The 72,089-nt window shown below is 32.5% G+C and overlaps 1 protein-coding gene across 1 annotated transcript; it reads left to right on the plus strand.

Annotated features, from left to right (window-relative positions):
- The first annotated feature begins 14,083 nt into the window (after positions 1-14,083).
- Positions 14,084-41,239, plus strand: LOC145248905 (BPTI/Kunitz domain-containing protein-like). The gene is made up of 4 exons (XM_080110685.1): positions 14,084-14,278; positions 20,383-20,463; positions 26,909-26,960; positions 40,832-41,239. Exons 2-4 carry the CDS (start codon positions 20,394-20,396, stop codon positions 41,118-41,120), a joined length of 411 nt encoding a protein of 136 aa, XP_079966811.1. The 5' UTR covers positions 14,084-14,278; positions 20,383-20,393; the 3' UTR covers positions 41,121-41,239.
- Positions 41,240-72,089: the final 30,850 nt, after the last annotated feature.

A 72,089-nucleotide genomic window follows, 5' to 3' on the forward strand; every position in this document is an offset into this window, starting at 1 on the left:
GGAAATTAGGTAAATTTGTTAACAAGTGGGACGGCTCATCAAGAATTTGTTTACGTTAGACTTGGAGACAGTCATATTGTAGCCAGCTAAAAAGCAGGAAAATGGAAGACAATTCCACAGGCGTGTAGTTATGAGAAAGAAGCTTTGTTCATGGAATCTACGTTTGGGTTTAGGCAGAGATAATGAGTGGGGGCAATTATTGATAGTGTTTTCAGCTAGACGAGTGTTTCTTGCGAAAGTTTGGCAAGGGGGGACCATAGACTGAAGCTCAGTCGAACACTTTCCATGAAAATAACGATACAGCTGAGACAAATTCGCAACATCTCTTCTGTGAGATAGAGGTTGCAGGGAAGAGATAAGGACATCTCCTACGAGACTACGAAGTCTATTTTGAACTCTATCAATACAAGATAAATCCTTTCTAGCAGCTCCTGCCCAGATATGACAACAGTATTCCACCCTTGGACGTACCTGGCTCTTATATACAGGGTGGTCAAAAAGTCAGGTAACATCGCAATCTCCTCTTCAATAAATAACTTTAAAGACGCTATTGTATCAGGCTTCTTGCCATAAACGCTATCCTTTACCTAGCCCCAAAGCCAGAAATCAGGAGGGGTAAGATCCCTATATAAGATTATAATGGATCATATTGTTTTTTCTACCTTTAACATGTTACCTTACTTTTTGACCACCATGTAGATAGAGAATTGCATCAGCAGTGAGATATCTATTGGATCAATAGAAAGATCCCACCATTTTCCCAGCGGCCTTGGCAACAGATATGATGTACCTGTTCCATTTAAGATCAGGAGTAAAGGTCAAGCCCAGAAGCTTGTCAAAACTTGAGGCCTCCTCAAGACGGGAGCCATTCATTTCAACTGATAACAGATGGGAATTAGAACGTTGATGATGTAAAGATAAGAGCTTGGGTTTAGATACATTACAAGTAACCAGCCACTCCTTTCTCCATTGTACCACGTGCTCAAGATTCGTTTTTAGTACACCGAAATCTACAATAAAATATTTCGTTATATACGAACATGAGACGGGCCTTAAAGTAAAATAATACAGGATTTTTGGAGCAGATTTGTCATTTAGTTGTACAAATATCCTCAAACCAGGTAATCACTAAAAGGGACTCTTAAAAGTCGTCACCTGTATCGAGCAAAAGTTTAAAACCACTGATTATATGTCAGCCTACGTCACAGTAACATATATTGAGTGAGTTCCTAACAGTATTTTGTATAGTTTTTTAGTTTAAACTCATTTTCCCCAAATTTCCCCAAACTTAATGTGTCTGATACAGTCTGCCGCCATTTGTATTTTTCAAATATACCGATAAGCACTGCATGTTTTTGAACCGATTAAACATTATACATTACATAAAAACACTACAATCTTATCCAGTTAGGTAGAACATTTACTTTTCTTGCCTTTGATAATATTTATTTGTTATATATTTATTTTTTGACAACTTCTTTGTATCTGTGTTTAGTAATACAAACCCTTTTCATTTAATGTAACGTTTAGTCGGCTCAAAAAACTGTTTATCGGTGTATTTGAAAGATACAAATGGTGGCGGACACTGTTGATTCCGTTAAGTTTGAGAAAGTGAGTTAAAACTAAAACATTATACCAAATACTGTCACAAACCCACCGACTATGTCAGCCTATGTCATGGTAACATATATTCGGTGGGTTTTTGACACTGTATTGTATAGTTTTTAGTTTTCAACTTACTTTCCAAAACTTAACGTATTCAACAGAGTCTGCAACCATTTCTGTTTTTCGAGACGATTAAACATTTTACATTACATAAAAACACTAAACAATTATCCAGTTAGGTAGAAACATAACTTACCTTACCTTTCATTTATTTGTTTTTGACAACTTTTTCGAATCTTTGTATAGTAACCCTCCCCCCCATCACTCAAATATCAATTACTAACTCACATTTTTGTATACAGAAAAAAAAAAAAAAAAAAAATTAGCGTTTCAACATTTTTGCTACGTTCAGCTTTATCCACTGATTGTTGGTCGAGCCCAGGCCATGATTGACGGTAATCCCGAGGATCAGGATCCATTTCTGCAAGATTAACATTTTCTTTCATTTTCGCTTTTTTTTTTTTTTTTTTTTACTTTTTGGAGTGGATTGCTGTACTAAGAATATAAGAAACATGCATTTTCTCTTTTTATTAGAATTTTCCATTACACCAAATTGAGCCACAGCAACGCGTGGCAGGGTACAGCTAGTATATGTATAAATATATACATATAAATATATACATATAAATATATATAAAAATGTATATATAAATATACATATATAGAAATATATATATAAATATATATACATAAATATTTATATATATGACTATATATATTAATATATATATATTAATATACATTATATATATACATATACATAAATAAATATATATATATATAAATGTATTTAATATGTAAAAATCTATATAATATATACACATAATATATATAATATATAAATATATATGATATATATAAATATATATAAAAAAATATATAAATATATATAATATATAAATATATATAATATATATAATATATATATATATAAATATATATGATATATATATTTATATATAAATATACATAATATATATAAATATATAATATATACATAAATGTATATACTATATATAATATTGATAAATATATGTAGTATGTATAAATGTATAATATATATACAAATAATATATGTGTATTATATTTATACACACATATATAATACATAATATATATATATAAATAAATATATTTATTTGTAAATATATATATATATATATATATATATATATAAAGTGACTGTGACAGTGTTTGTTCGAAATGTCTCCACCAAACTGTTATTTGAATATTTTGTCTGCAGGCTTTCACTTATATATATATATATATATATATATATATATATATATATATATATATATATATTTTTTTTTTAAATAAGGGAGTAGTCACCAACAATGTGTATTTTTTAACATTATTTTATTATTCCGTGTCTTTGTTTTTCATTTAGAATTATGTTTGGATCATTGTAATAATGTTTTTAAATCATTGAAAACATTTTTACGCGTTTCAGATGTTCTGTGAAGCGTCCTCGTAAGAAATTATTTTCAAATATGTTGAAGATGTAAAAATGGCATTTTCGTAGTTCATGAAAGTGTTTCCAAGGGGTGGAGGCGTGAAAGTGTCTATTATTCATTATAAAGGAAAAAACACAAGCAGAAAGAGAGAGTGAGTACAGCCGAGGTCAGCGGCCTCGACAAGCCCAATAAAAGAGCAATAAAAATTGAACATGCCAATGAATAATAGACTCTTTCACGCCTCCACTCCTTGGAAACACTTTCATGAACTACGAAATTGCCATTTTTACATCTCCAACACATTTGAAAATAATTTCTGACGAGGACGCTTCACAGAACGTTTGAAACGCGTAAAAACGATTTCAAATATTTAAAAACATGATTACAATGATCCAAACATAATTCTCAATGAAAAACCAAGACACGGAATAATAAAATAATGTTAAAAAATACACATTGTTGGTGACTACCCCTATTTAAATATACATCTTTCTTTCGTTGGAATTTCTTAACCCATTTGATATATATATATATATATATATATATATATATATATATATATATATATATATATCGCATTTAGATTCTGAGACCGATCTAATTTGATTTTTAATCTGTAAAAAAGACGAAATGAAAGAATTAATAGCAAACACTGAGGAAAAATGTAAGAAAGAGTGTTAAAAATCATTTGTAGGTGTTTAGGGCTCAAGAAAAAGTGAAAAAAAAAAAGAAAAAGTCCTGCATAATTTGACCCTAATTCTCGTGAATTCCCGTCAAGCATTGATCGGGCGAGACCGGCAGTCATCGGTGCCAGGGTACAGGAAACAACAAAACAAAACAAAAAAACAAACAAAACGAACTGGAATGAATACAAATGGGAAAAAAGAAGAAAACTCCCAGAAAATTTTCCGTGTAAAATTCAATTATGTTTATTTTATTTTATTTTGTTTTTATTTGTTTATTGGTTTGTTTTCTGCAATAAAATCAAAGAAACAAAAACAAACAGGACAAAAGTACAAATGGAGAAAAAAAGAAATAAATAAAACCAGAAAACTGACCGTGTATAACGAATAAATGTTTAATAGATTTTAGTCATAATTCTTTTTATTGTTGGTTTGTTTTATGAAAAAAAGTATTTTTTAACACTATAATTGTTAGATGTAAGTATAACGGTTTATTATGTGTTTTGTTTTCTTTTCTTTTTTGTATTGTTTTCGTTGTTGTCGCTTTTTACCAATGGGGATGTCGTCTGGTTCCATATCGATAGCGTAATAGTAATTGGGCTTATGAAACTACCTGAAATTCAGTGTATAGAAATAAATAATTAATTAGTAACTAATCCGAAAATAAGAAATCAGATTTCCCCCTAGTATCACGTATAAAATCACAGAAAACACAATAGAAGGAAAAATACAGTAAATAAAATATATAAATCGAGTAATCGTTTGAACATTCGAAGAACGCTAGCGGCTGACTGTTATAGTTTGTTGTAAAACCTTGAATCCAAGTTTAGTTCGTTTCGTTTAAGTAAACCTTCGAATCGCAGCCCCCCCAAAAAAAAATAAAAAGAAGGAAAAAAAAAGAAGAAATAAAAGAAATAGTATAAGTAACCCATGTAACAGATGTAATCGAAAGTTGCGTTTCACCCGACGGTAAAATGCCATTCTATTTTTTTTAAGCAACGAAGAACTCAAGCCTGTGTTTCCTCCCAAATTCCCCTGTGGACGTATACGCAGCGGTGTTTAGTGGTCGCGGGGGGAGTATGAATGTAATAGAGAGAAAAGATTTTATCACTTCCATCGATTCTTACAGGTTTTGGCAGTGGACTCTCACCAGAAAAATATAGGAATGTACGGTTATCGAGGAAGTGAAAGGGTAATAGGCCTATAGCACACCTCAGATAATGTGCTGTAGTTTGTGCACATTACATTTGCATGAAATGTATTGAGTTTTACTCCTATTAAGGTCAAACTCATAGGGGAAAATGACTTCATTTTATTTATATAGAGATTATCGATTAACGGTCTCATCTTGATTGTTATTCGCACACTGTTTCGGTTAGTGTAACTTCCAACTTTTTTCAAGTGTATAAGTCGCCATGTTTGGTAAATGAAAGAGACCAAAACATGGCGACTTATAAACCTGAAGAATGTCAAGGGTTACATCGACCGAAACGTTGTGCTAATAACACTAAAGATCAGAACATGTGTTTAATGAGCCCAAATTATACAAGTCAGCATACAGTTGGTATTTTTTAAAAAATTGGCCTAACCCTGGGAAAATATTTCAAATATATGAGTAAGTTCCATATGTGTGGTATTTGTCAAAACGCTCTCAACTTCATTTCGCGCATGCTCAGTCAGACATAATTGGTTGTACCTGTACATGATATGGACGCGCCAAGAATATATAATAAATAAATAACAAGCAAGCAAAGATTTTTTAAATATTTTTCAATTTTTTATATTTTATTTTTTTGAAGAAGAAACTCAAGTTTTTTTTTAAAAAATTATCATTACCTCCCCTTAACAGTTATCCACATGCCTCAATATTCATTTTAGCCTGTGCTGTACATTTATAACAGGATTTATTTAAAAAGAAAAGCAATAATAATAAAGTTCACCAGCTGCTTAGACATGATACATGGGTTGTCTTTTAGGAGAGAGGCTCGATGATTACCAAATTTATTTTAAAAAAAAATTGTGAGGCTTATCCTAAGTTAGACACTCTCGCAAAAATACCACATTTAATCGATAGCTTGATCCTACTTGGATTAATGGTTCACAATTTGTTTTAAAACGATTTTATTAACCCCCAAAAATCATTGTGTGGAGTCGAACCGCATTTATAAATATAAAAAACCACATTAAAAATCATGGGCGCCTTAACACTTAGCAGAGGTTCAGAAGGGCCATACTAACTGTTGTGTCGTGGCACAATAGTAAAAAGAAGAAAATCAAGTCGAGGTTGGTTTAAAGAACAAGTTTATTTAACATCACAGGTACAAAGTGGTAGTACTGTCGCTCCTTCCATCTGTGTATTACTTGCACTATATATAGTGAGAACCGGTGTAATGTCCCTTGTGTTAAAAGGCCGGTGTAATACTAACCTACATTACTTTTAGATTCGTTTTCATTGTCATTCTAGTCTCATTTTTCTCTATTAAACTTGTGTACTTTTTTGTGTATTCATTCTGTTATGGACTGTTATCCTCATCTTCATAGTTGTTGTTGTCTAACCGCGTTTCATCCAACTAATTCTTTGGCTGGTTTTGGGTAGGATTGAAACCGCTATCTTCTTATAATGTTCCTCTGGAAAAAAAAATCATGTCGCATCCAGTTATTTTGTAAGAAGGGTATTATTCAACAAGCTTTTTGTATTATCAATCGCTAGTTTGTAGTGTTTGGTTACGTTATTTTATAGTAAATTTTATATATTTTTGTTTCCTGAGCTGCAACTAATTCTTTGGCTGGCTTTGGGTAGGATTGAAACCGCTATCTTCTGACAATGCCTATCTGGAATAGTATTCATGTTGCATCCAGTTATATTGTAAGAAGAGTATTATTCTTCAAGCTCTTTGTATTTTTAATCGCTAATTCGTAGTGTTTGGTTACGTTGTTTTATAGTATATTTTTGTTCCCTGCCCTGCAGAACATGAACGAGTTTTGCAATTGAAGAGGGGGAAAAGAGTTACAATATTAACATTTGGTACATCTTAAATTAGGAAACCAGTCAGAAAGTGGGAGGAGATAGAAAGAGAAAAAGGGGGATTGGAAAGAATGGAAAAATGGGAAAAGGGGGATTGTGGTTTTCTTTTTTGGTTTTGCAGAACATAATAAAGTTTTTCAAAAGGAAGTAAAAAAACAAAAAACAAAAAGCATCAATGTTAGGTGCATTTCGTCCAAGGAAGCCAATATCTTCGGACCGCTTAATCGGATAGCACCAGAAGGTTTATACTACAGATTGAACGTCGTTTTCTAGGGTTTCTGTCATTGCCTTGGATATGTGTTCAATGTGTACATTCGTCCCCCCACCATGTCTATTATAGAGCGTAGTGTCATCAGAAAATATACCGATTTGATACACATCAGTGACGTCATTTATGAATATCAGGAACAGTAAAAGCCCAAAGATCGACTCCTGAAGCATACTTACATTAATATCGTGTTGTTTTGACAAACTAACATCAAGGACATCTTGGATTTTTCTCTTGACTGGAGATCGTTTTCTAATATAACAATTAATTTATTAATTTAGAATTAAACCCTTTACACATAAATATGGACACATATAAACATAACTAACATGAAGATAGAGATAAATATGCCCATCTTCATCATATCGTGTAGATTTTATTGTTGTCATTGGTTTCCCCGATATTTTTTCTAATCAGATATCTTCCTAGAATACTAACGGGAGGGACTACGAGAAGATTGCAGACAACCTAAGTGAAAGTGATCTTGGTGGAACGAACTGGATTCGAACTTGGAACATCCATGTCGTCTGTCCGAGTCAGTAACTACTTTATCACCTTCCATAAATATACTAACATGCAGCAAATGTCACCATATTCGATTTTGAAAGTTCATGTAACTTTTAATTTGATGCTGGGTGTTTCAAGTTCGAATACAGTTTGTTTCATTATAGAGTGTGGTGTCATCAGCTAATATATCCATCTTACACACGATTTTATTAGAAAGGTCATTTTTAGATATCAGGAATTATAAAGGTAAAAAAATAGCGAAACCGGCTTATAAAACTATACCAGTCATACCTTATTACGATATAAAAACCCAAGCTATTATATTCGTGGTTCACGGTTACAGAGAGAGAGAGAGAGAGAGAGAGAGAGAGAGAGAGAGAGAGAGAGAGAGAGAGAGAGAGAGAGAGACACACACACACACACACACACACACACATATACACATTATATGAGAGGAACATAGAAGGAAAGGCGTTTCTATATTTCATTTCAATAAACTAGCGGGAGAAGTTTTGCCCGGACGTAAAATACGCTTAAATATGATATTTTAATGTTTCCAGATTTCGTATATATTATTATAGAGCCGTGATTTCAAAAGTAAAAAATAGTATTTAGGTGCAATCAGTTAGAATCGAAACCTAAGCTGTAGCATAAAAAGCAGGTGATGTCACCACTGTACCAACGTTATACGCATACAGGAAGATCAAAAATTAAAAATAAACTAAGATGAATATACAAAATGTTTTACGATTTTCTCAATTTCGACTCATTTTTGACTCCTTAAACACAATTTTAACCTAATGATGCTGTGCGAGTTTTAGTTTTGGAGGAGATGAGTTTGAAAATATGGCGTATGTTGTAGTATAACTTTCGTTTTTGATCTCTTGGTCTGATTAGATTCCAGGGCAAGAATTCATCTAGTCTGGTGGAGTATCCAGTTTTGTGCTATTACTTGAGGTACTATCACTTGGAGAAGGTGCACCATTTCTCGTAAAAGCTAATGTGGGTTAGCCATGCTGAGGAGATCGTATTTGGGCAGTGAATACTATGCGATTTTGAATATTTAGCCAGGGTTTACTTCTAGGGAAAAGTATCCTCATGCCTTGTTGTTCTGACAAACCCCTGTACAGAGAGACCTTAGACACTCGAGGATAGGGTCTAGTAGACATTCAAACCCTAACCCTAACCAACAGACATAAAGCCGTTTTATATATTAGATTAAACAGCTTTAAGATATCACTTAAAAATGATACATGAATTGCTTTTCAACAAACAGACAACAACTTAGCTTGATTATTATATTCGCCTTTTTTTCGTGTCTTTCACAACGTAAAAATAATAATTTTCTTTATTCATTGTTATATTTTTTTGCAAACTGCTATTCTTATTTTCATAAGACGTTTTTGTCTCACTACATTTTGATCAACTAATCCTCTGGCCTGCTTTAGGTAGAGTTGGAACCGCTATCTTCAGACAATGCACACATAGAGCCGACGAGACTCAACGCCTCTATCCAGTGCGCTATGGGCCTCAAAGGACGATCAAGCTTGGATTTTTTGGTCTTATGGATATATAAATACTAGCCAGGGTGCCCGGCGTTGCCCGGGTGTTTGGAGGTGTATGTTGAGCAAAAAAAAAAAAAATGGTTGTAGGCAGGCTCGAACCCATGACGCGAAGTCGGAAAAGAATGTAAAAAGAAAATCTGACCTGTTACCGCTACTCCATGACCCGAACTGAAGCTCGGGACGTTAAAATTAGGCAAAATCGATCTAATCTATACGAATAGGAATTAATGTTTTATAGCCATAGCTAATATTTGTCGTCCGAAGGGTCGAGCCTCAAAACGATATCAATCACGTGAAAATCTGTCGCCTCTGTCAAAGTTTCAGGCATACATACATACATACATACATATATACATACATACATACATATATGCATGCATACACAAACATACATACATACATCTATGCATACATACATATATGCATACATACATACGTACATACATACATATATGCATACATAAATACATACATACAGTTAAACAGACTGGTCAGATTTACATTATAGACTAGCCTGGGTACCTGGCGTGACCCGAGTGTTTGGAAGTGTGTTTTGTAGCAAAAAAAAAAAAAATGTGGCAGTAAGCAGACAGGCTCGAACCCGGACCGCGAAGTAGGAAAAGTATGTAAAAAAAAATGTGAAAATCCGTCGCCTCTATCGAAATTTGAAGGCAGACATACATTCATACATACATACATTTAAACAGACAGGTGATATTTATATAATAGATATGTTTTTGTTCTTATTGTCAGATCCGATTGGTATTATACATTAATTTTTATTGGAATTCTTTGAGATAAGTATTTTTTTGTATTTATTCATTTTTAGGACTATTATCCTCATCTTCATAGTTGTTGTTTCACCATGTTTTGGCCATCTCATCCCCCGGCCTTCTTCAGGAAGATGAGAATAGCACTCCAAAAAAACAAAAAACAAAAAACAAAACAAAAACGAAATACACAAATTACTCATTTCAAAGGATTCCAATACAAAAAAATAATGCATAATAATTTTGTTTATTGCTAAAATTTTTATTCCTATTAAAGGGGGGAAAAACAATGCCTGACTTTTAAGCATAAACTTCCTTTAAACGCGTGATTAAAATCATTATTTCTTTTTACAGCCGTTTGAAAATAAATCTCATCGAAAAAAATATTAATAGTAGTAATCTTGTTTATTCGTTTGAGGATTAGGATTATAAAACGGAAGAGAAAGCAAAGCAAACTTTAAGAGTAGTAATCTATATGTTGAATAGTATCCTGAGCAATGCCGGAATTATTGCTGGTTGTGCACACACGCACATGGAGCTGGGTGCACACACGCAAATATTGTTGTCAAGTCTTCAAACCAAGAAATGTCATCAAAAGTCATAACAATTTAAAGAAGTGTGCAGAAGTTTTGATATCAATATTCTTTAAATGACAAGTTTTTAAAACAATCATATTGATATTTGGCCTTGGACCAATTTAATAAGAGCCAGTTGAAGTAGGCATGGAAAAACGAAATTTATATCTAAAGTTTTTGTAAATAAAAAACAAATGACATTGAGCTGATCGACTTCTCGTTTTGTCGTCACCCACAACCCTCCATCACACACCACCTCTCTTTAAAGCATGAGAACAGATACTACACTATGATCTTTTATACTTAGTTTTTTGTGCCTCAAATTAAAATACATTGCAGTAATGAGTACATTAAAGAATACAAAGTAAAATCACTAACAACAAACTTAGAAAACTGGGGGGGGTAGGGTTAGGGTTAGGGTTAGGGAGGAGGGTCAAATCTTAGCCCGAAGGCCGGATACTTTTTCTTTCAAAAATATTAAAACCAACTTTTTAGTATACTCAATTATGGATATATTAGCGGCCTCATGAAGGTTAACTAATCTGCATATTTCTTTACAAAACGAGCTGCCATTAATTAATTATTCATTTTTTATGGTTTATTAGATGATTGGTTTCATTTAACTATTGCACTTAATCGTTTTTTTTTATTTAGTTTCTAAATCATGCATAATTGCGTAGAATTTAGAAAGAAAACATTTTAGTACAATGACATGTTTTATATATGCAAGCTGTCTTAAACGTCACTCAAGGGTTTTCAACTTAAATAAATTATTTATTTTTATATATATTTCTGTAATTTTAACACAATCTAATTAAGACAACGAGAAATCCAAAAGTATCTAAAATTTAAAAAATCTTTATTTATGAAAAACAATGTCTTTTGTTGCCCATTTTCAGCTTCTCATTTTCAAATCTTCAGTAACATTTTGGACTTTTTATATATATATATATATATATATATATATATATATATATATATATATAATCAACAAAGAATTTGCTTTATAATAATATATACGAAATCTGCATTCATTAAAATATTATATTTAAGTGTATTTTACGACCGGACAACACCGGGTGGCCTGCCAGTATTATCTATTTGACAAATACTCAGCACTAGTTAACAGAAAATACTTAATTATCCTCCATGAAAATGCCCGACCACACGTTGCTAAACTGACCCTGCAGAAGTTGAACAAATTCGGCTACGAAACTCTGTCTCATCTGCCATACTCTCCAGACCTCTCACCAACCGACTATTACTTTTTTCAAGTTTCTCAACAACTTTCTACATAAGAAATGCTTTCAAGACCTAAGCGATATTATTTACGTTACTGGCAAAAATACACTTGTTTTGCGTTGGCAAAAATGTGTTGATTCTGATGGTGATTATTTCGATCAATAATTTTTTGTTGAGCTGAGATGTGCTCATTTGAATTTAAAAGTTAAAAACCGCGAGAACTTTGTTGTTAATCTGATAGGTAACGAATTATTTATGCAGCTAGGTACGTTCTTGAACGGTAGAGTGATAGGTACGTTCTTGAACGGTAGAGTGATACAACCATTTTAAGAGGCCTTAGAAATAGGCTGGATATAGTCTTTCCTTTAAGGACTGTTAAGTGACTATTGCTCATTCGTTTACGACATGGAGTGAAAACCTGGGTGTGCCAAGCTCGAATCTAGTTCGTTCCATAGAAACACTTTCATTCAGGATGTTGGCAACTTTCACGTGGTGCCTCATGTAAGTAACCAATGTCTTTCTAGAATGAATTCAAACTAAAAAGATATCAGGGAAACAAATGCCAACAATAGAATTATCTGATTCACAAGAAAAAAAATGAATATCAGATTTGAAGTGAAAGGGTAGCCTTAATTGCTTATGAAAGCAAAATTTTCTTCAAAGAGGATGGACGTTAATTTCGATTCGGGCAAAACATAGATTATTCGAGGAAGTCACATATGAAGAGGTAATGAAAACTTGTAAAATCACATTTTGGGGACTGTTATCCTCATCTTCATAGTTATTGTTGTCTCACTACGTTTCGGCCAACTAGTCCTTTGGCCTTCTTCATGTAATCAACCGCGACAGGATAGGAATGCTGGGTCTTGTAACTGTATCGCAAATAATTACTGCCTTCCATAGTAGTTATTCTCCCAACTAATCCCTGCCCTGCTTTGGGTTGAATTGAAACCGCTATCTTTAAACAATGTGCCCCTGGAACCGTAGACACTCAACGCCTCTAGCCATTGCGCCACCAAGCAAAAACAACCATGAAGATGAGGATAATAATCCCCCAAAAAATTAATACACGAACTGATTCATCTTTTACGCATCTTCAAAACATCATGTGTCAGCTTCTCTATATTGGCGCAGTGGATAGAGGCGTTGAGTGCCTACGGTTCCAGATGAACATTGTCTGAAGACAGCAGTTTCAATCCTATCCAAAGCCTACCAGAGGTTTAGTTGACCAAAACGTGGAGAGACAACAACTATGGAAGGTAGTAATTACAAAACTCAGTATTCCTATCCCGTCGCGGTTGATCAATTGAAGAAGGGCAGAAAGTGAGTTAGCCGAAACGTGGTAAAACAACAGTAACTATAAAGATAAGGATAGCAGTCCGAAAAAAAAAACTGAATACACAAATTATAAAGCTTCATCTCAAATGATTCAAAAAAATACACATAATAAAATAATAAATAAAACAGGTACATTTATATATGTCTCCCTATAGCTTGAAAAATCGTCCATTTTTTAAATGAGAGATGATTGTTTGCATTACTTAGAATTACCGACTAATGGTCTCATCTTGACTGTTATTTGCCAGCTGTTTCGGTCGGTGTAACCTCCGACCTTTTTCAGGTGTATAAGTCGCCGTGTTTAGTAAATGGAGAGGGTCAAAACATGGTAACTTATAAACCTGAAGAATGTCAAGGGTTACACCGAGCGAAACGTTGTGCAAATAACACTAAAGATCAGAACATTAATTTGATTAATCCAAATAATACAAGCCCATATACAGTTAGTATTTGGCCTAACCTCGGAAAATATCTCAAATTTAGAAAAAAAAAATCATTTATTGGAAGGGTAATCAAATCGGCATTTATATAATTTAATATTATCAAGATGCAAAAAAGTTTTTTTATGTTATGCAGATGTTATGATAATTTTTCAGAGTTATTTATTTTATGCTGACTCGAGATATGTGTGTATGTTCGAGGAGAAGAATATGTTGGACAAAGAAAAATAAGAGAGAGAGGAAGGGAGAGGCAAAGAGCGGGGGGATAAATGTTATGTTATATTTTTGTCCCGGGTAATGCCGAGTAGCCCTGTTTGTTTATTATGAATACATGAACAAGTTGCATGGGTGTGGCATTTCTCAAAACGCCTTCAAATTCGTTTCGCGCATGCTCAATCAGACATAATTGGTCGTACCTATACATGACATGGACGTGTCAAAAATATATAACAAACAAACAAACAAACAAACAAACAAACAAACAAACAAACAAACAACAACTATACTCGTTTCACAGCCATTGGGCATTGAAAAAACATCAGGCATTCTCAAGAATAATTACGTCATCGTCACGTTCGTGCGCGGCTCTTTCGATTGGTCAATGCTCACCAACACTTCTTATATAAACAATACTTTCTGCTGAAGATTCGCTGTTCATTTCTAGAATTGCCAAGTGACAGACGTGCATGAGAAAAGTCTGACGGCGAGACGGGGACACAAGTCAAAAAGAACACAAAACAAGAGTAAGTATAATACAGCTTTGTCACTTGATTTTATTATTTTTTTGTATAATTTCTTTTCTCTCTTCGTTTTTTTGTTCTTTTATGAGATAATTGAAAAATCACTTCCTATTTTGAAAATCTTTTAATTTATTCATGAATTATATTTTTCACACACACACACACACACACACACACACACACACACACACAAAAGCAATGGATAAAGAACAACATACACAATATGAGTTTTGATTTAAAATTTTATATGCTACCAATCATTCGACTTGATTTCTTCAAATCTATCGAGAATCGCATTAATTTATTTTCCTAAAATGACAGTGTTCATTCAGCCATTCATGGGAGATGGTTAGGTCGATGTGGTTCACTTGAATTGCGTCGTTGGCTGGGATCGAATGAAGACCAACGAATGTTCCATGCCATATTTTATTGTCATCAAAATCGGCGAAATTGCCCATTTTTCAATCAAATCGATTGGATGCCTGCTCTAGTTTCATCGGGAGGAGGAAACTTTACATGCTTTTCCGCATTGACTTAATCCATAATACATTGTCGGCTACATTGCACTGTAGAGAATCTACTGTTGATTTTATAAAATTAGTTTTATATAATGGCTTGAATTAAAGTTTAAAATGCAAAATTCCAGTATCCTGGTTCAGTTGTGTTCTAAACAGAAACATTCATTACGAACGCGCCCCTGTCTAATCAAAGAACTTTCTTTTATACGCCGGGCCTTTCTGCTTGTGTGGGGAGTAAAACTTCTCAGATGTATTTGTAATATTAGGCTTCATAATTTAATTCGTCCGCAATTTTTTTTGACATCAACTGCATCGGCTTCGAAAACGTATAACAGGCACTGATGAATGTTGATCAGTTCAATTTTTCCTGCATGAAGGAATTCATTGACTCATCTATGCTTTTGATGCACGTCCATGACAGGGGTTTCTTTCTTAGACCCTCATATCATCAATATCTTAATATCTAGGGATGACGTATTATAATACGAATGGATAATAAATTAGAATGGAAGACAAATACAATCTCAACTTATATATAAAAAAACAGTTTGTGTGTGTGTTTCATTCTTTTCTTTCGGACTGTTATCCTCGTCTTCGTATTGTTTCTTTTTCACCATGTTTTGACCAACTCATCCTCTGGCCTTCTTCAGGAAGATGAGGATAACCGCCCCAAAAATATATAAAAACGAAATACAGAAATTACTCATCTCAAAGGATTCCAATATAAAAAAAATGTATAATAATTTTGTTTATTGCTAAAAATATAATTTTTTTTATTTTTTATTATATTTTCACCCCAAACAAGGCACATTGCCACTTTTCTGTAGGGGGCTACTATCAGAGGCAGCAACTACTGGGGCACTATGTTGAGATTCGGGCAGCAAGATGGCGGTTCACGTTACACTTGAACTTCTGCATGTCAGTACAGTTAGGGAAGCAGGGACCTGGAATGAAATTCCAGAGTCTAGCGGTTCTGGGGAAGAAACTGCTGGAGTAGAAAGATCTTTTACATCTAGGGATCTCTACTGTGTGGGGATGGGATTTAATTGCCTGTCGGGTTTGTCGAGGGTGTCTACGTCGTGGGGGCACAAGTGTCTGCAGTTCGTCAGAGCATTCACCATTAAAATACTTGTAGAACAGGCAGATGGATGCAACGTTTCGTCGATGGGACAGAGGCTGAAGCTTAGATGCCAGTTCAGGGCCTATCAGATTGGCGACTCTCTTTTGAACCTTGTCTAGGAGCGAGAGACAAGCAGCAGATGCACCAGCCCAAATGTGACAACAATACTCCATACATGGGCGAATACTTTCAGGTGTCAGTAGTTTTCTAGCACGGTAGAGAGAGCCTACCTTTTTCGCAGCGGCCCTGGCAATGTTTTCAATATAATTGTTCCAACTCATGTATCCTGTGAACGTTAGGCCAAGCAGTTTGAAAGATGTACTCTCAGATAGGGATTAACTGGCCATTGCTATTGGTGGCAGAGAAGGTTTCTTGTAATTATTGAAGGAAACCAGTTTAGTCTTGGCAGCATTGAATGGTCCCATTCCCCTACAGTGTTTTTGCCATTTCTTACGACATGTGTTCATTTGTTTTCCTGTCATGCCTGTTATAGAGTGTGATGTCATCAGCATATATACCCATCTCAGAGGCAGTTTTGTCGGGGAGGTCATTAATAAATATTAGGAACAATAGAGGCCCAATGATAGACCCCTGAGGCACTCCCGCATTTATATCACACTGTTTAGATATACGACCGTTGAGGACAACCTGGATTTTTCTCTTATCTAAGAAGGATTTAATTATGTTAAGTATTCTACCAGTGATACCGTATGATTTAATTTTCGTTTGAGGATTAGAATTATAAAACGGAAGAGAAAGCAAAGCAAATTTTAAGAGTAGTAATCTATATGTTGAATAGTATTCTGGGCAACGCCGGAATTATTACTGGTTGTGCACACACGCATATGGAGCTGGGTGCACACACGCAAATATTGTTGTCAAGTCTCCAAACCAAAAAATGTCATCAAAAGTCATAATCACTGAAAGAAGTGTGCAGAAGTTTTAAAATCAATATTCTTTAACTGACAAGTTTTTAAAACAGTCATATTGAAATTTGGCCTTGGACGAATTTAATAAGGGCCAGTTGAATGCGGCATGGAAAAACGAAATTCATATTTAAAGTTCTTGTGAATAAAAATACAAATGACACTGAGCCGATCGACTTGTCATTTTGTCGTCACCCACAACACTCCACCGCACACCATCTCTCTCTGCTGAAAATAAAACCCAAGGCTTTGTTATTTCTTGGTAGGAATTTTCATTGCAGCTTTCCGTCAAACAAAACCAAAGATGGATTAAATATTCCCGATTGTCCAAATATTGAAACCCCAAATAAGTATTGTTTGTCCTTTGTGTTCTAAAATTATTCTACATACACACACAACGAACTCTAGATTAGACGATCCAACGCTATACTGTCATAGACAAACACACGCATATATACACGTCATGTAGATGCCTATGACACGTATATACACTCATACAATCTAACCACTAGAAGACATACGTATGCATAATATATAACCCCGACAATATTACATAGCTATAACTACTGTGAATAATTTCCATTCCTCTCTATCTGTATTTTACATTAAACGAAAATTCCACGAGCAAAGTTTTTTTTCCCAGAATCGCCCTTTTATTGAACATAATACGGCGAGGCTGCTTCATACAAATTCGGGGTATCGAAATCGGTATCGGAATAAAAAAAAAAAATGGTGTCTATTTTCCGATGCGAAGACGATTCTTTTAATTATTTAATTATGGTATTTTTTATTTGATTTTGTTTAAAGCAAAATCTTTCATTGCTGGTAACAATTGGAGAATAATAAATATTTATTGATTTTAAACTACTAGTGAAGCTAAAATCTATAGATCATCCTCCAAAAATCTAATTTTACGTTTAGGAAAATATCTGCATATTTAACATGTGTTTATTATAGAAATCGGGAAAAATAAAAAGTCTATAGTAAAATATTTAGGGATTTATAAAGAATCGGAATCGGAGTCGGTAATTGTATCGAAATCGGGAACTTGGTACTTCTGTCCATCCGTAGTTCAAAACAAGAACAAACACCGCTTAGGCGTTTCGCTAACACCGTAAAAATGTTTACTTAATGGCGGCTTTTCAAATAGTTGTTTAAAAAAAATATTTTATTTAAAAAATACATGGAATTTAAAATATCAATATGGATAAATTCTTAAAAATGAAGAATGGAAGTACCCATTGAATAGTATTTTTATAGGTGATTTTTTGGAATTAATACATACATATATTTTATCGAAGCAAGTTAAAATTCGTTGATTTTCTTTAAATCTTTTTTAAAGAAACCCGATTTAAAAAAGAAATATTGCATAATTGGCAATTAAACCTGATATTTAAAAAAAATTGGCATTTGCTCCTTTAATTGAAAAAAATTAGGGTTTCGATTACATTTTTCAAGTAGTTATAAGCTTGGAAAGATAGGAAGTCGAAGTATTCAATTTTTTATCACGCATTTTTAATGTCGGTTTCTGACACTACTCTAAAAAATGACAATATATACTTTAGCAAACTCAATAATTAAACAGTATGAGAACTTAGTAAAATATCTATTAATATTAAATAATAATTTACTTATATACGGGTTAAATTATACAACTAAACATGCACTATAATAAATACCCATTAGGCATAGCAGATATTACTTCAAACAATTAGAATTCATTTCTAGTTCTTAGGAAATTATAGTTATTTCCCTTTATTCTTAATAACTTCGAATAATGAAAGCAAGAAAATATGATAAACGGCTTTAATTATTGGAACGTTCTAATAAATAAAACTATAGATCAACATACGTTTTTTAAAAATTATTTAAACGATGTAATTTTCTGTTCATAGCAACGTGAAAATGGAGGGAGATGCTACTCTATCACCCAATTCTATGTTTTCTGTGTAAATTTAATTCAGAAAAAACGTTAATTTTCAGAGTAGAAATTTATTGTTTGAATAAAGAATACAGTTTAGATTTTTTTCCTTAACTCATGGATTTTAGATGTAGGCTCATCTCCTCAGAGGGGAAGTCATTAGCATATATTAGATCTAATTTGAAATAATATTGCTAGTTAGCACATACAATAAAAATATATTAAAAACTTAATTTCATTTTTAGGGGGCATAGATAAAGATAATAGGTGAAATAATTCATTGAAAGGATATGAATTTATGGTATCCGGATGTTGTGGTAATCCTTGTATAGTGTGGTACATACTCAAACGATTACCACGAAGGATCAAATATCTTATATTAAATTGGAATCTACCTACAATGTGCATTTATTCAACAAACTCTGACTCTGACCACAATATATCACTCTATACCAGGATTACGACGACACTCGGATACCATAAATTCATATCGTTTTATTGTATATCCTTTCAATGTATCAGTTTTTGGCCGAAAATTTGGCCGCTAAGTGGTCAAAGTTGAAGGAGTTGACCTTTGCAGACTCTACCAAACTCCTCAGCCAATTTTCAATCTAAACACTTGAAATTTTGGATGTAGAGTTCCTAGACATGAGCCAAACTTTTTAATATATATATGCATATGCACATAAAGTCATGAAAAACACATAAGGCTCGAAGAAAGCCGGACTGATCTGCTAGTATATATATATATATATATATATATGTATATATATATATATATATATATATATATATATATATATATATATATATAAGTAGAATACTCCATTTCTTACGCTACTCGTGTTTCATCCAAAGCAAATATTTAACATCTCAAGTAGACGTAATTAAACAAACACATTTCATAAACGGAGGTGTAAATTACTTTATAATTATAATTTACACACGCCCATACACACATACACGCATACACACATAAACATATACACACATAAACACATACACACATACACGATGATAAAAATCTTGCTCTATAATTTAAAAAAAGAAAACATTTGTTTATTATTTTTCATCCATGAGAAAGAAATTCAACACAAATCGTAAACAAAACAAATTCTATTTAATAACTACTTACATTCTAGCTTTAATGGAACATTTAAATTAACTAAAATTATTTCTTGTAATTAATTAATCACTAACTCAATTAAAAATTGACCAATTTCTTTTCAGCAATTGTTGATTTGCGTTCACAATATTTCGGATGATGAACTCTCTGGTCTTCTGTAGTCAAGTGTTATCGCTTAAAGTATTCTTAAGTTTCAGATGCATTTGATTGTTATATTTACAACGTTTCGACCGCTGTATCCTCCGTTTTCCGGTGTTTCACTATTACCTTACACTCAGTAACCTTTATCCTCAAGTGACCTTCGGGTTTTTATAAGTGATGATTTCCTTGTAAAAATTTTCATAACATCTTTATTAGAATATATTCACAGCATTTCGACCGACGTACTTTTAAATCGAGTATGAAAAAAAGAAATGTATTAATATCTACTCAAAATAAAAAATCTAACTTTTTGACCATCTCAATATTTTTAAATATATTATTTTTATTATTTCAGAATAAAGAAACATGCTAAGATTAATTTTACCTCTGTTGTTCCTGGCGATACAATCCGCCCTGGTGATCAGTTGGGATGAGGGTAAGTTATGTTTTTTTTATTAATTGAACTAATGTGCAACCAAGAAAAATTCTACACTCTGGCAATAGTCACAACATCAGTGATGTCCTAGGTGTGTCAGAAATTTCGTGAAAAATAGTGAATAATTCCACCCCGTCTTTCCACGCTTATAACTCCTCGAAAAATGTAATTCAAGCCCTAATTTTTTTTCAATTAAAGGAGCAAGGACCAAGGTTTCATTAAAAAAAACAAAAATAAAAACAAAAAAAAAACAAACAAACAACGTGTTTTTTTTTTAAAAAAGGTTTTAAACTTCGGACTTTACAGGTAAATTTCTAAAAAACACTGCTTTTTTTGTTTTAAATTTGAATATATTATTTATTGACCTTTTCTCTTCAATTTGTGATATATAAACTGTGTTGAGTAAATTAATTATTTACTTTTTAATAGAAACTTGTAAATGGGGCGGGGCGTTAATTAAAAAAAACGTTTGTCTAAAATATTGTATTTAGTTTACTGGAAAGAGCATAAAATTTCACACTGACCCTGAAAATATCGTAAAAATAGAATCAACAGAAAAATTTTGATAGATTTTTAAAGTTTAAAAATAGAAAAATATTGAGTTCGTAAAATTCATTACTGTTTTTAAAAAATAAAAAAATATTTCTATTACGTTTAAAACAACTTTAATAGTTTATTTTGGAAGTATAATCCATAAAGAAAATAAACAACCCACTTTTAAAAGAGAAATTACGAGTTTTTTCATATTTTATTCGCAGTTTCGTGTTAGGGGTGTCAAAAATTCCTACAAAAATTCTGATACACCTATGTCCTCTATATCAACTTCGGCCGTCTATCGCAACAGCAACACATGCTACATGAATTTCGATGGACAGAAATACGCTCCTATATAAAACCAATAACCCCGAGTGTGCTTTTATAGACTTACATATATGAAATGTGAATGTGAAAACGATGGTGTGTATTCTTCTCTCTATATTAGTTTGGATCTATCGAAGTATGGGGACAACGAAAACAATAACAAAAACAATATTTTTATATTAAAATCTTCATCTGGCTAAAAAATGAAAAACATGCGAGTAACCATACTGAAACCAGCAACTTCTTAGTTTCGTAAATATGATGTTTCTAAGAACTTACAATTGGTTGATGTATTTAATTACAAAATGAACCATAATAAGTTAAAAATTATACCCCTGGGTTCCCTGATAACTAAATTATCTTTATAATTCGTCTAAATTACTTCCGACTAGATTAAAAAATTCGAAACCTGCCAAAAACATGGCGATTTTTACATCTGCCGAATGTCGGAGATTGCATTGATTGAAACCTTTTGCAGATAACACTCGAGATGTGATTAATCGTCAGATTAATTTAAATAATATAAAATTCATAACTCATCTAAAAAGTTCACAACTGTTAAAATATTTACTTTATTAATTGGGGTATCTAATTAATTAAATACGTAATTTGGTAGAGATCGCAGAAGTCAATTTTTTTTTAACTTTGAGCCCAAATTTGACCCCTTAACATTTATTATCTTGGTCTCAAATCAAAATACAAAGTTTTATCCTTATCTAAGTTAGATACATCTTAATTTTCAAGTCTTTAGAGCCAAAATTGGTGGTAGAATTTGGTAGAATCTTCAAAGGTCAACTCTTTCAACTTTAACCTTTTGGCAGCCAAATTTTCGCTCCAAAACTGATTAAAATACTTGCCGCATGCCTGAATACTCGTTATGTATAAATTTCAAATGTTTAAACCAACAATTGGCTGAGTAGTTTGCTAGACACTGCACAGGTAAAATCTTTTTCATTTTGACCCCTAGGCAACTCAAATTTTAGACCCAAACCGATTAAAAAGCTTGCCCTATCTGTGAATACCCGTTATATAAAATTTCAGATGTTTAGACCAGAAATTGGCTGAGTAATTTGGTAGAAGTCAGACTTTTTAATTTGACCCCAATTTTGACCCCCTAGGATTTATTGTTTTGAGATCAAATTGAAATAAAAATGTCCAAGCAACCTACATTTAAAATTTCAAATGTTTAGACTAAAAATTCGCGGAGGAGTTTGGTGGATTTTTCAAATGTCAAATCGTTGAACTTTGAGCCCTTGACAGCCACATTTCTGGCAAAACAAAACAATTAAAAAGATTTTCCCAAATCTCAATACCTCTTATGTCAAATCTTGAGTCTCTAGACCAAAAATTGGCAGAGTAGTTTGGTAGGGAAATGTACACAGACACACACACATACGGACATTTTTACATATATAGGTGCCATTAACAAAAATCGAAATTTAAAATGTAGCATTCAAAGATGGTGACGTTACCACTATACTAACGTGACACGCATGTGAACTGATTAAAAATTAGAAAGTAACAAAGATGAATGTATAAAATGTATAACGGTGTTTTCAATTTTGACCCATTTTTGACCCCTTAAAAACTATTTTAACCTACTAAATACCTATAAAAGGACGGTCCGTAAAAATCCAATCATTTGAAACCCCTAGAGCCGCTCTGCGACTTTTAGTTTCGGGGGAGATAAAATTTGAAAATATGGAAACAAACAGACAGACAGAAATATGGCCGGTATATATATATATATATATATATATATATATATATATATATATATATATATATATATATATATGAGAGTTTGAAAATATGGAAATAGACAGACAGACAGATTTATAGCCTTTTAAATCATATATATATATATATATATATATATATATATATATATATATATATATATATATATATATATACTACCATGGGTGCCCAGCGTTGCCTGGGTATTTGGAGGTGTATGTTGAGCAAAAAAAAAAAAAAAAAGCGGTCAATAATTATTAACTGTGCCTCCTATTATGACCCCTTAGAAGTTATTGTTTTGGTCTTCCATCAAATTATTAAGTTAAATCCATATCCAAGGAACCTATATCTAAAATTTCAAGTGTGTAGACCCATAATTGTCGGAGGAGTTTTGTAGAGTTCTCAAAGGTCAAATCGTTGAACTTTGACCCCTTAATCGCCAAATCTCTGGCCAAAAACCGATCACACAGATTTTCCCAAACCTCAGTACCCGGTATATCCAATTTCGAGTATGTAGACTAAAAATTGACACAGACAAACACTTTCACTTTTATAGACACATAGAAATAAAAGTTTGAAAATATGGAAATAGACAGACAGATTTATAGCCTTTTAAAACATGCATATATATATATATATATATATATATATATATACATATATATATATATATATATATATATACATATATATACGTATATATATGTATATGTATATATATATACATACATATATATGTATATACATATATATATATATATATATATATATATATATATATATAAAGAGTTTGTAAAATATAGAAATAGACAGACAGATTTACAGCTTTTTATTTCATATATATATATATATATATATATATATATATATATATATATATATATATATATATATAATGACTAAAAATGACTGTGTATTTTGTATCTCTGGTAAAAAGAAAGACGGAGGAAAAACTTTTAATAGGGGGTGAAAAAAATAATAATAAATAAGGATGTAGAGTCAGGCGACCGGTTTCGCTCTCACCTTTCAAATATTGATAGAGTTTTTTTTTTCTATAGTGAAACGAATTCAAACAGGGGAACGACTAAAATAAAATTCAACTATCGAAACAAGAAATAAATTAAAAAAATATGGGAAACGACTAAAATAAATCTGTCGTTATGATAATTATACAATGAATTTTTTTCAACCTCCATTAAACGTTTCCACCCCCTTCGTTCGTTTTACCATGGATACAAAAAAAAGTTAGTCTTCCTTTTTAAACAGCTATAATAAAGTTTTGTACCCCAAAAGAATAATTGTCGGGTTTCATTATGCTAGACCCGGCTGATTATAACAGATCGAATACTCAGCACCTTTCTGTTGACGAAGACTCGGAAATTTAAATTACATATACTGAGATACACTAAACTTCGAAGAAGTCCACACAATCAAATATGTGACATAATTACTCGGAGGCATGAATATAGCTCCACTCATTCCACAGAATAAAATCATTTTCTCTGAAGTAACCACCTCAAAGGCAGCACTTAAAAACATAATTTCTAAGCAAACCCACTAGAAAGTTAACAACGCGCCTAAACAAACAATATAAACTAATAAAAAACACTTTTTTAAATAAAATACTAATAAAAACATTTTAAAAAATTCCTTATAAACAGATAATAACAACAAAGAATTTAATATATCTTTTAAACATTAAACAAGGCTAAATTTACAAGTTATTGGTGCACATTTCCTTTTTGGTCCCCTGATAAAAAGAGGGTGGACCTGTAAATTCACCCTTTTCCGTTCGTCCGTTCGTCTGTCCGCACTTTTCTAAATAACTGCGCCATTAATGTTTTGAAATTTTGCACAAACATTAAACAAGGCTGAATTTATAGGTTCACCCTCCTTTTGTCGGGAGACAAAAAATTATGCTCTTGTAAAGAAGAAAAATAATTTATGCATGCTTTTCACATTTTTGTAGTTTTATTGATACAGAAACAGGCCACTGTAGTCAGTAAAAGAAAGTAACTACAACCATAATTATCAAGGGAAGTAACTCTAGAGGATTTATCATTATTCAGATCTCGAAGTTCAAATGTAGAAACCGCTGAAAAATATTTTTAATAAAATAACTTTTATTGCAAACAATTATGTTTCATTGAGGTAATTATCTGATTAATATTAATAAAATAACATAACAATAAAGATGATGATGATGATGATGATGATGATGATGTACCAGTCCTCTATGTTCATCTTAATATCATACACTCATTAACACTTTCCTTGAGTGACCTTCAAGTGTTGATAAGTGGTTACACACTTGTACAAAAATATTGTGTAAATATGTAGACACACTAAAAGCAGAGAACAGCGCCACGCACGGGCACATACACAAAAACATTTTCACTCTTTTGCATGATTTTTTTCATTATTATATTTGATTCCGACGAGTGACAGAGAGTACAGAAGCAGAATTGTATTTATGTAGGAAGATTTAAATGCTTATACAATGCATGTTCATAAAGCCATTTTGAAAAACAATTATTGAGTTTAATTTCATTTTATTAATATATAATATTTGAACATGTTTAATTTATATGTGTTGTATATTCGTCTATATGATGCGGTCGTACATTTAGGAGTATATATGAATGTGCCTGGTTTGTTTTACGTGGGACATATTTAATCGTCGCTAAGGATTTTAATGCATATATATCTTTGAAGTGTATATGTGATCGTCTAGTTATGAATGTAACATTTATAATAGACGGTGTTTACAATAATAGGGGATGGATAAGTTCTTTTTAGGGGATTAATATCGTCCAATGGAGAAATATCTTATACTTCTGGGTTGATCTTGATTTGACGGATACATGGAAACACTACGTCTTGGTTGTATTTGCAGCAACTTTATTTACCGATGTTTCACCATTATTTTTACATCTTCCATATCGACATTTCCATTACGGTCAGTGGACCGTCTCTCTATTTCTCTTGTCTCTCTCTTTCTCTCTCTCTGAATGAGTCTGCTAACTATTAAGTGTCGACCCCCACTAATTTCTTTGTGTCTCTCAAAAACATCTCTGTTCGTGTTTTAACCCTGGCCTGAGGTAGTTGCTAGTCTGGCTGCACTGCACAGCTGTGATATAGCGAAACTGTCTGTCTGTGGATTCCTTTCTCTCTCTCTCTTTCTCTGTCTCTCTCTCTGTCTGTCTGTCTGTCTGTCTGTCTGTCTCTCTCTCTCTCTCTCTCTCTCGATATATATATATATGTATGTGTGTGTGTGTGCGTGTGTGTGTGTCCGTGTTTGCGCTTTCGTGTGCGTGCGTGTGTGTGCGTGTATTAAGTAATTGTACAGCACGTAATATCTCTGTTTAATTATTCTTTTCATTTAGTTTTTTCTGCTTTTCTTAAGATCGTTCCAGTGTTTTTGCTAAACATATTCTTATGTGTCGGTTTGTTCCATTTTTTGCGAGTACTTTCGACTGAATTCTCCCAGTCGTTAACGAGCATTATTTTTTTTAAAATGTCTGTTGAGTTTACCCTGAGTGGCAATGTAGTCATCTATGTTTATTTTTAATCATCAAATTTCTTTTCCCCAAGTAAACATTTCTGTGAACTATTTTAAGGTAAATATTTTCTTAACTTAAAATACCTTTTTCGCTTCGATTACATATTTCTGTTATCGAAATTCCTAGTAACTTACACACCGATAATCGGCCATGAACTGGTTCCTCGGGATTTTCTGCAAGCTAATAACATAACATATGTAATGATAAAGATTAAAGCCGACCCATATCCTAATCTTTATATCGAAAGGTTTTAAAAATATCTTTTTCTTTTCTTTTAACAGACATTTGCACGCAAGAAATTGTCACGGGACCTTGCAAGGGATATTTCGAAAGGTAGGTTTGTTTATCTCTTATTCACCTCCAGTAAGTGAAGGATAGGCACGGAGTCAGTTTTAAGGAGGAACACCGAAATCCTCGAGGACAAACCCTGGCTGCTAAAATAACACAGATCGGTCACAATGATCTTAATAAAACTGGTCTTCACCTGTTTGCTAACAGTTATCTTACTTTCCGTTTTCTTTAAAATATGAAAAGCACAGCTGCAAGTAATAAGTAATTTATTGTGTTGATATTAATGTTTAAACTAATGTTCGTTTGGATTTTACTTAAGATCTTAGAATCCTCTACAAAATCTAATCTAATCTAAGAAACCTCTGTAAAATCTTATATCTCTCTCTATATATAAGCAAAAATGTGTGTATGTATGTATGTATGTATGTATGAATGTATGTATGCATGTATGTATGTATGTTTGTATGTGTGTTTGTATGTCTCGAAAAAACTTTCGACTGACGGAACAAAAATTCACAAATTTGGTCTCATATTAAAGCCCGACCCCCGGACGACAAATATCGAAGTTTTGGCGCAAAAAGTCAACTCTAAGTTATTTAGCTGACCGTTTGTCTACGGGGGGGGGGTGACATTTTAATGATATTTATACGTAATTTAATAAACGCTGAGTCATGTTTCGCGACCTTTACGTCACCAAGCTGTAATGGCGGTCTGTATATGAAAACATTTCATATAATAAGAGGTTGTTTTCGATAAAAAGGCGACGATCATACAAATTACACGATTAACTTACACGTCATTAAAACGTTACCAAAGTTATTAGCAGGTTATAAATTGTTCGATACGATAGTTAAACGAAAAATAACAAGCCAAAAATGTGAAGTAAAAAAAAAAACGCTTAAAAAATATTAACGATCGATGTTTTTACAAAAAAACAAAGCCAAACGCCATTTTCTTTTTTAGTAACACTATTTCTCTTTAGAGTAAGGAAGACAAGAGAGAGAGAGAGAGAGAGAGAGAGAGAGAGAGAGAGAGAGAGAGAGAGAGAGGGAGAGATGTCTAGACAGGAAACGAGATTCGTTTTTACTATGTTTTAAAATGTAAACAATGCATCTAAAACATTACATATACGAAATATGAGTGAATGGATTTGATCACATCCCAGGCATAAATCCTCCTTTTCTCTACAGCTTGAGCTCCCAGGTATAATCTCCCCTTATTTTCTTAGTGGGAGGGGGGGGAAATCCTCCTTATGTTCGAGTAACGTTTGTTTCTCTACAGCTTGAGATTCCAGGTATAACCTCCACCTTATTTTCTTAGAGGAAGGGGGCGGCGAAAGATGAGACCGCTTGAAATCTAAGACAGATACTACATTTTGATCTTAGCCAAAAGACCAAGTAACCGTCTTATACAGCCTCATTTTCTACCAAGCATTATCTTCTATTATAAAAATTTATATTTATCGATTACTAAATTGAGACAAGATGTCATATTCCAAAAATCACATCTGAACTTAGAACATTATTATTTAGAAGGGTATCCTTATTTTCGAGTGACGTTTGTTTCTCTAAAGCTTGACATGCAAAGCATGGCCTCCTCCTTATTTTCTTAGTAGGGGTGGGGGCGAAAGATGAGACTGCTTGAATTCTAAGAACAGATAGTACACTTTGATATTAGCCAAAAGAATATGTAGTCTGGTCATTCTAAGATGGGTGACTACTTGGGATTACCAAATGACTTATTCAGATCACTAAAGTTAAGCAATATGTATTCTGGGCATTATCAGATGGGTGACTACTAGGGAATACACTATGCTTTATGTAGATCACCAAAGTTAAGCAACAATGCGGTTGGTCATTCTAAGATGGGTGACTATTTGGAAATACCAAATGATCTATGCAGATCACTAAATTAAGCAATATGTAGTCTGGTCATTCTAAGATGGGTGACTACTTGGGATTACCAAATGATTTATGCAGATCACTAAAGTTAAGCAATAGATAGTTTGGTCATTATCAGATGGCTGACTACTTGGGATTACAATATGCTTTATGTAGATCACCAAAGTTAAGCAACAATGCGGTGGGTCATTCTAAGATGGGTGACTATTTGGAATTAGCAAATGCTTTATGCAGATCACTAAAGTTAAGTCATATGTAGTCTGGTCATTCTAAGATGGGTGACTACTTGGGATTACCAAATGACTTATGCAGATCATTAAGTTAAGCAATATGTAGTCTGGTCATTATCAGATGGGTGACTACTTGGGAATACAAAATGCTTTATGTATATCACCAAAGTTAAGCAACATTGAGGAGTGTCATTTTAAGATGGGTGACTACTTGGGATTACCAAATGAGTTATGCAGATCACTAATCACTCGATTGTTATAATACGTAAGTGACCTCCCTTGGATGTAGTTTCATTGTCGAATACCAGTAGATTAATATACAATCATTGGTATAATATGCAAGTGACCTCCCTTGAATGTAGCTTCGTTGTCGAACAGCATTAGGATAATATGCATTCATTGTTACAATATTCAAGTGACCTCCTTAGGATGTAGCTTCGTTGGCAAATACCATTAGAATAATATGCGGTCATTGTTATAATATGTAAATGACCTCTCTTGGATGTAGCTTCATTGCCGAATACCATTAGAGTAATATACGATCATTGTTATAATATGCAAGTGACCTCCCTTGGATGTAGCTTCATTGTCGAATTCCATTAGATTAATATACAATCATTGTTACAATATGCAAGTGGTCTCCCTTGGGTGTAGCTTCATTGTCGAATACCATTAGATTAATATACAATCATTGTTACAATATGCAAGTGGCCTCTCTTGGGTGTAGCTTCATTGTCGAATACCATTAGATTAATATACAATCATTGTTATAATAAGCAAGTGACCTCCTTTGAATGTAGCTTCATTGTGAAATACCATTAGATTAATATACAATCATTGTTATAATATGCAAGTAACCTCCCTTGGATGTAGCTTCATGTAAGTATACCATTAGAATTATATACAAACATTCTTACAATATGCAAGTGATCTCCCTTTAATGTATCTTGGTTGTCGAATACCATTAGAATAATAAACAATCATTGTTATAATATGCAAGTGACCTCTCTGAGATGTAGCTTCATTGTTGAATATCATTACATAAATACACAATCATTGTTATAATATGCGAGTAAACTCCCCAGGATGTAACTTCATTGTCGACTACAATTAGATTATGCAAGTGACCTCCCTTGGATGTAGCTTTATTGTGGAATACCATTAGATTAATATGCAATCATTGTAATATTATGCCAGTGAACTCTCTTCGATGATGCTTCATAGCTGGATATTTGTACTAGCAGAATACCCAGCGTTGCCGGTGATTAGAAAAGAAAGGTGAAAATATGTCCTAGCAAAATACCCGACGTTGCCTGGGATTGGATGAGATAGGTGGGATGTTTCCTAGGAGAATACCTGGGATCGGATAAGATAGGTGGATATTTGTGATAACAGAATACCTTATATAGAAAGTTGAGGCGATTATGTCGTAAAATCATGAACAATTATTGTCCAAATAAGTAACATATCCAAGAACTATGGAGAAAGATGAAACGTGAGTTATTTGATTGGTGTGTTTGTAATGAAATAGCTAGTCTGACAATGTCTCAAATGTATTTTTTGCAAGAGGAAGGGAATTATGTGGGTTAAATAATGAAAAATGATTGTCGAAATTAGTAACATATCAAAGAATTATAAAAAATGTGAGTTATTTGATTGGTGTGCTTGTAAGAAAAAAAAAACCAAAAAAAAAAAAACCGGCCAGACAATGTCTTAAAGTTATTGTTTTAGTAAGAGGAAGAGGATTATGTTGGTTAAATCATGAAAACCGATTGTCGAAATTAGCAACACATTCAAGAAATATGAATAGTAATTACATGTAAGATATATGTGTTTATAATGAAATAAACAGCCCATATATAGTCTCAAAGTTATTATTTTAGTAAGAGGGGGCCAATTATGTGGGTTACATGATAAAAAATGATCGTAAAAATTAGTAACATATCCAAGAATTATGACAAATGAGTAAATTTGAGTTATTTGTTTGGTGTGTTCTTAATAAAATAGAAAGCTAAGATGATGCATCAAAGTTATTATTTTTGTAAGAACGGGCTATAATTAGTGTTATATCAAGAAAAATGATTATCGAAATTAATAGAATATCCAAGAATTATGAAAAATGATGGCATGTGAGTTATTTGATTAGTGTGTTTGTAATGAAATAGACAGCCCAGACAATATCTAAAATATATTATTTTAGTAAGAGGTGGGCGATAATGTTGGGTAACTCATGAAACATGATTGTCGAAATAAGTAACATATCCAAGAATTACGAAAAGTTATGAAATGTAAGTTATTTATTTGTGTGTTTATAATGAACTAAACAGCCCAGAAAAAATCTCAGAGTTATTTCTTTAGTAGAACGAGGTCAATTATATGGGTTTAATCATGTAGAATTACTGTCGAAATTAGTAACATATCCAAGAATTATGAAAAATGATGAAATGTGAGTTATTTGATTGGTGTGTTTATAATAAAATAACTAGCCAGATAATATCTCTAAGTTATTATTTTAGTTGGAAGAAAAGCGATTATTTGAATTAAATTATTAAAAATGATTGTCGAAATTAGTAACATATCCAAAAATTGTGAAATATGCTAAAATGTGCGGTTTTTGATTGGTGTGTTCGTAATGAAATAACCAGCCAGTCAATGTCACAAATAATTATTTTAGCAAAAAGAAATGATATTATGTGGGTTAAATTATAAAAAACGATTGTCGAAAATAGTAACATATTCAAGAATTATGAAAAGAGATCAAATGTAAGTTATTGGATTGGTGTGTTTATAATGAAATGAACAGCCCAGATACAGTCTTAAAGTTAATATTTTAGTAAGAGGGGGTCGATCATGTGGGTTACATCATCAAACATGATTGTCGAAATTAGTAACATATCAAAGAATTATGAAAAATGATGAAATGTGAGTTATTTGATTGGTGTGTTTGTAATGTAATAACCACCCCACACAATGTATCAAAGTTATGATTTTGCAAGATGAAGGAGATTGTGTCGGTTAAATCACTATAAACGATTGTCGAAATTAGTAACATATCCAAGAATTATGAAAAATGCTGAAACGTTAGTAAGTTTATTTGGGTGTTTGTAATTAAATAGACACCCCAGACATTGTCGCATGATTGTTACTTTAGTAAGAGAGGGGCGATTATGAAAAATGATTGCCGAAATTAGTAACATATCCAAGAATTATGAAAAATGATAAAATGTGAGTTATTTGATTGGTGTGTTTATGATGAAATAATCAGCAAGACAGTGTCTCAAAGTTATTGTTTAGCAAGAGGAGAGGAGATTATGTGTGTTAAATAATGAAAAACTATTGTCAAAATTAGTAACATATCTAAGAATTATGAAAATTGATAAAATGTGAGTTATTTAATTGGTGTGTTTATCATGAAATAACCAGAGATAATGGCTCAAAGTTATTATTTTAGCAAGAGGAGAGGGGATTATGTGGGTTAAATAATGAAAAACGATTGTCGAAATTAGCAACATATCCAAGAATTATGAAAAATGATTAAATGTGTGTTATTTTATTAGTGTGTTCGTAATGAAATAGACAAACTAGAAGATGTATCAAAGTTATTGTTTTTGTAAGAGGAAGGGGATCGTGTCGGTTAAAGAAGAGGGCGACTATTTGGCTTACTTCATTAAAAATAATTATCGAAATTATTAACATATCCAAGAATTATGAAAAATGATCAAATGTGAGTAACTTGATAGGTGTGTTTGTAATGAAAAAAAACAGACATACAATGTCTAAAAGTTATTATTTTTGTAATAGGAGGTGGCGATAATGTGGATTATCTCATGAAAAATTATTGTCGAAATTAGTAACATATCAAAGAATTATGAAAAATGAAGTTTTAGTTATTTGGTTGGTGTGTTTATAATGAAATAAACAGCTTAGTAAATGTAGCAAATGTATGATTTTAGTAAGAATTGGGCGATTATATGTGCGCACTCATTTAAGTTGATTGTCGAAATTCATAACATATCCAAGAATTATGAAAAATGATGAAATGTGAGGTATTTTATTGATATGTTTTTAATGAAATAAACAGCCCAGACATGTCTCAAAGGTATTATTTTAGTAAGAGGAGAGGGATTATGTGATTGAACTCAGAAAAAATGACGGTTGAAATTAGCCACACATCAAAAAATTATGAAAAATGATGAAATGTGAGTTATTTGATTGGTGTATTCGTAATGAAGTAGACATACCAGAAAATTTATGAAAGTTATTATTTTAGTAAGAGGGGGCGCTTATTAGGGTTGCTTCATTAAAAATAATTTTCGAAATTAGTAACATATCCAAGAATTATTAAAAAATGATATAATGTGAGTTACTTTGTTTGTGGGTTTGTAATGAAATAACCAGCCATACAATGTCTAAAAGTTATTATTTTAGTGATAGAAGGTGGCGATAATGTGGATTTACTCATGAAAAGTGATAGTCGAAATTAGTAACATACCATAGCCTATGTATCAACGTTTTTATTTTAGTAAGAGTGGAGGCGATAATGTAAGTGAAATCATGTTAAATGTTTGTTGAAATTAGCAACATATCAAAAAATTATGAAAAATGATGAAATGTGAGTTATTTGGACGATGTGTTTGTAATGAAAGACCAGCCAAGACAATGTCTCAAAGTTATTATTTAAGACAGGTGAGCAATAATGTGGGGTAAATTGTCGAAATTTGTAACAATCCAAGAATTATGGGATTCAACGAGATACGTCCACATATATACTTACAGATTACCCGGAGTCACCCTGAATTCATTGAGATACATGCAAATGTATGCTAGCAGAATACACGGTCATCTGGGATGTAATGAGATGGATGTAAATATATACTAGAAGAATACTTGGCGTTGCCTTGGATTTAATTAGATTTATTGAAATATATACTAACAGAATACCTTGCGTCGCCCAAGATTTAATGAGATTGATTGAGACATATACTAGCAAAACACCCAGCGTTGCCTGGGATTGAATGAAATAGGTAAGAATATATATTAGCAAAATACCTGGCAGCGTTGGGATTTGATAAGATAAATGTGTTGTATATTACCCATCCTTGCATATACATGCTGTAAATTACCTACCCTAGGTAAGATACAATTATTTCATGTGTAATACCTGTCTTATGTAGGTAAAATATTCTTTTGCTCGAAATAGCAAATGATACATAAACATACAAAATTCCTCTCTCATAAGAGTAACAAATATATTACAAAACCAAATTCAATTTTTTCATTGTTTATACGGTCCTGAGTAGCCCCGCTAGTCTAATCTAAATTCTTGTTTTAATGTGTTTTCAAACACACTGAAGAGCTGTGATATATCGAAACAGTCTTTGAGTGGATGACTATAAATGCTCCCTATCTTGGGTTGAGCATATTGGTGAGTGAAATAACAAACTGCCGCTTTCGTATAAAGCAATGCTCTTTGTGGAAACAAATACAGCTTACGCGTTTAGACAATGTTTAAACATTGTAATTTCGCATACCTATCTTAACAGCCGCCAAATTGCGTAACGGTTAGAAGCGCCGATTTCCACCTAGGCAGTCGGGTTTCAATCCTAGTGGTTGCTAGACCGACCGTACTGAAGAGTTGTAATGTAGCGAAACGACCCGTTTGTGAATGACTATATATATATATATATATATATATATATATATATATATATGCTAGCATTTCAGCCCAGCGTTGCTCGGGTGTTTGGAGGTGTATGTTGAGCAAAAAAAAAAAAAAAAAAAAAGCGTCAATATTTTAAAACTTTTTTTTACCCCTTATTATGACCCCCTAACATTTATTGTGTTTTGGGCGCAAATCAAGTTATTAAGTTAGATCCATGTCCAAGGAACCTATATCTAAAATTTATAGTGGTTGGACCCAAAATTGTCGGAGGAGTTTGCCAAAATTCTCAAAAGTCAAATCGTTGAACTTTACCCCCTTAACAGGAAATTTTCTGGCCGAAAACGGATTATATATCAAATTCCTAATTTGTAGACCGAAAAGTGACGGAGCTATTGCATTGGAAAATGTACGCAGACACACACACACAAACACGTTCACTTATATATATATATATATATATATATATATATATATATATATATATATATATATATATATATATATATATATATATTACTAGTATTTTAGCCCGGCGTTGCCCGGGTTTTTGGATGTGTATGTTGAGCAAAAAAAAAAAAATATATATGGTAGTAGGAAGGCAGGCTCGAACCCGTACCGTGAAGGAGGAAAGGAACGCCAAACCGGAAGTGACGTAGGTCTAAGTTTAGGCTAGACAATCGAAAGGAGAGGATAACTTTAAAAAATATCGGCGAAATAAGCGACCCCCCCCTGTGTAAAAATGCCCAATTGAAGGTGAAGATATTAATGTTTTTAGCCAATTTTTCGATATTTGTCATCTGAAATGTCGACCTTCACAATGATACTGATCTTGGTAAAATCCGTCGCCTCTGTCGAAAGTTTTAGGCAGATATGCAAACATACATGCATACATATATTTATATATTGGTAACTAAACATTTTCAACCAAGACCGATTAAAAAGCTTGCTCTATCTCTGAATACTCTTTATGTAAAAATTCAAATGTTTAGACCAGAAATTGTTTAAGTAATTTGGTAGAGACCGAAGAGGTCAAATATTTTTAACTTTGATCCCTATTAAAATTTATTTTTTGGGGCTCAAATCAAGTTATTAAGTTAGATCCATGTCAAAGGAACGTATATCTAAAATTTCAAGTGTTTAGACCCAAAGTTGTCGGACGAGTTTGGCAGAGTTCTCAAAAGTCAAATCGTTGAACTTTGACCCCTTAACAGGAAATTTTCTGACCGAAAACGGATTACAAAAATTTTCCAAAATCTCAGTACCCTGTATATCAAATTTCTAGTCTTTAGACTAAAAATCGAGAGAGTTATTGAGCAGGGAAATGTACACACACACACACACACACACACACACACACACACACACACACACACACACACACACACACACACAGAGAGAGAGAGAGAGAGAGAGGTAGACAGGTACGTTCACTTTTATAGATATATAGATTAGGCAAAAGTGATTACAGCGCGTAGTATCTCTGTTTAATTATTCGTTTCTTTTAGTTTTTTTTTTCTGCTCTTCTTATGATCGGTCTTGTGTTTTCGTTAAACTGATGTATACAGTATCCGTATGTGCGTTTTTGTTCGATTTTTTTTGCGAGTACATTCGACTGCATTCTCCCAGTCGTCATCGAGTTATTTTTTATTTAATGTCTGCTGAGTTTAAACTAAGTGGCAATTTATAGTTTAATTTCAGTCGAAAGTACTTGCAAAACATGGAACAATGTTTTTCGGCCCTCATAGTACAATATGCAAGAGGCATTAACACTAGGCGGATTGACCTGGTTTCTCATCTAGGAAGAAGTTTCATGAGAATATTATGTTCACACGCGGTCCACAGCCGCATAGTAAGAAGCATAAGTTTTAATTCGTCGATTGAAAAAAAAAAATCATCCGTCGGAACGATGGAGACGATCTGATCATTCGAGGGATGCTGGATGACTGATGCTGATGGTTTGTTCAAATAAAGCGGGGTTTCGCAGATCAAGCCTCATTATCGTCCCAAACAACCTGATCCAGCAGCAGGACTAGGTCGAGACAGCTGGAAGCCAGGTGGGATGTAGGAGCTGCCAAATGTACCAATCTCCTCCTGCATACATACAGCGCCTCGTATTCACAAGTTAAACATCGCTTAACCTTGGTGATATAATGAGAATCGATGTATCAACGCGAGTGGGCTATACACTCCTCAACTCTTTCATCGATTAATAATGCTTTGGATTCGCAATGTTGTCATGAACTATCGTATTGTTCACATTGTCAGATATGAGTTACGGATGCCTCTTAATAATTAGCTTAAAGGAAATTCGAAAAAAAAAAAAAAATTCATTAGTTATCCTAAAATTAGCCCAAATTATTCTATGTTACATATGATCTGCATATAAATTTTATTAAAACCGAAGCTGTGTTCAGTCAGCTTATTTCAAAGGAAGAAGTTTCACTAGAATATAAAATTCACAAGCAGTCCTCAGTTAGCATATATATCCCGGTCAGGTGAGATAACCACATTAATTTCTTACCGGCAGATGTCGACGTCCCCCTACATACAGTGCCTGGTATTCCACAAATGGTTACCTATCTGGCGCTGATTAGGTCGAGCCATGCTATAATACTTCAGTTTATGCACGTCAGGGGAGTAGACGACATTAATTTTTATCAGTTCTTGCAAGCAGGTGTCGACATCCTCGTACATAAAGCGTCTAGTATTCTCAAATTATCACCCATCTGGTATTGACCTGACTCAATGTTGCTTAACTTCAATACAAATAATAATTGTGTATATACGTCAGGACGGTAGACGACATTAAGTTTTTCACTTCTTCCAGGTAGGTGTCGACATCCTTTTACATAGAGCGCCTCCTCCTCCCACCACCACCACCACCATCATCATCATCATCATCATCATCATGACGGGCTCCTTGCCCGTACCAATGTGACTCTACCTCTCCATTTATTTTATTTTTTTAAGATATTGTTTTTTGATGATATTTACGACGTCCCGAGATTTGTTAAGGAAACAACTTATTTGCGCAGAAAATGGGACCAAGTAGGGAAGAAGTACTGATTGACTTAACTGGCTCTATAAACAAATATCGCGAAAAAAACAAAACAAAAAAAAACACCCTTCCCCAAAAAGCAAAGAACAAAGAAACAAACTTTTTAACCAAACTTTGTATTGATACATATTTTTCAAATAATAATGAAAACGAGTTATATATATATATATATATATATATATATATATATATATATATATATATATATATATATATACGTACATATATTCCCTACTTACTCCATATAAAATATGGCTATTTATTATTAATCTATAATATAAATCTCACCTGTCTGTTTAAATGTATGTATGTATGTATGTTTGTATATGTCAGGTCATGTCATATGCTACTGGTAGCATGTAACCCAGTACTACCTGCCTCATAGTCGTGTCACCGGCGACTAAACTGATTCCCCCCACCAGACTTGTTTGTTGAGGAGTGTTGTTAGTCGCCCTGAAGGATTAAAAACAAGACCTTCAAAGGGGCGAATGAACCTTTTTTCGAGGTCAACGGCCAACTAGCACAGTGTGTGTTTGTGTGTGTGTGTGTGTGTGTGTGTGTGTGTGTGTGTGTGTGGTGGAGTGGAAGGCCTCCCGTAAGCCGTGGTGAAGGCAACCTTTCTAGGAGAAGCAAATCATAAAGCGGGAGACCAGTACCCACATTAAGCTGGTTTGCGGTTTAACTTGTTGCTGCATATCTTGCTCTTGCTTGTTGCTGAATCTCAACATTTTGAACAGAGAGAGAGAGAGAGAGAGAGAGAGAGAGAGAGAGAAAGAGAGAGAGGGAGAGAGAGAGAGAGAGAGAGAGAGAGAGAGAGAGAGAGAGAGAGAGAGAGAGAGAGAGACTTAACTGTCGTACAAAGCTAAGACTCTGTAACATCATCTGTGTCTAGATAATGCCTCAGCCATTTGTCTATTAAAATGGTCCTGTGGCGATGGAAGTCATTTTTTGGCTCATGGACTTTATGTGTCTGAGGGAGTGACACTCGCCTGAGAAGACGTTGCACTCATCAATCATCATGCATGTTTGTATGTCTGTATAAAACTTTCAACAAAGGCGACGGATTTTCATGCGATCGGTATCACTTTGAAGCTCGACATTCGGACGACAAATATTTAAAAAATTGACTAAAAATCCTCAACTGAGCACTTTTCTACAAGGATGTGTCACTTTTTTCGCCGATACTTTCGAAAGTCATCCCCTCTTTTCGATTGAATAGCCTTTATTTAAACCTTCGCCACTTTGAATTAATAAGACAAGAAACCTGCTTACTGATCTGCATTATATTTGTTCCTGTCTATATTAAGTAGGCAAACGTATTAGATGAATAAAAAAAAAATCACGACCTATTTTTTTCTACTCGAAAATATTGAATAATGTAAAAGTGAACGCCATCTTGAATTCATGGGCTATGTAAAAAAAACAAAAAAAAAAAAACAAGGCAAGTCGGCTAAATCCGGAAACGCTTCGTTGTTAACAAGTAGTCGATGTAGTTAATCATTATCGCCGGGTTTTGAGTGGAGAGCCATTCATGTAATGAAAAAAAACGAAAAAAAAAACGATACAAAAACGGATAGTAAAGAAAAACCTCTACCATAGGAAAATGAATATTATCCAATTGCGAATATTAAATGCCGTTGATGCAAACAAAATTCAGCAGTATCAATCCAGTCAAAAAAATTGTAAAGAATTTCAGGTAAAGAATGGTAGTATTAAACCGATCAGAGTTAGTAGTTGTCCTCTTCCCGTGTCAAGACGAGACGAGCTATGTTACAAAAATTCAAAGAAACAAGTTATATTTTATATAGTGATTCAGTCACTTGACGCGTTCTTATCACACCTGGCTATAAATAACCGGTTATACAAATGATATTTGTCATTATTTATTCAAATCAGTTGTCCCATTAGCCAATTACTGGAAGGGGTAAATATCAGCTAAAACATTAATGTCTCGAAAAAATGGTTGTGGTAAACTATCTTCTATTCTCCAGTTCCGTGTTAATGCTTCTCCTGTTATTGTTGTCTCTCATAAAATCTCGGTTAGAGATTAATTCTCATGTTCCTCATGGCGGTTATTCCAGTTAGTCCTATTATTCGCTCCTCTATCTGTAGAATTTATTTTTATCCTGATAAGGGCTTCTTCTTCTTCTTCTTCTTCTTCTTCTTCTTCTTCTTCTTCTTCTTCTTTTCTCTCTCCATATATATATATATATATATATATATATATATATATATATATATATATATATATATATATATATATAACCTAGATATAAGGTATACCTAGATATAAGAGAGCTGTAATGACCGGGTAAGAAGTCTCTTATATCCGGGTTACACTTCTTCTTCTTCTTCTTCTTCTTCTTCTTCTTCTTCTTCTTCTTCTTCTTCTCTATCTTTCTCTTTCCCTCTCTCTGTCTCTCTTTCGTATATAAGAGACCCGAATATGAGAACAACGGATATAAGCGAGATTTTCTCTGGTCCCACATTAGAGCCTGTGTTAATGTACAGTGTAACCCGAATATAAGAACCTCAGATATAAGGTGGACCCGGATATAAGAGAGCTGTAGTGATCGCAGAAAAAGTATCTTATATCCGGTTAAAACTGATGTACATATATAATATATGTATACATACGTATCTAATGAATTTATTCAATTTAGTTAAACAAAATTACCATTGGCCGCGACAAGAAATCTACTGTTTCAATATAAAAAAATATCATCTGATAACTATAGCCTCTTTTTTGGAAGGTTTTTTAAACATTAATTTTTTTATTATGGGTCTTTGGAAATACGTGTTAGGATTACCAGAAACAACTTCGTTAAATTCAGGGGATTTTATTTTGGATATTTTTAACCTGGATATATATATATATATATATATATATATATATATATATATATATATATATATATATATATATAATGAATATCTAATGCCTCTCAACATCGAAGCATAAAAATAACATGAAAAATATATGCTTATATTTTAAAATAATTTTTATTTTAAGTAAATCTACATATTGTATATAAACTTTGTATTTCATTCTTTTTCTCTAGATATGCTTTCAACACGACGACTAATAAATGCGAACAGTTTATTTATGGCGGATGTGAAAGAAACAAAAACAACTTCAAGACTTTAGATGCGTGTAAGAATGTGTGCAACAACTGCTTGTTGCCAATGAAGAAGGGTAAGTGCATGGCCCATTTTCAACGATACTACTACAACAAGGTTACCAGGGAGTGTAAAGAATTCATCTATGGAGGATGCGAAGGCAATGCCAATAATTTTGAATCAAAGAAAGATTGTGAAGCTCAGTGCGTCATCACGAATCCACCACAATGATCTGATTGCAATTTGGCTATTGGAATAAAATTTCATCATGCGATATAATTAATCATTTTATATGTGATATCTCTTAATAACGGTATGCTTTATAGAATAAAGATCGTATTTGTATTAATTTCATTTGTTGTGTCTTAATTAAAAAAAAAGAATAATTTCTAGACATGTATATCTCATCGAAAGTGCCTTTTATTTTCAGTTTTAATTACTTACAGGAGCTCTCTCTCTCCCTCTCCCTCCCTCTCTCTCTCTCTCTCTCTCTCTCTCTCTCTTTAGCGCTTGGAATATATATATATATATATATATATATATATGATCTGATTGCAATTTGGCTATTGGAATAAAATTTCATCATGCGATATAATTAACGATGCTTACAATCAACAACACAACGGTTAATCATTTTATATATGATATCTCTTAATAACAGTATGCTTTTTAGAATAAAGATCGTATTTGTATTAATTTCATTTGTTGTGTTTTGTTTAGAAAAAAAGTATAACTTCTAGACATGTATGTCTCATCGAAAGTGCCTTTTATTTTCAGTTTTTATTACTTAAAGGAGCTCAATCCCCTCTCTCTCTCTCAAGCGCTTGGAAAATAATACACGGTAAAACCCTAGGGGCTACTTTCGCCAACAAACTGATCAAGAGTTAATCGTTGGTATAAAAGAGAAATATAAAATATATCACGAAAGAGCAGTATATATATATATATATATATATATATATATATATATATATATATATATATATATATATATATATATATACACACATATATACACGTATATATATATCCGTATATATGTATACATAAATATATATATATACATGCATATATATATAGTTATACACATATATATATATACATACATATTATATACATACATATATATATATATACATACATATATATATATACGTACATATTATATACATACATATATATATAATTATGAGAGAGAGGAAGTAAGGGAAGTAGGTTGGTTGGTTGTTTTTGTTTTACGGCATATCAACCCTTTTCGGGTTATTTAATGCGAATCCAAAGATTTTGAAGAAAATTTCTTTCAATAGAATATATTTGTTGTTTTCACGTCGATTTCTATTTAATCCCTCAGGGATCCATCCTGGGCCCAACTCTTTTCCTGATCTACATTAATGATCTTCCAAATCATATCCTTACATCATTTGTAGACATTTATGCTGACGACACTACCATTTATGGTACCACATCTAAGACAGTAAACGAGCAAGTACTCTCCAATTCTCTCTCCTCTGATCTTGAGCATGTAGTACAATGGGGAAAGGAGTGGCTGGTTACTTTTAATGCATCTAAAACCAAGCTTCTCTCTTTACATCATCAACATTTTAATCCACATTTGTCATCAATTGAAATGAATGGCTCTCGTCTTCAGGAGGCCTCAAGTTTTGACAAGCTTCTGGGCTTGACCATTACTCCTGATCTTAAATGGAACACATATATCAAATCTGTTGCCAAGGCCGCTGGAAAAATGGTGGGATCTTTCTATCGATCCAGTAGATATCTCACTGCTGATGCTATTCTCTATCTATATAAGAGCCAGGTACGTCCAAGGATGGAATACTGTTGCCACATCTGGGCAGGAGCTGCTAGAAAGGACTTGTCCTGCCTTGATAGAGTTCAAAATAGACTTCGTAGCCTCGTAGGAGATGTCCTTTTCTCCTCCTTACAACCTCTATCTCACAGAAGAGATGTTGCGAGTTTGTCTCTGATGTATCGTTATTTTCATGGAAAGTGTTCGACTGAGCTTCAATCTATGGTCCCCCCTCGCCAAACTTTCACAAGAAACACTCGTCTAGCTGTAAACACTATCAATAATTTCCCCCACTCTTTATCTGTGCCTAAACCTAAACATAGATTCCATGAACAAAGCTTCTTTCTTAGAACTGCACGCCTGTGGAATTGTCTTCCGTTTTCCTGCTTTCCGGCTGACTACAATATGGTTGTGTTCAAGTCTAAGGTAAATAAGTTCTTGATGAGCCGTTCCATATAAGTTATTAAATTTACCAAATTTTCATTACTAATGATTACTATATTGACCAACTTCTACTGTACACTCTTTAACCCTTATCCTTGAGTGGCCTCTGGGCCTTGATAATGTGGTGATGCCTTTGTAAAAAAAAAAACAAAAAAAAACCCATAGTTGGGACCCTAACAGGTACTACCACTCCGGGTCAGAGTGGACTTGGGAGCAATGGTAATTAAAGGGTGGTTCCACACTCCCCAAAGCCCACAAGCTGGGGCCTTACCACTGGATATAGTTTAAGGTCATATCCAGGACTTCTACCCTCTGTAGGGGGGCAGTCGGCGTATTCTAATACCCCACCGACAGGGCCGTAAGGAAAGTAGGAAGAAATGGTGTCAGCATTATCGCTCACAAATACCAACAATCTTGTTCACATCGGAATCGTTACATAATCAATGCCCAGCACATATCGATGGCTAACAATTTGGAATTACGCCCCCTTGATCAGAAAATCTACAGATAAGTAAAAAAAAAAAAAATAACAAATAGTATTACTTCCTCTGAATAGATAACGGAATTATTTAAACTTTGAGCGTTTTTTTATTAAAAATCTAAACAAAAAAACGACGTAACAATTGACAGCCGAGAGAACGGATCTTTTTCTCCACTGATGATGGGATATACACCCGAAAGGACCTATGGAATAAATACACTTCACAGTTGAAAAAAAAAGAATGAACATTTAGCTAAATATAAAAAAAATTATTATTGAATTATTTATTATTCATTTATTTATTCATGAGCTAATAACGACTGTGCCTTTTTATTACATTACATCATCTATGAAAGCACATCAAAATCATTTTAATATTTAGAAATATTATTATAAAATCCAATCTACAGATTAAATTTAGAACTAATGTAAACTGTATATCGTTGTTGGCGGCTTTGTTGGCAGAACTCGGATAGGAGTATACATTTTTGCTTATTAAGATTGAGCCAGCCTCAGTTACAAAGTGTGTTAGGTGATCCACGAAACACAACATCGTATCGCACACACTTCAGATGTCACCATTCGCTACGGCAACCATGTACTTGACATAAAGGTTAAGGAAGGTACCTTGCAGCAAGTTGCCGGAACACCATTACGAACTAATATATATATATATATATATATATATATATATATATATATATATATATATATTTGTATTCATCGACATACAGTCCTGTTTCGTTGTATCACAACTCGTCAGTGCCGCTAGACTAGCATCTCTCCCAAGCCAAGGATTGAACGTAGGACCGTCGTGTTGACAGTTGGCGGTTCTCCCACTCGACCATGGAATCGACGCCCGTAAATAACTCGTCGGAATGTCTATTTAAATAGACACCCGCCACCACTTTACCACAAACAAAAAAAAAACAAAAAAACAGGAAGGAATACGAATTTATATATATATATATATATATATATATATATATATATATATATATATATAAATTCGTATTCCTTTCTGTTTTTTGTTTGTTCACAATTTGATTAATATATACAAAAGGTCATTTTCTTTATTATTTCATTTATTTCTATATATAGTATGATTCTTGCAAAATATACGATTATGAGGTGATCTCATTTGCATATCATATGATGGAAAATCCATTTTATTAAATAGCGGTATGGTAGTTATTGTATATAGTGAGAGAATTGTTTTAAATTTGTTATTTAAATTTGATTTATATCGATAACATATTTAATTTAATTTTTTTTACTGACAGCGATTTTTATAAACCTATTTGAGTTATTGCCCCTGGTTGCCAACTTTTTATTTGGGGTGTTTGTTTCCTTTTTCGTACTAAAATAATTCACAGAAACTTTCAAGCATTATTTTTGGAATTAGTTTCATTAAAATAATTTGCAACGTGATTTCGCAATTAACGTTGTGGTCCAGCAGATTTTTATTTCAAAATAAACAAACGATCCTATTTAACTATGAAAAAACAATTTAACTATAAACAAAAACAAAAAAAATCTTTCATTTACATTTATTTACCAGTTTTATTTTTTTATTTTTTTCCCAGACTTTTGAAATCGTAGCATCTAATTTGTTGTTCTTTTGATAACACAATTAGTCATATCTCATCATTTTTATAATATAAAAAATGTGTATTTCGGTAAACACAAGTTCTTCTTTGGTATTTTTAAAAACTGAATTAGTTACAGTTGGTTTTCGTTGCAACACACCGTAAGTACAATCTTTCTAGACTGAGATAGCATTAAAGAAATTCGCTAAAACGTATATAGTCATAAAAAGGTGCTCAATATCCGGATATAGTTTCTCTTTGTATCCCTACTGCCGAAAGATGTGGTGGAGAATTTACTACCTTTGTGTTTTTTTTTTTTGGGGGGGGGGGTTCATTTTCGTGTTTTCATCCGTTCTTTTATTTTTAATGTTTTGTTGGGGTAACGATGAATTAACATATAATAATGAAAAACTGCTCAAAATCTTTAGTATAACAGGTGTGTCCAAACCGAACATCATGTCGACCCTGGCAACGCTGGGTATCTATGCTAGTATATATATATATATATATATATATATATATATATATATATATATATATATATATATATAGTTTATTTTTTACCGTAACCTAAGCAGAAACTAACCTAACATTTAGGTTTATTTTAAATTTGCTTGGAGAGGGGAGCAGCAAAAGATGTATCCAAAATATTGAATATAGTTTTTGCACGTAATTTTATCCTAGGAAAATTTTTTTCCTTTTAGGATAATTTTTCGGATATTTTTATAGCTAAATCATTCTTTTATATACAACATAGACAACGCTGTGACACAATTCATGCTATTATTTATTTATTTATCTGTCTACTAGCAATTCCGCCCGGCTTTGCTCGGCCCTATGTACTGTTCATAACTTGCCATACGCGCGAATACACTTAAAGATTTCAAATATTTAGACCAACAATTGTCTAGGTAATATCGTAGAGACCGTAGAGGTAATTTTTTAAAACTTTGACCCCAATTTTGTTCCCTTAATATTTATTATTTTGGTCTCAAATCAAAATATAAAAGTTTTACTCCTATCCAAGTTTTAACCATATCCAAGTTACCTACATCCAAATTTTCAAGTCTTTAGACACAAAATTGGCGGAGGAATTTCGTAGAATCTGCAAAGGTCAACTATTTCAACTTTGACCTTTTGGCAGACAAATTCTCGCCCCAAACCTGATTAAAATGCTTGCCGCATGTCTGAATACCCTTTATGTAAAATTTCAAATGTCTAGACCAAAAATTGGCTGAGTAGTTTGCTAGAAACAGCAACGGTAAAATCTTTTGAACTTTGACCCCTTGGCAGCTCAAATTTTTGACCCAAATCAATTAAAAAACTTGCCCTATCTCTGATTATCCTTTATGTAAAATTTAAAATGTTTAGACCAGAAATTGGCTGAGTAATTTGGTAGAGACCGCAGAGGTCAATTTTTAAAAACTTTGACCCCGATTTTTACCCCTTAACATTTATCGTTTTGGGTTCAAATAAAATTAATAGTTTGATCCGTATCCAAGTAATCTACATTTAAAATTTCAAGTGTTTAGACCCAAAATTTTCGGAGAAGTTTGGTAGAGAATTTAGTGGTCAAATCGTTGAACATTGACCCTTTAACAGCCAGATTTCTGCCCGGAAACCGATTAAAAAGACTTTCCCAAATCTCAATACCTTTTATGTCAAACATTGAGTCTCTAGACCGAAAATTGACAGAGATATTGTGTAGGGAAATGTACAGAGACACAGACAGACAGGCAGACAGACAGAGGTTTTCACTTTTATAGATATATAGATATTGACGCACACACGCATGCATATATATATAACGATAAATAAATGAACGCGGCATTAATAAAAGTACGTTAAACTCTGACAGTTTTAACTTTTTGTCTTCTTTGTACTCATCTCATTTTCCCCCCTTTCCCTTTCTCTTTCATTTCCAATTCTCATCTTCTATTAAAATTATTTATCCCATCAGCATAGAAATCCGGAGTTCTGAAAACGATGAAGTCATTAAAGGCCGATTCGGCATAATATCGGCTTTTGAAGCATTTATCGCGCATGAAGTTGTCGAGATGCTTGAAAAACTGATAATCGGTGGGCGAGCGGTCCGGTGAATATGGAGGATGATGTAGCCCAATTCGTTCAGCTTCTGCAGGGTTAGATGAGCAACACGCGGACGAGAGTTGTCATGGAGGAGAATTGATGCCTGCATATTGACCAATCTCGGGCACATACGTTGGAACTTCTGGTGCATTTTGTCAATTTGTCGGCAATACTTCTCCGCCGTAATAGTTTCGCCAAGATTCAAGAAGCTGTAATGGATAAGACCGGCCTCAGATCACCAAACACTAACCATACCCTTTTTCGTGCACTTCCGGCTTCAGGGAGTGTTGTGGAGCTTCTCCAGCTACCAACCGTTGTACCGAATGTCGTCGGTTGTCGTAGAGGATCCACTTCTCATCATACGTCACAATCCGCTCAAGAAATGGAACGTTTTTGTTGCGCAGAGGGAGCGCAGAAGTAACCTCATAACGACAATTTTTTGGATCATCGTTTAATTCATACGGCACCCATTTATCCAACTTTTTTGACTTTCCTATTGCTTTAATGGCGAACGACTGTTGGGTGGTCGAGCTCGTGGTCAGAGGCAACTTCGAGGATCGGCTTCAATTAAGGCTTTCAAATGTCCGTTATCAATCGTAGTCGGCCGGTGACGACCGTCTTCAACTCCGAGGCTCTCGTCACCATTCAGAAATTTCTGGAACCACCTTTGTGCCACACGTTCGTTAGCGGTTCCCAGGCCAAACGCATCATTGATATGACGAGCTGTCTCGGCAGATATTCGGCCTAGTTTTAACAATCGTGTGGATTTGAATTTTGTCCATGCCGTCGAAAAGCCTACAAAAAAAAAAAAAAATCAATGAACGGATTAAAAACGGTAACAAATAACACAATTCGATAGATGAGAAAAACACGCTTTAAAATTATATATAATATTGCTATATCTATCAATGAATTAATTCAGAAATCATATATAAAATTAACATATGTGAAAAAACGATATTATTTTTGCACCAACCTAATAATTAAATCTTTTATATACAACTCAAGCAACGTCGGGACACAAGTCTTGCTAATCTCCCCCGTGAGTGCACAGTGATCTGCATCACTCAAAAAAAGAAATGACTAAGTCATCATTTGCCCTCCTCCATTAAGGCCCAAAATTCCTCAAGGTCTATACATACGTGAATTTTAGTTCAATACCATGCAAAACCGCTAAATAGATATACACAGAAAATTTTGGACAAATATGGTAAAATAGTTCCAAAAATGGAGTGTTTTTTATTAGCTCTAAAAGAGCACGTGGGGCACACCCAAGTATTATCGTGAAATATAGACAAACAAAATTATATAGAAATCAGTTAGTTACGACTGTTAAGAAAGATTTATAAAAATCCCAGCCATCATTTTCTTAATAAGCACAAAATGTCAATTTTAGCCATTTTAACCAGAATGGCACCACTCGGGGGCAACCGGAGTTTTCCCGGAAAATCCGTTCTATTACTTTTTTACTCATATCATGTTTAATGTTTATGTAAAATTTCAAAATATTCCAAGACGTGGTTATTGAGAAAATTGCGGACAGACGGACGAACGAACGAACGAACGGACAAAGGTGAATTCATCGGAGGACCAATAATGTTTTGATGATAGCAGTTCATTTTTACCAAAATGATCTGAATCGATATTAACCGAAAAAGGGTTCATATGCCAAAAACAAACCAACCAAACCAAAGCAACGAAACATCTTTTCAATTCTTTTAACGAATTCCAAGAATGCCTTGTCTTGCGTGCGGATATATCGAGAAAGCAATATTCACGCTCTCTGTCGCGAAAAGAAATAATCACCCAGTCATCTGTTATAATGCTGTCAATTCACCATTTGCTGAAGAGATATTCTGATGCTTAAAAGATAATCACGACTGACCAAATATTTATTGTTGAATGAACCTCTGGTTGCACGTTTTATGCAAGCCGACGTTAAAACAAAATACACATGAAACTCCAAATAAATGTTTTAGTTTTGGGTTTTGAGTGATTATCGATACTATTTAAGACGCTGAACTCATTTCCTCTATCTTGTTGTCGGTTTAACTTAAGCGCGTTTAAAACTTAATAGCCACTTTAAAATAAGTTTAAACGCGAAAAACATACACAGATAGGTAGAAGAGTAACCTAGGTTAACTTTGGTAGCATTTATTTGTTATATATTTTTTCTTGGCCACTTTCTATAGGGTTATCATCATCAACATTATACAGATTGACGAAGAAAACGCGTTGGAATATAGACAGTGTGTCAATCATCATCATCGTTATATGAATTAAGAGATTCTATTAGTGGCATCGTTTTCCAATATTTTTCTAGTCAGTATTCATTATCGAAAGGCATTAAGGATTACGGGAGGGACGAATTGAAGGTTGCCAACATCCTAAGTGAACGTGGTTTTCCTGGAACAAACTTGGAACACTCAGGTCGTCAGTGCGTTTCGTTAAGCACTAGACCACCATCCACGTGTAAATAATAAAACACAGTAACATTATTAAAATTTTTATTGTACATAGGTAGTATTAAATATATAATGAATTATCGCTGTATTTATTTATAAAATAATGTATACATTCTATTAAAAAAATACTGAAATGTACATGAAATCGAAATTACATCAACCTCGCATATATGAGAAAAGGCAGATAGCTTCACATGCTTTCTTAGTTTGACAATTGTTAGCGTTGGAGCTACATCCGCCGTATATAAACATTTAACAGGTTTTGGTTGTCGCGTTGAAGAAGTAACGTCGCATCATGGCTTTACAGGGACCCGTTTTCGCTGGCAGCAGACACCTGCTCTCACAGACCTTCCGGCACTTTTTGAGGGTCTTGAAGTTATTCATGTTTCAACAACAGCCGCTGTATTGAACCGTTCGAATCGCCCCTTTCCCGCATTATAGGCAAACCTAAAAAGACGAATAGGAAATTAATACACTTAAATAATAAAATAAAAAGATGAAAAAGGTAAAAATTAAAAGAAAAAAGATAAAAAAGAAAGAAAAGACTAAAATAAAAATAAAAAAGATGAAAAAGGTTAAAATAAAAAGAAAAAAGGAAATACAGAAAGAAAACATTAAAATAAAAAGAAAACGATGAGATAGGTTAAAAAAAAAAAGATAAAAACGAAAGAAAAGATTCAAATGAAAATAAAAAGATGAAAAGGGTTAAAATACAAAAGGAAAAATGAAAGAAAAGATTAAAATAAAAAGAAAAAATGGAAAAGTTGAAATAGAAAGAAAAAAGATAAAAACGAAAGAATAGATTAAAATGAAAATAAAAAGATGACAAAGGTTAAAATAAAAAAGATAAAAATGAAAGAAATAACTAAAATGAAAACAAAAAGATGAAAAAGGTTAATATAAAAAGAAAAAAAAGATAGAAAAGAAAGAAAAGATTAAAATAAAAAGCAAAAAGATAAAAACGAAAGAAAACATTAAAATAAAAAGAAAATGATGAAAAAGATTAAAAAAAGAAAAAAAGATAAAAAAGAAAGAAAACATTAAAAGAGAAAGATTAAAAAGATTAAAAAAAGTAAAAGTTAAAACAGAAAGAAAAGATGTAAATAAAAATAAAAAGATGAAAAACATAAAAATAAAAAAAGATAAAAATAAAGAAAAGATTAAAATGAAAAGAAAAAGAAGAAATGGTTAAAATAAAAAGAAAAAAGATAAAAAAGGAATAATAGTTAAAATGAAAATAAAAAGATGAAAAAGGTAAAAAAAAGAAAAAAGATATAAAAGAAAGAAAAGCTTAAAATAAAAAGAAAAAGATGGAAAAGATTAAAATAAAAGAAAAAGATGAAAAAGATTAAAATAAAAAGAGAAAAGATAAAAAGAAAGAAAAGATTGAAATAAAAAGAAAAAGATGAATAAGTCAAAAGTTAAAAAATATAGAAAAGATTAAAATAAAAATAAAAAGATGAAAAAGGTTAAAATAAAAATAAAAAAAATAAAGAAGAACGAAAAGAATCTAATAAAATAAAAAGATGAAAAAGGTTAAACAAAAAAAAAAGATAAAAAGAAAGAAAAGATTAAAATGAAAATAAAAAGATTAAAAGGTTACACAAAAAAGATAAAAAAGAAAGAAAAGATTAAAATAAGAAGTAAAAGATTAAACAGATTAAAAACAAAGAAAAAAGATAAAAAAGAAAGAAAAGATTAAAATAAAAATAAAAAGATAAAACAGGTTAAAATAAAAGAAAATTGTATAAAAGAAAGAAAAGATTTAAGAAAAGAAAAAGATGAAAAAGTTTAAAATAAAAATAAAAAAATAAAAAAGAAAGGAGAGATTAAAAGAAAAAAAAATGATATAAAAGATTAAAATAAAAATGAAAAGATCAAAAACATTTAAAGAAAATAACAAAAAGATTAAAATAAAAGATCAAAAAGCGGATTGAAACCGATATCTTCAGACAATGCGCAGACGGAACTGTAGAGATTCAACGCCTTTATCCACTGAGCAACGGGCTCGAACAACTACAATGAACATGAGAATAACAGTTCGCAAATAAATAAATGAATACACACATTACTCATCTTTAAAGGATTCCAATAAAAATAAATATATAATTACAGTGTTATTTATGGAACAACTATGTAACAATGTCGCACCCCCAGCAGAGTCAGGTCATCGACTGGAAACCCCATGCAGAGAGGTAACGAGGCCACTCGAAAACGAAGCCTAAACGTAGACCGTGAGTTGCGATCTGTGATGTTTTAGGAATAGTGGCTCTTACTTCGGCTAGAAACTAAATCAGCGAGACCTTAACACCTATACGTTCATCACAAACCATATTACACAATCTGATTCTTAAACTACGAACCTCATTTCTCTTTATTAAATTTGCATCCCAACTAGATACGACAGGGTGGAACGATAAAAATGTTGCCCTAAAGAAAACGTCACTACAGCTTTATTTTTAAGCTTTTATTTAAAACATATCAATTCTAGTAACTTGATCATGTATTAGAGCTGACATCTATTCAATCTAGCCGCCTTTAGCCCCAATCATCAAATTATCAGATGGATAAGCTATGTTTCTCCATTGGCCGATATTACCCCCCCCCCCGATAGAACTGTATCCGTCCCTTATTATTGTAAAGATGTTTGTTATAAATGTTATATGTCCTGTTTATACACTCATCACTAGAAGATCACATATAGAATTCAAATGGATATATCACAAGTCAAACAGAAAATAGGCACATTCATATATGCCCGTAAATATATGAACATATATAGACAATATTACAGTATGGTTAAGGTACAAAAAGTTAATGTTTTTAAAAGTCATTTAATATATTCTCAGAGAGAAATTTATTATTGAAATATGAAAAAAAAAAGATCTTCATAATAAAATTATATTTGACAGTTTTATTCGATATTTAATAAGCCATTAGTGATATGCTGTTAAAAAAACAAAAAAAAAAAAAAAAAAAAAAACACAAACCACCAATGCAGCCTGAAAAAGCCAACGCTATTAAGCATTTTCTGGAACTAATGTTATTTTAATCCTAGAAATAATGTTTTCTGCGAATATATATATATATATATATATATATATATATATATATATATATATATATTTTACATGGAAGTCACCACTTATCAAGGCCCGGAAGCCACTCGGGGATAAGGGTTATTGCGTGTACAGTAATCAATGGGATAATATCGTAGTAATCGTTAGTATTGGAGATTTGATAAAGTGTCTTACTTAAGGGGGCGGTTCATCAGGAATTTGTTTGTGTTATGCTGTAGTCAGGTAGGAAACAGGCAGACGGAAGAGAGTTCCACTGGCGTTCACTTCTAAGAAAGAAGCTTTGCTCATGGAATCTACGTTTTGGTTTTGGCACAGTTAAAGAGTGGGGAAAAGTCTTCTTCTCCCAACGGAGACACCAAATTATGTGTGTTTACTGCATGCCTGTCAGTCGAAAAAAAAAAAAAAAAAAAAGAAAAGAGGGAGTGTTCTGTAAAAATGGGATCATGGGAAATGTATATTTTAACGCTTACGCGATAGGCCTCACCACTCAGCAAAAATATCTGTTTTACTACACTGACAGTGACACCTAAGAAATAGTGCTACAAAGGTTCCTAGATGCCTGGAAGCCCTGTACTCTCTGATAGTTTCTTCATACAAACTGCTAGACTTTAGAATACTCTTCCTATTTCTTGCTTCCCTGATTTACTAACATGCAGAAGTTTAAATGTTATTTGAACAAACATCTTGCGTCCCAACTCTCCAAAGAGTCTCCGGTAGGTATGATCCCAGTTAGTAGCCCTTCATCTTCATATATATTATTTATAAGATTCTATTTAACAAGTTTCTTTAGCATTAAACAACCCATATTTGTGTATTATACCGTAAAACCAACCAAATATGTACTAATACAGGACCTGACTCAAGATACCTCGGCATCTTCCGGCAATTTCTAGTAAGTTGCCGGAATAAGTCAACACGATTAACCAATCAGTAATCAGCATTCGGGCGTGCGTATTTGAAGTTTTAAGAAGTTCTATTACCATGTATCTTTAAGAGTGGCGGCACGTAGATATAAAACACTCAGAGGATAATGCAGAGATTTTGTTGCACTTACCTTGTCTTTTCAAAAAACTCTTACACATATGAAATATATTTCATCAAAATAGGATATGTTGGATTTTTAAGCGATCATCTTATAAAATCCCCGGAGTTGCGCTTAGTTATCCGTTAAAAATTACATTGCCTTACCCGGTATATACTATCAGGGCTTTCTAAAAAACAATGAAGTTGGGGTTGAATACACCTGCCATGTACCTTTTTATCCCGGGCAATTCCGAAAAAAAAAACATATTAATGTTAATCTTCTTGGGAAACGCGGCCTTGTAACATACTTAACTATCCAAGATACGACCTCCAATAACGCCGCACAGATTTTCTTGGATAAAATTGTATAACAAAACGTAACGAAATTTGATTGTAAATACCCTTCTTAAGAAATAAAATAAAAATAAATTGAAGTGGTTACGATATTTAAAAATCCCGGGCAATTCCGAGTAGATTATCTTGGAAAAAATAGTATATCAAAAGATTAATGTTACTCTTCCCGGGAAACGCGACCGTTTAACATATTACTTGCTCTATCAAAGATACAACCTCCAATAACATCGTATAGGTTTTCTTTTCGAAGATTCAATTTTATACGTATATTTTCACTATTTACTTCAATAGTGCTCAATACATAGGTAGTAAGTCATAAAAATATATATTGCAATATAGAGAAATAAAAAGGAACAAACCGAGTTATGTGTTCATCAACGTTTCGTCTTTATTTCGAGAATTCTTCTGGATGAATCTCGAAATAAAGACGAAACGTTGATGAACACATACCTCGATTTTTATTTCTCTATTTTGTCGGAATAGTATTTCTATTATTCTCATCATATGGAAATATATATGTCATATGCATTTTCATAACTTACTATATATATATTGTTTTTATAGATTTTCGTCTTTTTGGTAGTAGTTTATAAAATTATTTTGTTAATAAATAAATTTACATAGAAATTTAGGCGGACGTTTAGGAAATTGACCCCCTCCCCTAAATTCCACAATGTACACATTTTTTCCTGCGTTGCAATTACAACTTTTCGTGACACTCCATATTTCAACGTACTTCACGAAATAAATACATATAATAATAATAATAATAATAATAATAATAATAATAATAATAATAATAATAATGATAATAATGATGATGATAATAATAATAATAATAATAATAATAATAATAATAATAATAATAAGAGAAGTTAATGGTAAGCGGGTGTTGCGACGCTGCAAATTAATTTGCAAATGCTACCGAAGGAGGTGGAGAGAGAGCTGGACGTCTGGGGAGACTTGTTGTCACTCAGCTTCCAGAGAACACCACAGGTTTTCCGACTTGTGTGAAAGCTCCATGTGAGCCAATACTACTACTACTACTACTACTACTACTACTACTACTACTACTACTACTACTACTAATAATAATAATAATAATTCAGAAAAAAGCTTTATGATGTACCTACCCGACACAGAACGAAAACGTAACATTCCAATAGTCAGGTAACTTTGAGTATGTGGGTAATTTTTCTATCACATAAATCATTTCCTTTTTTCCGATTTTTAGTAATTTACAAAGATTAATCCATGAATTACGCTTTTTTTATTTTAACAATTTTACATTTTTATAATTCCTGCGTTGCAATGATAATATTTGTTGTGAAAATCAAAAGTTCCACGTATTTAACAATAAAATAAAAAATTTAAATATTTTAGAAAAAACATTACGATGTACAAAGAACATCCCCGACACGAAACTAAAACGTCATATTCCAAAAAATCACATAATTTGATGAAGTGGTTATTTTATTTATTTATTTTCAGAAAATCATTTTGTTTTTCCTTTTCAATTTTTTGTGATTTACATCGTAATTCATGATTGAAATATGAATTAAGCTGCTATTTAAAACTTACTGCTATTCCTGTCATTTTCTTTACACAAAATAATAATATATAACTCGATTCGTGAAATTTAATCGACTTTGAAATTCTTATCGGAAATCTTATTGTTTATTTTTATTATAACTTTAGTTTTAATCCTAATTTACTCACGCAAATTATTGACAAGGATAAACTTTCAAAAATAAATGTCAACAACGATCTTTTATCAATTATACGTATGTATGTATATATGTATGTATATATGTATGTATGTATGTTTGTATGTATGTATGTATCTATGTATTTTAACAGGATCAGTGTCGTTTTGATGTTCGACTTTTCAGACGACAAATATAAAAAAATTGCCGGAAAACATTAATATCTTCACCTTCAAATGGGCGATTTTCGTAACAGCAAAGGTGTCAGGTTTTTTCCAGTTCTTTTCCTCCTTTGCGGTACGGGTTCGAGCCTGCCTTCCTACTACCACTTTTTTTTTTTGCTTGACATACACCACCAAACGCCCGCTTTAACGTATTAGCTTCAACGGAAATAAATCATAGTTTTATATGAGACTTTAGTTTGTAATCGCAACTCTTTTCAGATATTAATCATTGCAAGTAAATTAAAAAAATATATAAATTTAATTAAAAAAAATCTTTATAAATAAATTTTAAATGATGTTTTAATAATACATAGCTGTTAAATTTTAAAAATGACAAATTCAAATTTTATATAAAAAAGAAACTAGAAATATGTGCTTTAGACGGATAAAATAATTTCCCAGAATGGAACAGTTCTGGACCACTTTCAAGATTAAGATCAAGATATATTGCTACTACAACTCGTCTAAAATTCTTTATTCAAATATTGGTAAAAACTCAATTGCAAAAAAAAAAAAAAAAAAAAAAAAAAAATTGGCCGCTGTTTTTAAACAAAAAGCGGAAGTATTAGCTTTAACGGAAATAAATCATAGTTTGATATGAGACTTTAGTTTGTAATCGCAACTCTTTTCAGATATTAATCATTGCAAGTAAATTAAAAAAATATATAAATTTAATTAAAAAAATCTTTATAAATAAATTTTAAATGATGTTTATAAATAGTATAAAACGATTCTGTTACAATAAGGAATAAAGAAGATGGAGTTAATTATAAAAATAGATTTTCTTTAATGTAATATGCAAATAAGGTCACTCATTCAGTGCAGATTTCGTTTGAAAAATACTATATATAGAATTGACGCAAAAATTTAATGCGCGATTTCGTTTCATAGAAATCGTCTAAAACTGTCATATATTTCTTTTATCATGGGAGTTGTACACACAAACAGACACACACACACCCACGCACGCTACTACTTATATATATATATATATATATATATATATATATATATATATATATATATACACACACACACACACATATATACATATATATATATATATATATATATATATATATATATATATATATTAATTGGACTTTTATGCCAAACCCTATCAAATCCCTGTTATGTTAAAAGTCCATACAGGAAAACCATTTTAAGGACGCCAGGTCTCTCTGATGTTTATGACGATCGTGATGGTGAACACATAAATTAATACATAAATAAAAACAATATATGACCAACAGAAACGATACGTGTAATGGGCAGACCTCAAGCGAGATCTTCTGTTACAAGTTTTATATAGGAAAACCGTTTTTAGTTAACTTATAATTTTGTCTAACTATATTTCAGAACATCACTTAATCTAGTCTAGTGGAGTATCTTTATCTGTGCCTAAACCTAAACGTAGATTCAATTAACAAAGTTTCTTTCTTAGAAACGCACGCCTGTGGAACTCTGTTCCGTTTTCCTGCTTTCCAACTGACTACGAGATGGTTGTCTTCAAGTCTAACGTGAACAAATTCTTGATGAACCGTCCCTTTAAGTAAGTGCCAACCAAATTAGGATTAATAAGAATTAACAAACTAAAACATCCACAGAAGACTCCCCCCCCCCCCAAAATATTTGGAGAAATATGAAAATTTCAAGGACTGCTATAAACTATACTTCTGGAGCTCTTGGAGATTAAAACTACCACATAAAGTAGTTATGGCGATTCGATGAACCTGTACCTCGTATTCATAAACGAGAAAGTATGTATTCAACTTTCTAGGCCTGGCCTGTCTATATAAATATAAATTTGATGGCATTTATAATCGAACTTCAAGAAATTTAAAGTTTTAAGGTGGACTCTTGAAACTACCGTTCCTAGTGAAGCAATCCTTAAATTTTAACCCAAGGACCTGTTGTTCACCGAACTCTTACGCATTCCCGGCTTATTATAGTGTATTTTTTTTTCTAATACAGATATATGTATGTGTATGCGTATATGCGTGTGTGTATATATATTCGCTATTTTACTTTGTTTTATACGAGTCCACTAATCCATCACTCCTCAACCCCATTTCCTGCTATTCTCACACCCCTAATAATTTATTATTAACAGTATTTACATTATTATTATTGGTAAACATGGTGGTGATGTTGGAGGTAGTGGTAGAAGTAGTGTTACGACTGCCTTTATTATTATCATTATTATTACTGCACTGTTTTTAACGCTATTTCTATTGTTATTATTGTTTTTATCATCATTATTATCATTATAATCATCATTATAATTGATATCATTATTATCACCCCCGGCAATACTACCATAATTGCTACCATTATCTCCATCTTTACTGTTATTAACACTAATTTTGAATTTAATTTTAGCACAACTATTGGTAACATTATATTTAATGTTTAATTTTTATGTTTACTTTTAATTTTGCCTTTATTTTATTTTTCTTAATATTAAATTTTTGTTTATATTTAATTTTACATCTAATTTATTTTCAACTTTATTATTACTACTATTATTATAATTGTCATTACTATTAACATCCGTACTATTATAATAACCCTACTATTATTTGGTATATTTTTACCACTCTCATAAGTAACTATGGTTTCCTTACCCCCCATTTTAACATCAATATGTATACTTAACCTTTACATCAAGTTATACGCACTCATAGTCATTGCCACCCTCATCTCCGACCGCCCCCTTATGATCATACTCCCTATGTCATAACAGTAGAAACTTATAAATATATTGCCGCATGTTACCTTTCAGTTTCACAACCTTACATAACCCTTTCCCCCAAATTAATCAAAATTACCCACTCCATAGAAAATAGACACCCCACAAATCATTAAAATAAATTACCACACAGCAACAATACACACCCTACTTAACCATAATACATATACCCCTTAATCTCCATACTATGTTAAAGACCATATATATTCTTATATATCATACTATGTATAATACGCTTCTCCTTATTTATTTAGAATTCAATAAAGCTTCCCCCAACATTCTATAATTCCTCTTAATCTTTTTCATCCCAATGAACCTTACGCTAGACGCCGCATCTTCCCCATGCTACCTAGCACCTTCTCTACTCTTCTGATGAGAAGCATTAGGCTTCGAAATGCCCTGGCATAAAGAGTCCCTTCTATCCCCCAAATTTTGCCTGTATTCCATTATTCAATAAATGATCCATTCTATATCTACCTATATATAGTTTTGTGTCTTCATTTCATACTCTTGTTGTCCTATTATATAAGCGCCAATAATTATTGTTGAGCTTGGCATTATCCGGATAAGTCTCCTTTTGGGGAATTGATTTTTCTCTTTTCCTTTTACATTAAGCTATATATATATATATATATATATATATATATATATATATATATATATATATATATATATATATATATATATATATATAATACTTATGCGGTATAATATATATTTATTATAATACATTATACTTGCAATAAGCCACAAAGAAAACAGAACAGCGGAATAGAGTTTAAACAATGTATTACTGGAACAACAACGTAAAAAGGTTACAACTGAAAAGAGTAGTAAACGTCACCGAGCAGGTGAGGATCGCTCTGGTGTTTAATCCACACCTGGGATCAAAAGGTCTATGGTTTATATAATGGATAGAACAGTCCATTTGGACGGTGATTACCCCACAACACCCCCTCCCAAGCTGATTTCCGCGGTTGTGAAAATCAGTATTTCTTCCTTTTGGGGCAGACCACCAAGGGGTCTGTGCGCTCCTTCTTTCTGCCGGAGCGTCTTGGTTCTGACATCCCTTTTTTAGGGTCTATGTCAAAACAATCACACACAGTTTCAATCGCCTCACTTCCGTCCTGCGGTGGTTCTTCTTGATCCTCGTAGAAGCGTTTCCTGATTTGGTTCAGGTGCCTCCTATGTTGGAACTTTGGGCCCTGAATGATATATGTAACATGGCCGATTCTTCGTAAGATCGTGTCCTGTTCCCAAAAAGAAACATCATTTCTAAAATGTCTAAAATACACGTTACCTCCGCTGTTAACCCGTTTCGTTGGCATTGTAGAGGTTCTGTTGTGTATTATGTGTTTGGGTAACAGTTTATCAAATACGGATTTTATTTTCCGTCCAAACATGATTTCTGCTGGGGATCCCGCATCTGGTTTGTTCGGATTTCTCGTGATTCTGTAAAACTGTAGAAATTGCTGAATAGCCTTTTCTGTTGGTGTACCGGACGCCTGTTTTAATACCCTTTTAAGCGTATTGACGAAGTGTTCAGCCTGGACGTTGCTTCTGGCGTGGTACTGGGATGTCGTTATGTGCTTGACTTGAAACGTCTCGCAGAATTCTCTGAACTCTGTCGAGGTGAACTGTGTAGTGTTGTCGCTAACCAGACTGTCTACAACCCCAAACCGAGCAAACAATTCCAATAAAAAATTTGTAGTTGTTGCCGTGGTCGTTTTTTGCATCTTAGTACCTCTGGCCATTTAGAGTAAGAGTCAACTACTATCAGGTAGTAAAAATCCTTCACAGATCCCGCATAATCGATGTGGATCTTCGACCATGGTTGTTCAGCCTTAGGCCAAGGTTTATATATTATCGGTGGTGCTTTAGCAGCCAAAGCACAGCCTTTGTATCTGTTTACCATGTCGGTAATATCTGGATCCATAGCTGGCCAATAAACAAAACTTCTCATTAGGTTTTTCATTCGGTTTATTCCTGTATGCCCCATGTGAACATCCCTGAGAATTCTTTTTTTGAAGGGTTTGGGGGATGACAACCCTTTCACCGTATAACAGTATTTCGTCGCAACCAGAAAAATATCTGAACTGGTGTCACCCAGTGCTAATTTCTACTTCGTGGTTTGAATGAAATTGTCATTTAGGGATTCTGACTTAAATTCTTGTAGTGTGACGGGCAGTTCGCGGATAATATTGTTTATCATGGTTTTTACATCACTATTAATACGTAGTGCCGTGATTACTGAATCTTCAAGAGGTTCCATTTTGGCAGGAATCAGTCTCGACAGACCGTCTGCATGGGCTAGTTGCTTGGAGGGGAGAAATTGAATTGTAAAATTATAGGTCAGCGGAATAGTTCCCCTTCTTAATAGTCGGTTCGCAAGAATTACGGAAGTCCTTTTTTTGATCCAAAAATGGATATCAACGGCTTATGGTCGGTTTGTAGAAAAAAATGTCTTCCGTACAAGAACCGGTAGAATTTTTAAACTGCAAACATAATTCCTAGGGCCTCTTGATCGATCGGAGAATAATTCATTTCCGCTGGCAAAAGAGTCCGTGATGCGAAAGCAATAGGCTGTTTCGAGCTATCCGGCATTCGATGTAGCATGCACGTCCCTACGCCATATTGACTAGCGTCGATAGGTGCTATCATGTCCAACAGCGGGTTGAAATGCGCTAGGAATAATTTTGAAATCAGGATTCTTTTTATTTCTTGGAATGATGTCTGGCAATCTTCTGTCCACTCCCAAGCCTTATCCTTTTTCAGCAATTCATTAAGTGGTGCGCGCAATTTGTGCATATTTAGGATGGACCCCTGCTAACAATTTTCCAAACCTAAAAAACTCTGCAATTGAGTTGTTTACTAGTGCCGGCAGTTCTTTAATAGCGGTCATCCTATCCGGATCTGGGCGTCTGCTATCTTTATCGATTATTTGACCCAGGTATTTAATTGTTTGTAAAAAGAATTCGCATTTATCTGCTTTGATCTTAAATCCATAATCTTGTATTCGACTGAATACTTGTCTGATATGTTTTTTTATGTTCTTCCCTGCTTTTGCTGGAATATTGCGGGTACCACCTTGATACCAAATGCGAGTCATTCGTATCTGTACAAACCCCGATGAGTGTTAATACAGAGGAGGTTAGCGCTTTTGTCGTTTACCGGAATCTGTAGGGTCGATCTTAGAAAGAAAACTTGTCGCTATTTAATTTCGTGAACACTTCTTCTAGACTAGGTAATGGATAGTGAAAATCTGCTAAGGATCCATTGAGTCCGATCGCGAAGTCGGCGACAACGCGAATTTCCCCGGATCTTTTCTTTACGTAAACTGCTTGAGCAGCCCACTCACTATATTCAATTTTAGCCAGGATACTGATGCTTTCTAATCTGTCTAGTTCCTGATTTATTTTGTTCAGGGAAGCAAACGGGACATAACTTTTCTGTTTAAACACCGGTTGTGTGCCAGGTTTCAACTTAAAATCTGCGGCCATTTTAGTACATCTCCCCAGGCCAGGAGTAAATACGTTTGTGAATGTTTTTAGAACAATTTATAAGTTTCTCCGTTTCTGCTGGGCGGGTATCTATTTTCTTGCAGAATGTGGATATAGGAAGATCCCAGAGACGAAACTCCTCCATACTGTCAGAACCGAATAGTTTCTCACTATCTTTTAGCACATACAATCTTAGTTTTTTTTGTTTTCGCCCGTAAAGTTACGTTTGCAATTAATTCACCTTCAAAATGAATTTTTGTACCATTAACGGCCGTCGCAGTTCTGTTAGTTTTTAACATAGTCCGCTTTCGTAATATTTTCCACGTTTTGAGATTTATTATTGAAAGATCCGATCCACTGTCTAATTGGAATTTAATAGCCTTGCCGAACATGTTAACCGTTACATATTTGCGTAGATTTTCATCTACGACGTACTTAGTTTTGGTTTGACGTACACGGCTTCTATTCTGAGTTTTCCTACAGTGCGAACTTTTATGACCGATCTTATTGCATAAATGGCATCTCTTTATTAAAAATGGGCAATCACGTACCCAATATATTACACTACATCTGAAACAAGCGCTCAGTGCTTTTAGTTTTTCTGACTTTCGGTGGTTACTGTCGGTGTGCCATTTCGACGATGTTTTCTTAGTTACTTTTTTTATATTCGCGATGCCTGCTTCGATATTTCTTGAATCTTTTTTTTATAATTTCTACTTTTTGACAATCCTCAGTCAATTTTTGAAGTGTAAAGTTCGGTTCGTTTTCTTATTTTGTAATAACTTTGCGCCTGATTTCCGCATCTTTTCCCCAGGTTAACCCTTGAGGAAACACAAGATATGATAAATTGTCTGCTGTTAGTTCAAACAACTTAAAATCATCCCAATGTTTGTTCACTACAACTGCGTCGGATGCAAAATCGTCATTATCGTCTTTTACCACATTCAAACATCTCCAACGCTTATGGAAAAGAGACGTTTTCGGCGAGAAAAGTTCTGTTAACAAATTTACCGTCTCATTGAATGATAAATCTGCTGTTTTCCGAGGCAAGATGTAATCCACGAATTTATCATGCTCAGCCGTTTCCAATTTTCGTAGTAGAAATCTGGTTTTCTTTTGATCAACCAGTTGCTGCAGTCAATATTAAAAAAAATCTTCATAACGCCAAAAATACGCTGTGAATGATTTTTCCTCTTCCTCGTATTTAAAATTGTTTATCGTGGTCCATATTTTATTCTGAGAAAATGCTGAATTGCTTTCCGTGTTCGCATAATTCTTAACAATTTCTGTATGTATTTTCTGGTTCATATTTGACATTCCGTAAATTACTTTTGCAATTCCTTTTGCTGTTCCTCGAATCAATTCCTTTTGCTGTTCCTCGAATCGTATTTGACATTCAGTCCAGTGTTTTTCGGATTTTTATTGACGGTTTGCAGCGTCGATATGCAACTTGGTCAAATGTTCCAACGCTACTTTCAATTCGTTCACTTTGCTTTGTCAGAATTAGCAATTTCAAAACGTTCTCTGAATTTTACAAAACCGTTTTATTCTTTCTTATTTCTTCCTCCAGGCAATAAAACGAAGAGAAAAACATAAATATATAAAATGTTCATTGTCTAAAGAAAAATTCAAGTGTATATTTTCCTCCAGAGAAAAAAAATAACGCTCGATTTTAGCAGCGAAAACCACAAGTGACGAATTCTTTTTCCAAAAGTACAAAAAATTTACCTTTCTAAGTCGCGACGAACCTTTTCCTTTTTGCAAAAGTACAGCGCTATCTTTGAAAGTCGTGACAAACTTCTTCTTTTCAACTCTTTTTTTTCCGTAATGATCTGCGTTTTTTAAATTTTGTTTTTAGTTATCGGGAACCTTTCAGTTGCAAGTGTTATGTTAGACACTTCTTAGGCTTGATAACATTTGAAGTCCGACGTCGTTAGTATTTTTAAAATACTATTTAAAGGCGAGTATTTTTTTTCAATGTCGTTAATGGTTTCGATTTTAGTATGCTTCAAGAATCCAATGTCGTCTGTGTTTAGTTTTTTAGAACACTGTTTTTAAACTTGAGTACGTTCACCGAATCAAACGTCGCAAGTGTTAAGGCTTCTAATAAGCCACAAAGAAAACAGAACAACGGAATAGAGTTTAAACAATGTATTACTGGAACAACAACGTAAAAAGGTTACAACTGAAAAGAGTAGTAAACGTCACCGAGCATATTATTATAATGTATGATATATATAATCATTATAATGTATAATAGATGTATATTCATTACATTGTGTGGTAATATATATTCATTATAATGTATAATATATAGATTCATTATAATATATAATATATGTATATTCATTTTAATGTATTAAATCTATATATCATAATGTATAATATTTATTCATTATAATGCATAATATATTTATTATAATTAATAATATATATTAATTACAATGTATAATATATATATAAGCATTCATTATAACGTATAATATGTGTATCTATTTTAATTTATATGTGTATTCATAATAATGTGTAATATACATATATTCATTTTTATGACTAACATATATATTTATTGTAAGGTGCATTATATATGCATTATAATATATAATATATATATATATACATTCATTATGATGCAAAATATATACTCATTATAATCTATAATATACATATTCATTATAATATCTAATATTTATATTCATTATAATATATATATATATTCATTGTAATATATTATATACATATTCATTATAATGCATACTATGTATATTAATTATAATGTATAATATACATATTCATTATCATGTATAATATATATATTCATTATATTGTATAATATATAAATATATAATCATTGTAATGTATAATATATATATACTCATTATAATGCATAATATATATTAATTATAATGTATAATATATATTTTTATAATCTATGATATATATGTATTCATTATATATTCATTTCAATGTATAATATGCATATATATTTATTATAATGCATCATATATATACTCATGATGATGTATAATAATATATATATTCATTATCATGCAATATAATATATATTTATTATAATGCATAACATATATAATTATTATAATGTATTACATATATATTCATTATAATGTATAATATATCTATTCATTATTATGTTTAATATATATATATATCGATTATAGTGTATAATAAATATATACATAACATTGAATAATATATATATTCATTATATGCATAATATATATATTAATTATAATGTATAATATATATTCTCTTTAATACATAATATATATTACTTATATTGTGTAATATATATATATTTATTGTAATGTATAATATATATGTATATTCATTATAATGTATAATATATATGTATTCATTATAATGCATAATATATATATATTCATTACAATGTATATTATATATATTCATTATAATTTATAATATATATATTGATAATAATGTATAACATATATTCATTATAATGTAAGATATATTCTTTATAAGGCATAATATATATTCATTTTAATGTATAATATATTCATTATAATGCATAATACATACATTAATTTAATGTATAATAATTATTATTTATTGTCAGTATATTCATTGTAATTTATAATATATATAATTGTTGTGTATAATATATATATATATATTTATTATTATGTATAATATATATATGCATTATAATGTATGATATATATATATATATATGCATTATAATATATAATACATATATTTATTTCTATGTATAATATATATATATATGTACATTCATTATAATGTATAATATATATATATTCATTATAATGTATAATATGTATATTCATTATAATGTATAATATATATATTCATTATAATGTATAATATATATCTATTCATTATAATTCATAATTATTCATGTTTTTTTAAGTTATCACTTACAAATTACACGAATTTCTGCTTAAGAAGCAAATTACTACTAAGCTTAATTATTATATTCGTCTTTTTTCTAGTCTTTCACAACGTAAAAATAATAATTTTTATACATTTTTTTGTTGATTATTATTCTTATATTCATAGTTGTTGTTTCACGACATTTCGGTGGATTCTGCTTCGGAAGGTTAACCGCTACGAGATAAGAATGCTGGGTCTTGTAATCGTATTCCCAGTAATTATTGCCTTCCATAGTCGTTTTTTTCTCGTTACATTTTGATTAACTTATCCTTTGCTTGGGTAGGAGTGAAACGGCTATCTTCAGACAATTTACACTTGGACCCGTAGAGATTCAACGCCCCTATCCACTGCGCTATGCGCCCAAAAGGGCGATCAAGGCTGTATTTCTTTGTTATATAAATATATAAATAAAAGCCAGGGGGTCCTGGCGTGCCCGGGTGTTTGGAGGTGTGTTTAGAGTAAAACAAAATGTGGTAGTAGGCAGGCCGGCTCGAACCCGTGACGCGAAGGCAGAAAAGAAAGTGAAAGAAAATCTCACGTCTTACTTCTAGTCCATGACACGAACGGAAACTCGAATCGTTAAAATTAGGCAAAGTCAATCCACCGAATGGATTACTTGCAGAAATGGCTCGCAAAAAATCGACCCCTCCCCGTAGAAAAGTGCCCAGTTGAGGGGTGAGGAATTTATGTTTTTAACCATAGTTAATATTTCAATATTTGTCGTCCGAAGGCTCGAGCTTCAAAACGATATCAATCTCGCGAAAACCTGTCGCTTCTGTTGAAAAATTTTGGCATACAAACATACATACACACATACATACATACATTTAAACAGACAGGTGACATTTTTTTTTATTATAGTCTAGCCTGGATGCCCGGCGCTGCCTGAGTATTTAGAGGTGTCTTGAGCAAAAAAAAAAAAAAAAAAAAAAAAAGTGATAATTGCCAGGCAGGCAAGCTCGAACCCGTGACGTAAAAACGAATAAGAAAGGGAAAGAAAATCTGGGGTTCGCGAAGGTTTGAATTAAGGCTAACAATCGAAACGAGGGGATCACTTTCGAAAACATTCGCGTTAAAAGTGGCCCGTCCTTGTAGAAATGTGCTCAGTTGAGCGTGATTTAATTAATGTTTTTAGAGAATTTTTCAATATTTGTCGTCCGAAGGGTTGAACTTCAAAGCGATACCGATCTCGTGAAAATCCGTCGCCTCTCTTGAAAGTTTAAGCCATACATACATACATGTATACATACATACATACATACATACATACATACATACATACATACATACATACATTCTAACAGATAGGTGAGATTTATATAATAGGTGATTTTTCTTCTTATCTGGTCTTTCATTTTCAGGTCCGTAACGATTGATATTTTATATTATTTATTTATCGTAATCCTTTGAGACAAGTAATTTTTGTATTTATTCTATTTTTTTTTAGGATTGTTATCTTCATCTTCATTGTTCTGGTTTAACCATTGGCCAACTCATCCTCTGGCCTTCTTCAGGAAGATGAGAATAGCACTCCGAAAAAAAAAAAACCTAAAAAAAAAAAGAAATACACAAATTATTAATCCCAAAGGATTCCAATATAAAAAATAATGAATAATAATTTTGTTTATTGCTAAAAATTTAATTCCTACTAAAGGCAAAAAAAAAAGAAAAGTAAATCCATGACTTTTAAGCATAAACTTCCTTTAAATGCGTGATTAAGGCCATTGTTTTTTTTTACAGACATTTGAAAATAAATCCCATCGGGGGGAAATATATGAATAATAGTAATCTTGTTTATTCGTTTGAGGATTTGGATTGGAAAACGGGAGAGAAAGCAAAGCAAATTTTAAGAGTAGTAATCTATATGTTGAATAGTATCCTGGGCAACGCCGGAATTATTGCTGGTTGTTTACACACGCATATGGAGCTGGGTGCACACACGCAAATATTGTTGTCAAGTCTTAAAACCAAGAAATGTCATCAAAAGTCATAACAATTTAAAGAAGAGTACGAAAGTTTTAAAATCAATATTCTTTAAATGACAAGTTTTGAAAGCAGTAATATTGAAATTTGGCCATGGACGAATTTAATAAGGGCCAGTTGCATGCGGCATGGAAAAACGAAATTTATATCTAAAGTTTTTGTAAATACAAAACAAATGTGACGGACACTGAATCGATCGAATTGTCATTTTATCGTTACCCACAACACTCCACCGTACATCATCATCATCATCATCTCTCTCTCTCTCTCTCTCTCTCTCTCTCTCTCTCTCTCTCTCTCTATCTATCTCTCTCTCTATCACTCCATAGCATATTTGTGGAAGTATTTTTGCAAGAATAAAATTGTCCCCTTTTTTATATACCTAAAATTGACAGTGTTTGTTATATACATTACCCGAGCATTTTGGCACACGATTTATGATTAAACAGACGACACGGTTAAAAACTTTCTCGCTCTGACATTATAAAAAAAGAAATACTTTTTCTCTTGTTATTTTTTTTTCACTACGAAAAATGTGACAGCAAGTAAAAATAAACATTGCCTTAGTACAGAAAAGTGTCCCCCTCTGTTCACTAAAGAAAAATAATGTATAGCATCAATACAGATACTAGACTGTTGACTTTTATATATAGTTTATTGTGCTTCAAATTAAAATACATTGCAGTGATGAGTACATTAAAGAATACAAAGTAAAATGACTAATAACAAACTTAGGAATGAAGTCCTTAGAAAACTGGGGAGGGGGTAGGGTTAGCCTAGGGGTTAGGGAGGAGGGTCGAATCTTTTTCTTTACTTACACTTAAACGTATTTTTTTTGTTTATTTTCTTAATCATGCATAATTGCGTAGAATTTAGAAAGGCCACGTTCCAGCACACTGATAAGTTTTTATATACGCAGGCTGTCCAAAAAAGTAATGGAAGGGGTTTAAACTTAAATAGATATTTTTATGTTTTTATACCTTTCTGTAATTGTAACACAATCTAATTAAGACAACAAGAAATTAAAAAATTTTCAAAATTCAAACAATATTTATTTATAAAAACTAATGCCTTTTTAAATATTGCCGATTTTCAGCCTTGCATATTTGTGCTCTTCCCCAAACATTATTCATGACAGATTGCAGAATCTTTGGATTACTATTTATCTCCCTTATTTCGTTATTTCGTTCCTAATATTTTCTTGAATTCTTTCAGGGTTACGGGTTTGTTAACATAGACTCCTTCTTTAAGATATCCCTACAAGAAAAGTCGGGGTTAGTTAAATCTGGGGACTGTGGTGATCATTAGACATTGGTGGTCGTTTGACATTACCATAGCGAGAGATAATGTTGTTGCCAAATTGACCCCTGATTTTGGTAACACAATTTCACAACTTGCGTACGTTGTTCAATGCCATATGTATCCATAATTAATTTCCAAAATATTATCTGTAAAATTTTTGTAATAAAGAAAAATAATAATTAATTTCACTCCTTCAGTGATTTTTGGGCACCTTATATATATATATATATATATATATATATATATATATATATATATATATATATATATATATATATATATATAGCAAAAGTACCCGTCGTTGACTGGGTTCTAAAACAGCTTACAGAAAATGACTGGGTTCAAAAACAGCTTACAGAAAATGGACTCCACATTTCTACATTACCAATTTATTTGAAATTTTCAGACACCCCATCTTTAGAGTCGAGGGATGTTTCTATGTTTTTAAAATAAATTAACATCGCCAATTATAAAGAAATATTAAATAAAATAAAAATATTTTTCGTAAACCGATAGTGCGAACCTGTTTTGTTGAAAGAACTGAACTTTCGTTTCAATTCATTTCATACACAACGATTTGACGAAACGAATTAAATTTCATTTTCTGTTTACTCGACGAGTAAAAAAAAAACATAATTCATTTGCTTATTTTCCAAATTTTTTAATTAATTTTTTTTTCTTTATTATATAAGGAGAAATAAAATAAAAAAATTGCTCGCTTGCTTTTTGATTCGAAGTCGTTTTTTGGTTTTTGTTTTTTTTGTGTATTGTTTTTATTTTTTGTTTTCGATATTAGAAAATATGAACCTCTTTATTATTAACACTATAAATTGTTAGGTGAAAGTACAGTTTTTTTTTGAAGAAAATTTACGCATTGGTAACGTGCTTAAATAACAATTGGTGCTAATGCAGAGAGAGTTATCCGCGCTATTTTTTAAGTTGTATTTCCACGTTTAATTAAAGTTTTATTATATTTTTGTTTTTATTCAATTGTAAGGTAAAAATACAGATTAGGTACAAAACACCCTCCCCTCCCCATATTAGGAATGGCTTTTTAAATAATAACGTTATTATTTCAGCACGGATCACTCCCTGCATGAGCACCGTACATTCACCTTACAATTTAATAAACAATACATGGTACTTATGCAGAGAAAGTACCGTGCTAAAATAATAACATTTAGAAAGTCATTCTTAATATGGAGAGGGAGTTTTGGAACTATTCTATACTTTCACCTTACAATTCAATAAACAAAAGGTGGTACTTATGCAGAGAAGGTACCGTGCTGAAATAATACCGTTATTTTGAAAGCTATTCTTAACATGGGGAGGGAGTTTTGCATCTATTCTATACTTTCACTTAACAATTTGATAAACAAAAATAGATAGTATGTATGCATAGAAAATACCTTGCTGAAATAATGTTATTTAGAAAGAGATTCTTTACATGGGGACGGTATTTTGTAACTATTTTGCCCTTTCACCTAACAATTTAATAAACAAAATATGGTACTTATGCAGAGAAGCTACCGTGCTGAAATAATGACGTTATTATTTAGAAAGCGATTCTTAACATGGGAATAGAGGTGTTTTGTAACTATTCTGTACTTTCACCTAACAATTTAATGAACAAATGTTAAACTTAAGCAGACAAGGAACAGTACTGAAGCATAAACAATTATCTAGAAAGCCATTCTTAAAATGGGGACGGACGATCTTTTCTAACTATTGTGTACTTTCAGTGCTAATACAGAGAGTGATCTGCGCTATTTTTTTAAAATCGTATTTCCACGTTTAATTAAAGTTTTATATGTTTTTTTATTCAATTGTAAGGTTAAAGTACAGAATAGGCACAAAACACCCTCCCCTCCCCATGTTAAGAATAGCTTAAAAATATAAAAATGTGGATCTATATTAAAAAAAACTTGTTAAAATTTTTGACATATTTCCATTCTATGGAGGTAAAGTGCGAACGAACACCCCATAATTTTATTATACCATATTTTTTTCAAACTGAAACATAATTATCAAAGTATACTTACGCAGATAGGTATGACAAGTCTTTATTAAAGTTTGTGCCCATTTCCATTCTATGGAGGCCAGGCGCGTACGCAGATCACACAATGTATTATACCATCTCTATTTAAGTTGAAACATACTTATCAAAGTATTATTATGTACATCTATATCAAAAACACTTGTAAACGTTTTTTTTTAAATTTCTAAATTTTTTATTTCCATACTTCGTGGACCAGTCGCGAACGCAGACCCCACAATTTTAATGAATCACCGTTCTACCAGATCAAACATACCCATTCCTTTGTCTTGATAATCTTCTATCATTATATGTAATTAGTTTTTTTAAAATAGTCAACTATATTGAAGCCTATTCGTGACCACACACACACACACACACACACACACACACACACACACACACACACACACACACACACACACACACAC

The sequence above is a fragment of the Euprymna scolopes genome, chromosome 27, assembly GCF_053919585.1.
Source record: "Euprymna scolopes isolate OS-2025 chromosome 27, ASM5391958v1, whole genome shotgun sequence".
Classification (NCBI taxonomy): Eukaryota; Metazoa; Mollusca; class Cephalopoda; order Sepiida; family Sepiolidae; genus Euprymna; species Euprymna scolopes.

Excerpts from the sequence above, each read along its gene's own strand:
- LOC145248905 (XM_080110685.1), top strand. The coding sequence starts at position 20,394 with ATGCTAAGATTAATTTTACCTCTGTTGTTCCTGGCGATACAATCCGCC. Across the intron at positions 20,464-26,908 it reads GGTGATCAGTTGGGATGAGG|ACATTTGCACGCAAGAAATT; the intron begins GTAAGTTATGTT and ends TTCTTTTAACAG. Across the intron at positions 26,961-40,831 it reads TGCAAGGGATATTTCGAAAG|ATATGCTTTCAACACGACGA; the intron begins GTAGGTTTGTTT and ends CTTTTTCTCTAG.